This window comes from Phasianus colchicus, chromosome 2 (genome assembly GCF_987193195.1).
Source record: "Phasianus colchicus chromosome 2, bPhaCol1.hap1.1, whole genome shotgun sequence".
NCBI classification, from domain to species: domain Eukaryota; kingdom Metazoa; phylum Chordata; class Aves; order Galliformes; family Phasianidae; genus Phasianus; species Phasianus colchicus.
In genome coordinates, this window is record NC_143437.1 from 56,947,335 (window position 1) to 57,001,201 (window position 53,867).

At 38.5% G+C, this 53,867-nt stretch overlaps 1 protein-coding gene across 3 annotated transcripts; it reads right to left on the bottom strand.

The window, feature by feature from the left end:
• Positions 1 to 204: 204 nt before the first annotated feature.
• On the bottom strand, positions 205 to 52,095 carry ENPP1 (ectonucleotide pyrophosphatase/phosphodiesterase 1). Of its 3 annotated transcripts, none has more exons than XM_090135789.1 (25): positions 51,810 to 52,093; positions 39,742 to 39,814; positions 37,991 to 38,107; positions 36,448 to 36,573; positions 36,221 to 36,281; positions 30,669 to 30,766; positions 26,839 to 26,918; positions 25,464 to 25,583; positions 24,276 to 24,385; positions 22,610 to 22,675; positions 22,236 to 22,308; positions 20,519 to 20,627; positions 18,999 to 19,130; positions 17,484 to 17,515; positions 16,340 to 16,467; positions 15,287 to 15,356; positions 13,616 to 13,703; positions 11,308 to 11,453; positions 10,680 to 10,731; positions 7,471 to 7,625; positions 6,222 to 6,357; positions 5,222 to 5,302; positions 3,679 to 3,811; positions 2,816 to 2,972; positions 205 to 1,977 (listed from the first exon to the last, which is right to left on the bottom strand). In XM_090135789.1, the coding sequence occupies exons 1-25, from the start codon at positions 51,996 to 51,998 to the stop codon at positions 1,810 to 1,812; spliced, it is 2,700 nt and encodes an 899-aa protein (XP_089991915.1). In that variant the 5' UTR covers positions 51,999 to 52,093; the 3' UTR covers positions 205 to 1,809. The 3 variants fall into 3 exon arrangements, with proteins under 3 accessions (XP_089991915.1, XP_031466429.2, XP_089991916.1); XM_031610569.2 differs by having other exon boundaries at positions 11,278 to 11,453; XM_090135790.1 differs by lacking the exons at positions 205 to 1,977; positions 2,816 to 2,972 and adding an exon at positions 4,045 to 4,115 and having other exon boundaries at positions 3,725 to 3,811; positions 11,278 to 11,453; positions 51,810 to 52,095.
• Positions 52,096 to 53,867: the final 1,772 nt, after the last annotated feature.

Sequence of the window (53,867 nt, forward strand, 5' to 3'; positions counted from 1 at the left end):
AATACTTTCACCCTCCAAAAATGAATCTAACATTTCAGTTAGAAGGGAAGACATCTTCAACTTAAAATAAATAAATAAATAAATAAAAAATTAAAGCACTTTCCCAATCCCAGAACAAACAAAACAGATTGTTATATACCTATACTACTATTCAATTAGTCACTAGTATTTGGCATAAAAAGGGTCACAAACAGTACACATCATCTGATGTTTTTATTGATCACAGGTGCAATGTTACAAAGATGTTACACTGAATAATGCTGTCACAGTCATGTTGTAAAGTGAGGTTGCTACAACACATTTAAATTTCACACAGTGAAACTACTTAGGAAAAAAATCATGCTTATAACAGAAGATCAAAGAAATATATTTAGTGAAAGCAAAAAAAAAAAAAAAACAAAATGGTCCCAAGATGTCAGCCCACTTAAACTGAAGCTAATAGAACAGCTTCCATTGACTTTGAATCCAGCCTCCAATTTATCATGACCAAGCCATAAGGTAAAATGTCTTGCTGATCTGTCGTAGGGTCTTCAGTCCTCTAACAGACTTGTGCGTGATGTATTTTCTTTTAAAATGAGACAAACATAATGTATAATTGACTATGCCATACTTAATACACAGCAGAGCCAATTTTGGCTCATCAGCTTCAGAGAGATTGGGAGAATTACAAAGGTGATAGCATGGAGACTAGGAAAGGAGGGAGTTATTACACTCCTGAGTGCCTGTAGCAGCTGTTTGTGTGGTCTGAGCTTCCAAGAAAGCTCATTATTTGCTTGTGCTGGATTTGCATCTGGCAATGTCTGCATTCAAGACAGGTAACTTATATGATCTGGAATTTGGATGATGTAGCAAAAACGAAACAGCTAAAAATGTATTGAGAATGTGGCTGTTTGCTGCCAATGAGCAGCCTGTGGGCACTGACTTGTAGTGATGGGAAGTCATCATTTTACTCTTCTGGCACCAATCTTTTTGTGAAATTATCTTGGAGCAAAAAAAAAAAAAAAAGGGGGGGGGTAGATTTCAAAAGCACAATAGACTAAATGATACACTATAACTAAATCTAAAAAGGCATAAATACAAATTTAATTTGAAGCAAGTTATTTCTGAGAGCTCAGAGATCTTTCCGAATTTCAGGGTGAGATGATTGCTTCTCCTCACTCTGAGGATGCATGTAATACATGCAGAATATGTATCAAACTCTTCTTCACTTTTGGATGCACTAGAGGGCAGCAATGTACCAGCATACCCTTGCTAACAGAATTCTGTTAGCCAAGAGTTTATTCCTTGCTGGGTACCAGTCTCATTGTTTACCTCAATATAGGTTCTTGTATCACAATGCTGCATTATTACACGAGACCCAAAACTCAGAATGTAACTCATGCTTCAAGGAAATATGCTGTTTTTTGTATTTCGATGGTCAATAATTTATTAAAACTTTAAAATATCTGCTAACTAGAATATTGACCACATTGATCATAACTTGTGCTTTATAAAACTCTCCCTCTCCAGTGCATGTAAAAGATAGTTTTGTTTTTGTCTCAGATTGCGACGATCAAATACTGACAGCATTTAATAATGGCCATGGTTCTACCATATTCAAGGGTGAACAACAGGAGCTGCCACCCTGTGTTATATACGTAGTCCATCAGGAGTCCCTGAGATACAAATACGGCTCCCACTTTCCTCCCCACTGGCATTTTGGTCAAGAGTTCTCAAATGTTCCAGCTTATTTAAAAAAAAAAATTCATCAATTAAAAATTCTATTTACATATCTGTTGTAAAATGGACAAAAATATTACATAGGAAAAATCAGACCATTTCAAAAGTTGGTAAATATGTTTTTAACTGTAAAATGTCAGATACTGGCTGTTTTCTGTCTTGATAGAAGCTGAGTCCTGTAAGTAATTCTATATCTCTGATCCGAGCTATGTGAAACTTCATTCTCTCTTCAACCCACAGTGACTCAGATCTCCCATCCTAATAGAAAAGAGGAAGAAAGGAATTTGTGAAATGTTCTTTTTTCTGATATACATTTAATCAATTAGTAAAAGATATTTTCATGTTTTATGATGACAGACAAAGCAGTAACTGGTGGCAAACAAATAGAAAACACTGGATTCTACAAATAATAAGCTTGTGCAAATTTAGTACTTGCTGTTACTTCCTCAAGTGTACAGAACCTGCAGCTGCATCAGTGGAAGCTGGTGATAATGAGGAGTGACAGGGGAGGTCCAACATCTATTCAGCATGTCTATGATAAAGCTGCTGCTGGGAACTTTGCTTTAAGTGGGCAGTTACTTGTGTACATCCTCCCTGTAGGACAGCACTTCACACGCTTTGTTCTGGTTTATAAGGAGCATAGCTATGTATGTTCCCACCATAATGCTGAAGTACCTGAACTAGAAGCAATCAGTGCTTTTCAAGAATATCTGTCTTCTCCTTTAGGGTATACACTTGATCTAACATTGAACCTCTTTTGTGGATGACTCATCTTCTCCTAGACATTCATCACCTTTCTCAAATGATATGATTGGATAGTGCCACTATTCAAAACTATGCATGCATCACACTGATTCTTTCAACATACTCTGATTCTACCCAGCTACCTGTAAGTTTTTGTCTTTGAACAGGAAACGTTCCCAATTTAGGAATATGTACATATTTTAATGTAATTCTGTTTACAAAAATACTGTATTCCCTCTCAAGAAGATTATGACGGACTGTAGAGTTTTTACAGCCTTTAGCTAGCCAGTTACTGATACTCAAGCAGAATGAGCTCAAGCCTGGCTTTATGGTGACTGAACAGACTACTTACTGCACAGCTTTCACTATTGTCTTCTCTGTGAGGTACAATGAAAGATAAGGCATCAAGAGATCCTTCACACTTCAAAGGAGTTTCAGATGTATTTTTACAAGTAGTCAGCACAATGAAGAAATGAGTAGGAATGGGAACTTCTGAGTTACCAGGGTGTCTGAAATGCAGAAAATATTCCTGTAAATCAGTTAATTCCTGTACAAAGAACAAATAGCAGTAATCAGCTGTACGTTGGTACACTGATTTTTAGCAACCTACATAGTTAGTCTGAAGAAAGCTTAGATCTGGAGGTAAAATTAATCTGTAATCAAAGTTGACGGCGTATTTTGGATTAATATGTTGCATACCAAGTTCAGCTTGTAAGCCCAAAATGGTGAGGTCTAACAGTAAAGAACTGACTTTAAAAGGTGCAGGAATGGTTCACGATAACAGATAGGTGATAAAATTTTTCTGTCTGGGAATAACTAGTACACTTGTGCTGACAACTCAGTAGTAGAACACTGCCAGATACACAGACTCATTGATATAAGCCATAATACCATGGGTAAGCCCCTGCTTCATCCAGTCCTAGAAGCAATGTTGTAAGTTTTCAGGCTAATGGATATTTCTCCACATGCTTCTCTTACTTCCTTTCAGGATGACACACTTGTAGTACACATTCTTTCTTTCTGCTTTTTGTTTGCTTCTGAGCTTTTTACATGGTTCAGTCGGTTTAGATTCATTTGTCTGCTTCTCTCTGAACGGGTATGACCTGCCAAGTATCAGTCTCAGCAAGATGTTTTCCTCGCTAACAAGGATCAAAATTACTTTGTGACCACTAATGGAGGAAAGAAGCAAAGGATTACAATGAGAAAGCAGCTCACCTTTTCACCTTTTCTGGGGTATCATAGATCCCATCAGAGTCGTAATCAAACACGGGACCACTTACTACATTGACACCATTCCTGTCTGCAGCATACTCAGGCAGCAGGGACTGATGGAAGTAGTTCCATAATACTAGAATACAGTAATAAAAATGGGATACATCATCTCCAAGATAGGAGTTGTTAATAAAACTGTGCTGTTTTCAGTAGAGTACTGACGGGCATGGTAAGCTAGGAAAATAATATACTATACATAATATACTATGCTAGGAAAATACAGGTCTTCATAGTTTTAATCTACCTGACCAGCAGCATGAGCTGCAAAATCTCCAGGCATTCTGGTTTCACGGTCACCTAACCACAAACCTGACTGAACATAGTGATGCTGCTCCCTTATTGCCTTGGGTTTTTCTCATGGAAACCAAGGTATGGAGAAGCTAAAAAGGGAAGGTGAGAGAAAATTATGACTGTATCTTGCCTCATTATCAAGATTAGAATGGCTAGCATATACACCCGCATCTCCATTTCATGAACATTTTCAATTTATATGTACCTGAAGTCTCTTCTTCCCTCTTTCATTTTAATTATCTTTAAGAGGAAATGACTGCTTATTTTTTTGTGTGGTTTTTTTTTTTTTTTTTCCTCCAGAGGAAGTGCCATGCTTCTTTACATTAAGAACATCCTTAACCTCCCTCAGCCAACTATCTCATGCTTAATCTTGAAAGATCAGGAAAGCCCACATCTTTTATATTAGAAATCTGATTATTTTCCCATTTTCCTAGTGTTAGAGACTAAATTTCTGCCTGGAAACTCATCTGACTTTGAGAGACATTCCTAAAACAGAAATGAATTTAACTTACTATCATGTGTGGCCTTCCAACACTTGAAGGGAGCATATAAAGAGGAAGGGGAATGGCTGTTTACAAGAGTGAATAGTGATAGGACAAGGGGGGATGGTCTTAAACTGAGACAAGGGACATTTAGGTTAGATATCAGGAGGAAGTTTCTCCACACAGAGGGTGGTGACACACTGGAACAGGTTGCCCACGGAGGTTGTGGATGTCCCATCCCTGGAGGCGTTCAAGGCCAGGCTGGATGTGGCTCTGGGCAGCCTGGTTGAGTGGTTGGTGACCCTGCACATAGCAGGGGGTTGAAACTAGTTTATCATTGTGGTCCTTTTCAAGCCAGGCCATTCTATGATGATGATTTTATGATATAACTGGCATTTGGGTTATCTAGAAGATAGTGTATAAAATACAGTATACAATATACCTTGTTTAGGTAGGTAGAGAAATGCAAATAAAAATGTCAGTCATAAAATAAAGACGTCTATACTACACTAATGTGTAATTGGCCATAAGCTAATAATGTTGAGCCTTTTTCATAAGGGTCATGAGACCTACTTCAAGAAGTTCTCACTGATGTAAGGAATTCAGGGTCTGGGGAGGTCTTATTTCACAGATACAGCTAAATTGAGATTGTTTGTGTGTTTGGAAGTAAGCAAAAAGACTGCAGTCTTACACTCAAATACACGTATAAATACCTTTAAATGCAGGATACATTGGTACAACGTTGCTTGTGAGCAAGGCATCATAATGAGATTTCTTTGCATCTGTCATAAAATCTAAAACCAAAAAGGACAAAAATACAATATTAAAGATCAGTGCTATGATGTTACGGTGGAGCTGACCCAAACTCACTTTTCAAAGTTGATGCGTATATACTAACTTCAGGTTATCCTGATCAGGTCCAAAATAAAATAATCAGCAGCAACAGTAATTGCACTTGGAAGGCATACAGTGTCCACATTATTTTAATATTTTAAAATATCAGAACAGACTTCTGAGCAGAGGGGAAAGGAATAAAATTCATTTCCTGAGTGTCAGACCAACTTAGGCAGCTTTGCAAATGACACTTTGCATGGTTGTTAAAATAACCTTCAACTCAATACTTTAGCAATAAAACCAATGTAAAATGCTTCCAAATCAGACCAGCACCAGTTTACATGCAATCTAACCATCTGTAAAAAGCTAACTATATTTTAAAATATGTTTTTGAGAATCAGAGCTGCACTCTTTACATCAAATACTGAGTCCCTTTAACAAAAGTCACATATGGCACACACTGGTAAATTTCAAACATAAAATAAACTTAAATCAAGACATTTTTACATTTACAGACAAATGTTTCTATTTTACTTTGGGTAGTTCCAACTAATGAAGGTCATGCAAAATGAATTTGCAGTTTATTAGTTTGCCAGACTTGACTCAAGGTTTACACATTTCTTCCAGTTTCTTCTACGAGATGCCCCATTAGAAACCAGACAAGTTGAAAAGCTTTCAGGAAAAGCTAAATGACCTTGGACTACTGAACAACTGCTGACGCATGTGCAATGTTTTCCTTTCTCATATGCTAAAAGAACTGTAATAATTCAGCAACTACTGCTTCAAGCTCTTAATCAGAAATATCTATAAAAGAAGATAGCTACTGCATTACAAACTACTTTAATCACATGTGCTGTACAATGAAAGCAATGTATTTACTTGGAGGAGAAAGAAATCCATAAGTTAGTCGAGGATGATTGTTGTAGAATGAACACGTCTGGTTATGATTAGAAGGAATACGAACATCCTTGTGTAAACAGCTGGAAATATCTTCTGCAGTAGAAATCCAAGTGTCCTATTGAACAAGAAGAAAGTATCACTAGAAAATTAAAATAGCTGACTTGCAATATTTTGTTCAGTGTGGGGGACTGCAGAATTCTAAATATTTATCCATGGCTGCTTTCAGTGGTGCAAAGAGGCTTAAGATTCAAACGTTGTCCCTATTTTGCCAAGGAAAAAAACAAGCCCTCCCGTTTGCTGCACATATTTTGTAAATAAAATAAGCAGAACTGCAATATTTCAGTTAAGAATAACATCCCCTTCCAAAGGAAAACTGGGAGGTCCCTACTAAAGGTAACTTGACCTTGTGTGAACGCAAGCACTTAGGCTAAGAATCAGAGGCAGCCATCTCTCTCCAATGGGCCACTTGTTACAATAACTAGTTGCTTTGAGCCACTGACCTCTCAAGAAACTCAGGATAAAGCAAACCTTGACAGAGCTTAGTTTGGTTTACTTATAATGGCCATTATTTAAAACCTGCATAGCCCAAATAATCGAACTAAAAAGCATCTTCCACAGTCCTAATTCCACTTCAAGCATGCCTTGGATTCTAAATTTTCTACAAATTGGAAAACCAGTCTGAAAAACTCATTCTTAATATCAGCAAATCTGCATGAACATCTTAGCACGTGATTCAGGACAACAAAGTCTAGATTAATCAAGAACTTCTTTAAACTCGATCAGAATGACCTTCTGAGGGAAGGATTCAATCAAGGCATCAGTGGTTACAGTGATTCCCCTCCTGTTTGTAGGCTCCCTTTAGGTATTAAAAGGCTGCAGTGAGGTCACCCCACAGCCTTCTTTTCTCCAGGAAAACAAGATAGCCGAGAGATTATCTTTTCAAAAGGGTCCTACATTATTACGTACACTGCTTTATCTGGCAGGCTGCTATAGCAGACCTACATTGCCAAGCAGTGGAGTAAATGCAGATGCACAGGATCTCTCGGTCTCTATGGCAATGGTCTCGTCACTTCCTGGTGGATCTGTTCCCTCCAGAGGCAAAAGCTTATGCCAAGAAAAAGGAAGGAGTCAAAGCCAACTCTTACTCCAAAAAGTGTTTGGGAATAGCTGTCATTCAATCCTTTTACCTTTCAATGATGTTGCTTCTAACATTTCCTCAGATACTTACATTTTTGTTAATAGTGTAGGCACTCCATAGAGACATTTTGTAGTCCTTGCTGTATCCATTTACATAGCGGTAATGGTAAAGGAGGCAGTAATTATGTTTCTTCTGCAGAACCCTGGGCCTTCCGTAGGGCAAAGTTTGTGTCTCTATCTTCTTAACTGGAGTAGAAATAATGCTTGTTACATTTCAGTCGTTAATGGTTGTTGAGAACCTTACTCTTTCATACACTAAAATTGCCCTGATTACTACTTGCTAAAGAGAGAAACTGTAGTAATAGAACAAAAAAGAAAAATTCTATTCTTGTATCAAAGGGGTAGTTTCTATAAGACAAGAAATTAACTGACAATACCAATATAAAGAAATATGCCAACATCCATAACTCAGATGGATGGTACAATGTTCAGTTTTTCAGTGTATTTAAAACAACACATTTTGACATGTTAAAATAGTAGATGGATATAAAACACAAATTTTAGTCATAGTTGACTTTGTGCTTTGATATAAATACACAATGTGGGATCTGCTTTTACTTAACATTTAGCTGAGAAATAAACCAATTGTGGTGATTTCAAATCTGCTGAAGGGGATGTTTTAGTATAAACCACAAAGCTATTTGAAGAAATGACATTTATGGCTCTATATTTCATTGTCCTTTAAATGAATGATACCGTGAAATAACAGTTAGATTTTCAGATGCATGAGGACTAAAATGGAACTATAGGAAAGAAGGGACAGACTCTTTAGCAGGGTCTGTTGTGACAAGACAAGGGGAAATGGTTTCAAAATAAAGGAGTGGAAATTTAAATTGGATATAAGGTAGAAGTTTTTTTATAATAAGAGTAGTGGGGCACTGGAACAGGTCAGCCAGAGAAATGGTGGATGCCTGGCCCTGGAGATAGTGTCAGGCTGGATTGGGCTCTGAGCAACCTGATCTAGCTGCAGGTATTCCTGTTCATTTCAGGAGGGTTGGACCAGATGACCTTACAAGGTCCCTTCCAACTCTAAGGATTCTATGACTTTATAATGACTGTAATGGTCGTAAAATCCTTTTCCCCCCTCTCTCTCAGACCATGCTTCTCTACAATGTTTGTATACAAAAAAAGAAGCATCTTTAAGATACTGCACAGGGTTTCTGCCAGATCCTTGCCTAAGGCAATGCCTGTTTATGTCCATTCACCAGCCACCACATCCAACAGAGCAGTGAAGACTTTCCTTTAAAACGGTAACAGAAACAATGGACGTGGGATCAAAAGAGGGGATAGTCATTAAAAAGAAGCTGAACAGAAAAGCAGAGTTAGCAACATAAATACTTTACAGTGTATTTTTCTTAAGATTCTTAAAATAATAGTGGAAAAAAAATGTAACAGAACAGAATCATAAGAAACACATGCTCCTGCATTCACCTGATGCTCCAAAAATGTCAGCAAAAAGGTTCAGAATTTTTGAAGATAAATATTAATTTCATCAAAACATTGAATATTTATTTACGTAGAAACAGCCAAAAAATAATATTTTCAAGGTTCTAGTTCTCTAGTGTAAAATAAAAACTAAGAAAAACTAACACATCATGAAAATATCTCAAAATAATAAAAAATATTACTTCACTACTGAATATGCAAATGTTTTCGATTCTTAAATGTATGGAATTATAAAGAAGGGGACCAAAGCTTCAGGTATAGTAACCATTAAGTAGGTTACTGCCATCCACAAATCTTCAACTTCAAAGCAATTGTTTTAAATGAGGAATTCAATTCCAAATTAAAAAAAAAAAAATGAAGTCAAGTTCATGACATTTATTTCCCTACCCATCATGGAAAAGACAAACACTTTAGGTTTGATTGTTTGTTCTCTTTTTCCATAAAACTTAAAGAGGCAGTAGTTAATTGCTCTTATATGGCTGCCAAGTTATAACAAACATAGTCAGAATATGCAAAGGTAATCAATAAACTCTGAATACTTTCAAGGAGTATCAAGGCTGGCTGATAGAGGTGGTGTTGTTACAGGTGGGAGAAATGTATGTAATAAGTGCAGCATTCATACGACTTAAAAGCAAATTACTTATATTAAGATCAGCTGTAACCTAGGATAATCCAAGCTAAAATCCTAATGTTTCAGAAGTGTAGGTTTTTCTTCGGTTATTATTTTTATAAAATGGGACTAAAACATATTACATGCCTGGCATATTTCTCAGCAGGGCACTCAGGCTTCTACCTACATATTAATAGTTTGTTTCAGTGAAACTACTTACATGCTATGCGTAAAGCACATCCTACTAATTGGATTTTACTTCGCTGCTCTCATGCATGTTGCAATACCAAAGAGTGATATTTTAAAAGTTTTTGGGACACACTTTAAAAAGATGCCCTGCTGTCAATGGAAAATGCTCAAGAAAACTATTCACTTTTTGTGCCAGGACAAACTACACAAGTCAACAGAAGCCTCAAATTAGTTCTGAATAAGCATCAAGCACTGGATCCTGTCTGTAGCTGACATAAATCCAATTCTTAACAGTGACCTACAGCAGGTTCTCAACAAATTATTTGCTTAAGAAACAAGGTTCCATGAACAAACACCTGGCAAGGTTTCTATCAACTTATTTTCCTTTCTGACAATCTAACTGCTATGAGTGCATTTTTTAAGGTATTAGCAGGAAGGGCTAGATTCCAACTTGTTTTCCATTATTTAATTAATGTGTTTTGCTTTACAAGTTATAAATACATATACGGCCTTGCAAACTGCAGCTTAAACTTGGCACAAGTGTGCCCACAGAACTGAAATACAGCAAAAAAATGATTTAAAACCATGTGATAACCAGATCGTATAAAATATTCTGTGCTTCTTTAGAAGTATGCTGCCAACATGACATCAATATTTACAGGGATTTCTTATCACACAGTTCTCCATTCACCACTTTTGCTTCTCATTCTGGAGGGCTCATTATTTCAGTGTTGGAAAGTTCAAATATTTCAGATAATAACATGCACCATAAAGACACATATACACAGACACACGTGTACTTGAAAACACATGGTTCAGTAAGATTGTGTCTGAATCCTACATATACATGACAGAGCTATAACCCCAAAGAGCAGTTCAAAGAATTTTTAACTACATGCTTGATATTTGTTCAGAAGTTTAGACATCAAATATTTTACATTTTTAATCATCCTCACATTTTTATTTTCATTCTATTCACAAGCTAAATGTCTTACCTTCTGTTTCAGTAAGATTTAAACGATGATGAAAATATCCTAGTGGCAAGGCCTGTAATTATAAAGCAAAAACATTGATTTTTCACTACGTGTTTCACAAAGCAATTTATATTCTACTACTTAAAATAATAAATGTAACACATCTGCCTTGCAAGTTAAGCCTGTACAAAACTCACAGACAGCTACAGCAGAGGAACTACGGAGAATGTGCAGAAACACACTGTTTTTGCTACAAGTGTATCAACATCTTTGAAAATCAATCCCAAGCATACAACATAGTCAAAGAACAGAAATTTCAACATAGCAAAGTGAACAAAGTAATAACAAAATGCTTTTCCCATCAAAGTTTGCTTCTGCAGTGTTTTCCACACTCTTGAGAGCTGAATGTTGCTTTACATTAGGAAACTTCAAAAACTGAACATGCAAATATAGGCTCTCTAACTCCAGGCAAGACATGATGTTGAGACCGGATCAAAAAACAAACAAACAAACAGGTCGCAAAACTACAAGATAAATATTTATACTAGAGAATCCAGAGTCTCACTCTGCATACAACAGAGACATATGCCTCAGTGACTTCAACCATTTCGGTACGTACTGCTGTCCTGCAGGAGCAGCCAAGACTCACTGGAAAGGTTCTCTGTCCCACAAAAGAGCATTCAGAAGGATGGCTTGTTTCTTTGGGATGGTGAGGGGTGTAAACAGGATTCCTTAAGAGATTATTTAGGCATCCATGGGTCCCATTGTTTGGGGCTGGCTTCAAATCAAGCAAGTCTATGAAAGAATTCAAGTCACAGGACAAAACAAACTATAATACATTGCTGCTTGTGTTGTGATAGCAATTAAGGTTGATTACAAGCAAGAGTGAGTTAATAATCCTGCACTGCTTGTTATTCAGAACAACTGAAAGGAAAAACAACTTAAGCACTTTAAAAGACAAGATGTATATTCTCAGGTAGGGCTCAGGATGGAATTAGTCTGCTTGCAAGGAGGTACAGAATAAGCACAAAAAAATCATATAATACATACACAGAATCACTGGATGCCTGGGGTGGAAGGGACCCTAAAGTTCCAACCTTCTGCCATGGTCAGGGTTGCCACCCACTGGGATGAAGCTAGATCCCTTCCAACCCAAGCCATACTGCAATTCTGTGAAGTCTGGCAGCTTGAACACTTCAGAAAACATGAGGTGAAATTCCTTCATTCAGACAAGACAATCAGTTGTACATATCTGATGTTTATGTTTTAAGTGCTGACATGCTGCACAAATGTAAACAGTATTTCTCGCAGTCAGAGACTTCCAAGAGAAATCTTAGGGACCTGTCTGAAAGAATATGCCTTTCTGCAGTCCAGAAGGTACTTAAGGCCCTGGACAAGGAAAAGTTTTAGTAAATTGCATCATTTCATCAATTTCTATCTAAAAGTAAAGGTGCTGGCTTCTATTCCTTCTATACAGGATGGAAGAAATCTGGAGATCGATGAGTGAATATAAGAAATCTGATCTACCACTGAACTTGCTTCTATGAGATGTCAGTAAAGACTCCCACACAGCATATACAGAAGGGAATGGGGGAGCATTTAGAAGAAGATCCAAAGAAATCAACTACAACATGAGAAGACATCAAAGCACACAAGGGTGTGAGATGCATACTTTCTGACAGTAGCCTGTTTCCCATTCCAGCAAAGAATTTAAACGCATGGTTTAAATATGGTATACCTGAACATTGCCACTGATCTCAAGCATGTGCAGTGCTCCCGTTAAGTGCTTTCTGGATCAAACCCTTTGGTAACAAATTGTCTCTCACAGAAGCAGGTGTTAGAGCAAGCATGGATCCTGGTAAGAGAGAGAAGGAGGCAGGAGATAATGGAAAACAGGTGAAGACATCCAGGGGAATAAGTGAACTCAGCAGAAAAAACAGCAGTGAATTTCTGGAGAAACCATGAAAGAGAGGACAAAGAAGGGACACAGAAAGTAACAGTAACATTGTAATTGAAAGGGTGAAAAAAAGGAGGGCAGCAAGGTGTCTGATATTCTGAAATGAACCCCCTTCTTTGGTGCAGTGAAAAATCATAGAGAAATGGGGAACCTAACCACAGCAGTTATGCAACTAAAGAGATGACTAGCTTTAGAGTGAGACTCTGAAGTCATGGGATTGTAGGCTAATGAGATAGTCACCATCCATTGAAAGATGAAAAAACAGCTGTGACACTAGAGAATGAACAGGGAAACATCCAAACCCCCAATACATAAATTGAATGACAGGCACCAATGAATTTGGGAGAAGGCTTATTACATGAATCAAGAAAGTGTACTGTATCAATGAATTTCAAAAAACAGAAATCTCAATTTCGTTTAACAAAATTGAAAACCTAACTAAATCAAGGCAATAAAAAATTGAAAATATGATAAAGAAAAACAACAAATAAGAATATTCATAGTAGAACATACAAGGATTGTTTGAGTGTATGAAAAACTGGACGGGGCAGTGGAGCATGACTCAAGACTCCCTAGAAATGAGCTGCCTGGCAGCTGAATCCATACCTCCATTCTCATACTACGATAATTATTTCTGCTCTGCCAGAATAAGGTTTCATTATTGAATTAAGCCTCTAGTTAAACAGGAGAAAGAAAGGCAGGGTGTGTTTTTGGCAGGAGGAAGGTGGTGTAGGTAGTTTTAATACTGGTGAGTAAAAATGTCAGCTTTGGAGCAGGTCAGGGGAACAGTGAGTGGTGGAAAATACAGATACAAGCAGCCTGAACAGCATAGTCTCAATAGTAATTAGTCCTGCCTTTCTCAGATACTAGTGAAAAATGGCAGAAAGTCTTAAAGATCATTTTCTAAGGACATTTAAAAGTTTGTTATTAAAAGATTTATGACACCCAAAAGATTTTATGTTTTTAACAAACAAAGAAGACCCCCATCAACTGTACTTACCGCACATTAAATTATATACTTCAATGTTTTCAAATGGATCAACTTGAGTCTGAAATTTGAATCCTGGTCCAAAACCAATAAAGATAGCCTAGGGTTCACAGAGAAAAGCGGATCTTTCTTAAAGGCAGGCAGAAACTGAAAACATTTTCACATTCTGATTTTTTTTTCTAGGAACTTATCTTTAGCAACATAGTATGGGTCAAGTTAAAAGCATGCTTTTCTTAGAAAAGTAAATGTATTTTTTCAGTAAAATGCATATAATCAGATATTTGAAAAGATGTAGGAATAATTTTAAGAAGTAGTCAGTAAGTATTAGGAAACCCAATTCTGTCTCACTGCTGCCCTTAAAAGATGCCTTCAGCCATTTATGAAGTTCTTTGCTTCCCTCTGCTTTTGAAGAACATCATTCTCTCAAATGACTTAAATGACTTAATGGAAAAGTTGAGCCAAAATAACCATCGCTTTGCATGCCTTGTAAACAATTTGGGAGCTTTTAATTTAAGGCTGTAAAAACATCTGTTGGTAGCAATGCTTTAAATGGATGAAGCAATTGCAAGATCCAAGACTTTTATCACTTATTCTTCTTGCACCACTTCCTGAGCTGGGCTGGCACAAGCAATTGTGTAGCCAAACAGTGAACCCAATCCAGGAACTCGGCCAGCTCAAAACACTTGATATTTTTTCCTCCTGGCTCTTTTTCATTTGGGTCAGTTCCCTGACCTACTTAACTCTGCAGCAACACAAAGTTAACGCTAGCATAGAGTGGGGTTTGCTGCAGCAGGAAAAACAAGGGAGTGAGGGCAGCAAATGCTTACACTCAACTTATGACAAGACTTTAAGACAAGTTTTTAAACTTATCTTCAGATATTCCACTTTTAAGTAAAACTTGCACCCATCTGTGCTGCACAGATTTTAAACAATGATGCATGCTTTGCATTCAACACATCTCAATGCTCTCTGCAAACAATTCATTTGTCTCAGATTTCATAGCTATGTGGAAAAAAGAGGCTTTTTTCTTTTTCTGTTCTTTTTCTGAGGTGTAAGCATTAGACAGGCTGTCACTCCGCAATGGTTGCTACCAAAATCTGTAGGTGAGTAGAGACCAGACTTGACCGGCTAAGGGATGCTGTTAAGGGTCATGCTCCTCAGTGGTACATGGTGGGAGGCAGAGGGACAATAGGCATAACTTGAAACAAGAAAGTTTCAATCTGGCTATTGGTAAACCCATTTATACCATAAGGACAAAAGAGCAGTAAGGCAGTGGAAAGAGCTGCCTACAGAGGTTGTGCAGTTTCTGTAGTTGAGAATTTTCAAAATTCGATTGCACAAAATCCTGAGTAATCTTGTCTGATCTCACAGCTGACTCTGCTTTGACTTGCAGATAGGACTATGAGACCTCCTGAGATCCCTTCCAATTTGAATTCTCTTGTATTTTATCATTCCTATATTTGAAGATTTGAAAATATAAGTTCTCTGCTTTTAATGTTACAACAACAACAAAAAAAAGGGCATATCTTTACATTCTCATCAGCAGAAGTCAAATCACTGGGGCATGGATTGAATAGTGCCAGATCTCAACAATAAATAAATAAATCTCAAGCCTCAGCAACCACAACATTCATAATCAGAAGATGCTAAAAACAAAAGCCAATGTAAGTATTCAAACCTTACCTGCATACTTGGGAAGCGATTATCTGAGCCATGGAATCCACCTGTGCAACTTTTAATCTCAAGTGGTTTCCTATTAAAAATTCACAATTTATATAACTCACACTTTACAAACTTCATCAGCCTAAAAAACATTCAGTGATGCGCTGTTTACTTGTTATTTAAAGATTTTAGAGGTTTTCCACAGGGAACAGAAAGTCTTCAAGATCTAGAAAAAATGCCTTTTGAATCCTCTACAAATATTATTCCTCTGGAATTTACAAGGGCCTGTCTTAGAGTCACTCAAAGTCAAAAATCAGATGACGTGAAGAAAATATCTGTTCTCAGGCTAAGAAATTATCACTTCGCTGGCATTTGAGTAAAAGAACTTGATAATACACAAAATAAACAGTTATGTACTTCAGAGGATTCAGCTGGGCATCTCATAGTCTTGTAAAAACAAGTCTCAAACATGTTAGTTTCACATACATTACTGAAATGTGTTTATTTTCAGAAACTCAAACCTGATTTCAAAACTTGTACACATTTCATTGTTACATAACACGACTTACTGACAGCCCTAAAGTGTCACAGAGGTGTTTAAAACTGCATTATTACAACAGATGCCATTATTATGGGAACTGTTAAGTTCATTGGTCAGAATATGTAATGTAATCACTAATAGCAGTATGTTCAGTAAGTTCAGCATGGCTCATTCACATGACTGCTTCAACAACAGCAGTTACACACATGCTTACCAGGACTCACTTTGGAAATTCCTAAAGCATGGCAAGATGTTCATTAGACAATGGGGACCTTAGTTTCTAAAATTTGTGATTGGGCATTTGCACTACCAGCATTCTCAGCCAGGAGAGCATCCATAGCTGTGAGACTAGAATTGAGCCTTCTCAGGTGAGCACAAATTCACCTGAAAAAGCTTGGCTTCTCTTTGCTAAGACAAACAAGAATTCCAGGCTCCAACAGCTATCATGGAATTCTATACACCTGGAAGTCAAAGACTACGAGAAAACAATGATATCTTTGCTGTATAATCAAGTACATAAAACTGTAACTTACCTAGCTAGTTGCCACTGGGAATTTAAATAAAAGTTCAGTGGTTCAATCCGGTCATTATTGGCATAATGGAAACGCTTGGGTAGAAACTGTTTCATATAAGCTTTGAAAGGCTGATTTGGTTCTATGCACTGAAATATTTAAAATTAAAATACAAAATGCACATTCAATCACAATTTTTTTTATTTCATGCAGAGTTCTTAGCACATCTCTCACAAAGGGTCTGCAATAGTTTCTTCTAAGAACAATGGGAGTACACATCATGTTTGGAGTAACAGGACACATAAATATTAATAAATAAATAGCAAATACGAACTGGTTTTGCAATCAACAGTTATTAAAAGAATATTTATATGGAATTATTGATATCATTTACTCTTGTTATTTTTTACTTACATCCTACAATTGTACAGAACCGAACTGTACACTGAGACATTCAATTACGCCGAGACATTATGATACTTTCAAGTGGTACAAGAGTATCCAGTAAAATAATTCTATACTTCTGTAATATTGGAGTCACTGATACTCAAATCAGGACAATCATTTTATTCTGACAGCTTAGGATCCATTCATTGTTAAAAACAACATGACTGCAACAAGAGAACTTTGAATTCACCTATACAAACAGCTTAGCTCTCACTGACAGCGGTGTCAGCACATCTGAGAAGTTAACAACAGGTTATGGTGCAGGCCTGAGTATAGAATCAGGAATAGCTAAGTTCAAGTTGGAATTGACAAAAAGATATCACTATCCAACTAAAAGCTGTTTATCAAATAGGTGTAAGCAATCTAATCTTATGCTTATCCAGGAAATGGAGTTAAGATTTACATTAACATGGCCTTCAGCCAGCATGCTCCAGTAGCACAGGTTCTGAAGAGCAACGTGATTATAGCATTAGGTAAGAGTTAGTGAAAACAAATGAAAACAAAACCTTAGTTAATACGCAACCAGATACAGCCATATGATACCCTAATAAACTTTGGCCTTCTCCTACATGGAATTACTTTTATGTTGTTAACTTTATAGCATGTAGAAAGTCACTGACTCAAAGTCCTGATGTCATTTCAGCAGCCTAGAAAATAGTTGATGCTATAAAATGCCGAGTAGAAATAAAGCTAGAACAGCAGATAAGACAATACTTACTGTGAGGTTTCTGACAATGCCTTCATAATTAACTGGAAGAATCATATGTAAGAATTAGTCACCTAAGTTAAAAAAGATCAGATGTAAAATGAAAGCATCTTTCTTACGTAACTTAATTACTTCAATTTCAAAAATTTTCCAGAAAAGCTGTCTGTAACAAAACAATCAAACTATGAAATTTTAGTTCACCTCCCTTGCTTACTTACAGCTTTACATTTTTAAATGATATTAGCTACATCAGAAAAATAATCAAAGAAGTATGGTCCCACAAAAAAGGCAGCTAAGTGCTGTGCTAATTAAGCTAGAATTTTTCTGCTTGCTAATAAAACTAAGGAAAAAAAGAAACAAATAAAACAGTAAGGACTGCAGTCTTGCCTGGCAGACATCCTTAGCAAGAAAAGCCAAGTGCAAGTTAGCCAAGATTCAGATTCTTAGATTGAAGCCAAAAGGGGACATTCCATCATTTAGCTTGACGTTTTGTGTAACGGAGGAACATTAACACTTCACACAGTTACTCTGCCCTAAGTCTGATATTCAATGCTTGACTGAAGTACATAAAGGATTGCACTTGCAAGGAACCATTAATAGTTCCTGCAAAGATATGTGTAGTGCTACACAGCTATGTTACTTCAGGAAAACAGTACATATATCAGTAACAGAAGATGCTCTGCTTTTCTTCCTCCTGAACTTGTTTATCCAGACAGAATCTGGAAGTGCAGTTGACTCCCACATTCTCCAAGGAAACATTTAAAGTTGTTTAGAATAGCACCAAGAAATGACATAAACAGAAATAAAAGTTACTGGTGTTAACACATACAAGTTTTAATGAGCTTAGAGAACAATGGAAAAAGCACGTCTTCTCTGAAATAAATATGAAACATGAAGGAAACACTCATGTTCTACATTAAAAACAGTCAAACCCTGCAGATATCAAGTGTTCCTCTGCAATGTGACTGCATAATAAAGTTAAAAATTTTTAAGTATTCATTGATTTTTACTGAAGTTGATTGTCTTCTGTTACAGTTTACTCTGCTGATCTGTTGTCAGGCCATTAGGAGAAAACCCATTTTTTCATAACACAGAAAGATAATTCTTATAAAATAATATGTAAAATACAAAAAACCCCACAAATATTACTTTAAGTCAAAAATAAAGCATATTATACGTTTAGACACGTATAAAATGGTAAATCACTAAATAAGGTGAGATATAATGGAGGATTAGGGAGTTATCTTGAGATCTGATTCAAAGGAATGTCTTTCACATAGCAAGAACATTTGTAGTTGTTCACATGCAAAAGGAATTTGTAGAATTTGTGCACACTTTTGGCCCTACAAAGCAAAATGGTCTTTAAAAGCATGTGTGCACCACTCAGTATTTTCCTTTCATTATTACTCAGGTTGTCCCCAGCTGACCTTCACTCAGGTTTATCAGTGTATTATGTGAATCTTAAGTTTGTATTCAGAAAGCACTAAAGTGTATAAAGTAATAAAAATGAGTTTAACAACTACATACAAGAGAAATACTCATCTGGAACATTATTAGGTCGAAGGCGAGCTGCAGGACCAGGCACTAATATGAAATCTTGAACGTTGTCCAGATAGCTGTTCAGATATGCTGTTTTTCTGCAACTCCCTGCTTCCATCCCTGCACAAGGAAATATATTTCATTTAAAAATGAGAATATCAACATGGAGTGTTCTTATCGTGAGACAGACATATAAGACATAAAACTTAAGCTGTAGAAACCACATATATAATATCTCAGGCCTTTTTTTTTTTTTTCCCTTAAATCAGCAATACCAAGACACGTGATCCAAGAATACCATGATACACTTGTACATAAGAAAGTGTAAAACATCACACATACATATACATTTATATACATATATATAGCCACTTCTTCAGCCCAGAAAATCACTCCAACTGAGTACGTGGACAAATTTTCTCAAAGGGAAAGAAATCACGTGTCTAAGAACAGAGGTAATGATGAGACCAAATATTGATAGGACAAGGGGCTTTAAACTAGAAGAGGGGAGATTTAGATTAGATATAAGGAAGAAAGTTTTTACTCAGGGAGTGGTGAGGCAGTGGCACAGGCTGCCCAAAGAAGCTGTGGGTGCCCCATCCCTGGAAATGTTCAACACCAGCTTAGATAGGGCCCCGGGCAGCCTGAGCTGGTAGATGGCAGCCCTGCCCACATCACTGGGGTTTGGAACTGCATGAGCTTTAAGATCCCTTCCAATCCAAGCCATTCTAAAATTCCATGATTCTGTGATTCACTTAGCCCAACATTCTACCTAATTGTGTTTCAACTGGTGTTTGGAGAAATAATGTGTAAGCATATCAATTATGGACTGAACTTTCTCCCGTTGTCCCTTAGCAGTTTCCAAAAGTCAAAGGGATTTCAAGCTGCATAGTGCATTTGAACTCTTACACTGAATTATAGCTCGACAGGTTCATCCTCCGTTTTTCTGTTGGATGTATTTTAAACCTGCATATATATTTGGCTTAGATTATTCCCAGTGACAATGAGTTCTGCAAGTTGGTCCTATGCTGCATCAAAGCATACTTTCATTTGTCAGGCACAGTTGAGAAAATGGAATGGTGAAAGATACAACTTTTTAGCTCTTATTATAGACATAAAGAAATATAGAAAAACTACTACAGAAGTAAATCCAAGTTTCATATTCACTGTTTTTTAATAATGGATGAGATAATTAATAACTGAAAGGAATACATGGCATTGATTTTTACTTCTTCAGCAATTCACAGACCATTGTGTAGTGTAGTTAGAAGAATAAAACAAAACCTGTTTTTTTCAATTCATTTTTTTACTTCTCTTACCAGGTGGCCCTCCCTGTGCTCTTCACTTATTTTCCTCACATTCACAGCCTAATTCCCACCTAAACTGATTGTCTCTTATGCCATCTTCATAATATAAAACATATTTTATATGTTAGCATTACCAGAAACATGCAAGAATAAATTCAGAATATTACTTTATAAAAACATATTTTATAAAAACAAATTTACCATGATCTGATATAAAAATAATGTTCAGGCATTTGTGCAAGTTCATTTGTTTGAGACCATCCATCAGCATCCCAACTATAGCATCTACTCTCTGCAATGCCAAAATGACCTGCAAGGACAAAAGTAGGTATGTCAAGTATCTTCTTAAACATTTTAACTGGAAAAAAAAAAAAAAAACAAAAAAAAAACAAGCCAATAAGTAAGTAACAATTAAAAAAAAACCAATGAACTCCACATTTCTAGAGAGAGGGAATAAATTTAAACTTCAAAGGTATGTGCTAATAATAAATAAAAATCTCTCCATTTAAGGTGAGATGCAGTTCAGACATAGGTGAAGGTCATAGGGCAACTAACCAGCTATGCAGCAGCCTTCAAACTTACAACAGGGAGCACATAAAGGAGGAACATATAAAGGTGCAAAGTAAAGGAGGAAATTCGAGGATGAGAGTGAAGCATTCTCAATATCCCATTAAACTTGCTCTATTTCCACTTCTCTCAGTTTCGCATCTTTCATATGCATATTCTTTGTGTCTATTGAGAACAGGCTCAAGAGGTATAACTATCATGCTAAATGGAACAAGAACCTGAAGACTGTCTAGGATCTGCACTACTCAAAACTACCTCCATCTACAGAAGACTGGCTGTATCCCTATAGCTCTTGGTCCCAATTTTTTCTGTCCCTCACGCTGTACTAAGACTAAGCTACATGTTTTTATGTGTTTTCTCAGTTAAAAACATTTGGAAAAAAAATCAGATTACAGCCTGTGAGAGCAGTTTTAAAGAATGAAGATGAGGATGTTTGTCAATTTACTAGAGCCCCAACCAAGGACTACAAGGAATGCCTTATAACACAAGTGCTGGTGACAGAACACCAGAGGACTGAAGCCAAGCATGCAGCAATCTGCCTCCAAATTTCCATTTGGAACAGCCCTGGCAGCAACTATCCTTGAAATTACCTTTGAAAAATCAAGAGCTTTCTACTATTGTCACTACTGAGGTGAGATATCTAGATAGATTCTCAAGCTTTATAAACATTCAGTAAAAAGTTCTTGAATTTTTGAGAGCTTTTTCCTTTGCATTTTTCACTTCAGTTTGTAAAAATAGAAAGCCACTTAATACTCTTGGAAATGGAAACATTGATAATTCCCAAAGACTTCTTTCTTATACAACAGCTATATTACAGCCTGTGGTATCTTCCCTTTTATTACTTTTCCCAAGAAGGCATTAATTCTAACCTCAGGGAGATAAGACCAATATTCATTTAACCTTTGTACAGAGGCTGGGAGTAAGTGATAGAAAATCACAACATTAATGGATCATCACCACTAAAACCTCTGTTTCTGACAAAGTGAAAGCACATAATCTTTGGTAGTGTTTCTGTTGCTGTGCTGGGTTTTGGGTTTTTTTGGGTTTGTTTTATTATTCTAAATTCATCATTCAGAATTAGTATCAGACAGATAAAACAACACACAATACATCTAAACACACTTTGGTGATTAAAGTTATTGAAAAAAATATAAATATAAAAGCTAGACTTTCTAAATAGGCTGCTTAATAGACATGTTATGCATCATTGTTAATTACAGACAAACCATCTATTTACAAATTTTTTTGTAATAAGTATGCTGACTGTGGTCTCAGTTAATCAAACACAATTTATAAAAGCTTTATTATATAATCATATCAAAACTTTAAATTAGAAAAAGAAATTACTTACTCCACTGCTTACTGGTCCAAACTTATGGCCTGAGGAATCTGGTTCTTCTAAATACAGAGTGTAAAAGTGTGGTCTAAATCAAACAGTACCAAAAATGTAATATTTTACATACACATTGAGACGGCTTGAAGAGATTATATTTCAACAATGGATACAAAATATCAGAAACAACTCTATCATACAGAAGCAGGACACATTAAAGGGAAAGAGAGAAATGTAACAGTAAAAATAGGTTTCACTCATAAAAACAGGCTTGCACTAACAGTACTTTAACATTGCCAGAGTAATGTTTAAGACTATTTAAAACAGAAATCATATTTACAAAGTATTTCATTGCAATACCACTGGAGCAAAACTCACAATCGTATACCTACCTTTCATCTTCAGGTAACTGCAGCCAGCGAAGAACAGTTACCACCCTTTCTTCAAAGGGGATTGAGCTGTATCAAAACAATAGAAGATCAACTATATATATTTCCAAGATGTATAAAATTTTAGTCACACATTTTACAAAATTAGTGTTCTTCTGAAGAGAAATTTGTATTCAATGGGATGGTATTAATGGTATATAGGAGAATGCAAATTTATCTGTGCTAATTTTCTGGGATTCTTCAAGAGTTAATGATTGCTCTAAAACTTGCTTAGTCAATGTTCTCCCCACTGACTGCAGTGAGATTAGCATTCAGCTCTCAGTATTGCTTGAGTTTATTTTACAAACAGAATAATTGATTTAAAGTTACAAAAATAGACGTAGATTTTCATTTCTGTATTAAGTTTTGAAAAAGTCTTAGGTTTGGATTTTATGTTTATATAGTTTGAGTACAAGTTCCTATGTCACGAAGTAGATCATCATATAAATTTCTGAAATAGACCAACAATAAGCACGTTGACCTGCAATAACACAAGGCATTCACAAAGTTAATAATTCAGATATCTATCACAAGATTAACTGAACATTTACAAGTCACTAAAGAAAAGTATTGTTATTAAGCCAAGAGTCAGGATTTCCATGCTACATTAAGGATGTAGGAAGACAGAATGATCCTATGAAGACAGAAATGAGAAGCCTGGTTTCTGGGTAGAGAGTTGAGATTATTACATAAATGATGGTAACTAGATTTATGTAGCATTTTCATTAGGCAGAAAATGATTAATTGCAATGAAGACCAATCACAGGATAAAATATCACTGGTTTAATGTGAGATATTTTGAAAATTTGCAATGAAAATAATTTTACATTGGAACAACTTATCTGTAAGGTGTTAGTTTTCATGGGCCTGTGATCTATCCATGTTATGAGAGAAAGAGGCTGAAAGAGCTGGGCTTGTTCAGCCTGGAGAAAAGAAGGCTGCGGGGTGACCTCATCGCAGCCTTTCAGTACCTAAAGGGAGCCTACAAACAGGAGGGGAATCAACTCTCTTTGAAAGGGTGAGTGACAGCAGGACAAGGGGAAATGGTTTTAAGCTGAGGGAAGGGAGATTTAGGTTGGACGTCAGGGGGAAATTCTTTACGGAGAGAGTGGTGAGGTACTGGAACAGGCTGCCCAGGGAGGTTGTGGATGCCCCGTCCCTGGAGGTGTTCAAGGCCAGATTGGATGGGGCCCTGGGCAGTCTGGTCTAGCATTAGGTGGAATGGTTGGTGGCCCTGCGTGTGGCAGGGGGGTTGGAGATTCATGATCCTTGAGGTCCCTTCCAACCCTGGCAATTCTGTGATTCTGTGATTCTGTGTGATATAGATTGAGTATCTCTAAACACACACAGAAGACTTGTATAAATGAAAAGTAAAATAAATGAAAAAGCCAGTACTTTTTCAAAGCTGTTTTTTCCTTACCTTTCCTGTAAAATGTTTGCTGAGGAATGACAAAACAGGTAGACAAATAATCTACACTACAGTGAAAAGGAATTATGTGGGGCTTACTTTTCTTCCATACTGTGTACAACTGTTAAAAAAATGCAGGAAAACTTCTATATTTTCTCTGGGGTTAGTCCCATTGCAGCAGTTAAAGTAAAATATTAATCCAAGACATGAGATTTTACGTACCTATTGTATTCTTTATACAGATCTGGAAAAGTCCCATCAACTGCTACATCTGATCCAGGCCAGAAGAATGTACCAGCTTTTAGACCTTGGTACATAGCTGTTAGCCAAATCTGCAGGAGAATAATTGTTGTCAATAGTGGATTTCACTCAACTGCAAACCACTCCCACCACCTCTACACATTCCAGAAAGATGAAAAACTAAAAAAGTAAGCAGAGCACACAAGACAGTCAATTTTGTGTATCACTGTTATCTACAGTTCCAATAAACCGTCCCATCTATTGCCTTATTGCAAACACCTGTATCCCATTTTCTGATGCACCAGGGGAAGCCAAGACAGAAGCAGGAGCTATCAGCTCCCATAGTTAGAAGTGTGAACACAATGGCAGAACCATGGCTGAATACCACGAAGCAGAAACGTCTCAAGAATGGTGCAGTAAGCAAGAAGGAGCAGGAATGTTCCAAGGAATATGCATACTGTGAAATACAGAACAACAGTTAGGTCTACTCTCTCAATTTTACTACAGATTCTATGATTTACAGGGGTTTTTTTCTGCTTCCAATGTTTTTTTGCCATCTGACTCATGCACCATTTTCTTCTCCATGGTCTGCAAAGTCTAACTGTATTCTTTCCTCCTCAAAAAATCAGTCCTCCCACTATTACTAAAAGGTTGTATCTGTTCCTTTCCTATTCTTCATGCTAGTACTCAACCAACCTTTCCAATACCATTTCATTTTGATGGCAGGCTCAGCAGATTTGCAATAGGAGTAAGACTGAACCACAAGGTTTTCTTTTAGAATTGTATCTTTAGACTCAATAGTAATTTGGGCAGAATACAAACCTTCACTACTACTTATTACCAAAGCTAACTGGCCTGTCAATTTCCTTAGATGAAGTTAACTGTAAACACACTTGACATTGAGAACAGACAAAATCTGGTATCTTTATTAGTTATTTTAAGCTATTTCCTCCTTGGGGAAAATTCCACTGAAGTTCAACAAAATCTATTACGCTGTTTCATTCCTAATCCTGCGGCTCTACTATGGCAATTCCTAACCATGCTGAGTAACCCTTCTTGGCTGACTTGAAAGTACCCTCTGTACTCTTTCAACATCACTGTGTAACCAAGTGACATTAAATAATATGAAAATACAGTGCAGTATGCTCTCAGCAGTGCAGTAATACTTACAGGCTGTCCTTGGTACCACTCCGGATTAAATTTCTCTTTACTTTTAAGGGTAAAGTATGCATTTCTTTTGAGGTCATACATCTTGTTATCAATTATACCATGAGATTCAGGATACAGTCCCTATAAAGGAGATTAAACCTTGTTGCAATGCAATAAAGAAAAAGAACCTTGTAGCTACACAAACAGCTGCCTGTTAGACAAACATGCAAATCAAATAAGTGTGTAACCTTATTCCTTCAGTAACTCAACTCCCAAATTTAAAATCAATACCTTTAATTGCAACCAAGCCTTGTCTTTTAATTCTTCACTACTTCTCAGTTAGATAAGAAACACAGTAATGATAAAAAGTAGGTATTTCAAATGAAAATTATTTGTTAGTGGCTGAAAGCTCCAAATAGGGAAAATTATCATGTAAACAGTGAAAGAAGCTCTCTGAGTCACCAGCTGTAGGTAGTTTGAAAAGACTTACTGCTCTGCTTTCATACAGACTGGCTTCTTTTCAGATTAAAGGATGCAGTAACAACACCATTAAGGCCCTCATAAACATCACAGCCTGTTAATTTTCAAAATAATGGGCAGCTGAGATAAAGCCCTACACTGTATTTAGAGATACTCTAAAGTGGCTGTAGAACACGATTAATGCCTCTAATTGCATATTCAAACATGGATATTTGGGAGGAAACACAATTAAAAATCTCATTCCTGTTGCTCCTGCTCGCTTATCAAAAGACAGTCCAAAACACTGGGAAGAGAAGAAAGAAGACCCAGATCCTCAAGTATTTAACTGAATTTTAGCTCTCACATCATGAAAATAAGAAGGCTTTGCTGGATTCCAGCTCTGCATCTAGACTTGAAAATCTTCTTTATCTTACTACACACAGAAAGTAGAGAAATTTATTAGGTCAGGACTGGGACATCCCTATCCAGGTTTGGGTACTGTCAATCACAAAATGAACATCAATGCAATGTTCAAATCTTTCATTTCATACTCATCTTTGGGTCAGATCAAGATGCCTTAAACAAGTGGAACAAGGCTGCCTTCATACTGAAGAGAGAGATCTTCAATCAGTGGAAGTATTAATACAAATTAGGAGTTGAAAAGCGACATGACTTTGCACCTATATGGGAATTCTTACAGCTGGTATTGGAAAAATTCAATTACTTAATCAGATTAGATCTAACCACTTAATCATAGTGCTATGTAATGACTATTAATCCAAATTTTGTGGAGTATAAAAAACATACTTCCACATTCTTTAGGCAAAATCCAATAATTTTAATAACCTACACAAGAGAAAAAAACACTGTTGTCTTGGAGACAACTTGATAATAAAAATTCTTCAGTAGCAGAAACACGATACACATGAATACTTACTGTGACGATGGAGTAGTGATTGGGAAAGGTTTTTGAAGGATACACTGGTCTCATACTGGAAGTGTATGTTCCACATTTCTCTAGAGAGAGGGAAGAAGGCAAAACAGCTAAAATACAGATGAAGAAACCTCAGCAAGTTTCTCTCATGCAAAAACATTTTTTGTTGTTAGTTGTTTTTTTTTTTTTAATGATGCTTCCTTTAGTTTTAATTTTTAATCCTTAAGTTTTAATTTTTCAGAATTCTGGAGTTAATCTCTCCTATTTCTTCCCACATTTATTTACAAGCTGAATGAATGGTTAGTAATACAAATTTTAAATATTCCTAATGACTAACTCCCATGGTCACATGAACAACATCTACAGTCCTTAAGAAAAGCACATGCATAGGTAAGAATGAGTAATCATAGAATCACAGAATCCTTAGAGTTGGAAGGGACCTGTGAGAACCATCCAGTCCAGTTCCCCTGCAATGCACAGGAACACCACGGCTAGACCAGGTTGCTTAGGGCCTGATCCACACTCACATTTGAAGCCTTCAGGATTGGAGCATCAATCACAACACTAGTTAACCTGTTCTAGAGTCTCACCACCCTCACTGTAATCAAAGAAATCACTCCCTCCAAAGTTGTCCTGCTGAGCAGAAGGTGAAATGAGCAGCTTTAGACTAACTAGCTCTTTGAGAGGTCTCAGAAGTGAAATAGCTGATGGAACAGTGGTACCCTGACTCTCTCAATTGCCTATCAAATCACTATTCACTTTGCACTTTCTTTAATTATTTATTTAAATAAGCTTTTATTCTAGAATAAATCTCAAAGTTTCCTCTATCTTGATTTAAAAAAAAGAAGATTAGTGCACGGTCTTTATTATTTTGAAGATACATTTTTCAGGCCAAAACAATTCAGCAAAGTTTACTCAAGTTAGCTGCCTAGATTTCCACAAGCAAATGTATGGGACCTGATTTTCAGTAAAAAATAGTAGCCTTCATTAATAACATTAAAAATACAATGTGAAAACCAAAAACATTTCAATGGATGCTAAAGAGCCCAAAGTAATGATCCTATAGAAAGAAGACAACTGGATCTTCTTCACTCACACTCTGGGTCACATATATACTTATAAAAGAGAACAAAAAGATTGATAAGACAAGAAGCTTCATTTCAAAGCACTTAGAACTCATGGGACTGGGGCTTTGGATTGAGTCTTAGTTGAACTAATTTATTTGTGGGAATTAAGATAAAAAGAATCCAGCAATAAAAGCCCTCTCAGATTACACAGGCATTCTCTTTACCTTTGTGTTCTGAAGTAACAGATAATTAGCTGTACTTTTTTGGTACTGCAACACACTTGATGAATTTCAACCAACTCCAAATCTGTTGTTGATGTTGTTTTCGGGAACAGCAGTTACTGCCACTGTGTGGGTTGTTTTGTTTGTTGGTTGGTTGATTTTGCTTTAAGTTAGAGAAAAAATACACTTAGAACATGTTTTGTCCAAAATTCAAGAGTTTTTTTTTTATGAAACTTTCCATGAGTTATCACTCCTATTTTTGGTTTGTTGTCCTACTTAAAGATGAAGACAAAAGGATTTATTTTAAATTATGATATCACAGTGGAAAAGAAGCATGTGAATATGACCTCTCTGAACCTCCGTGTACACATAATGGTTATGCATATGTTCCCTGAGAAGCCTCAGCACTATTCTGAATACCCCACTTTCAACAGACAGGTGTGGGTGTGTAATAAAACTTCCTAAATGTGAAATTATGATATTGCTTTATAGGCATTTACTCTACCAAGGATCTCCAAGGAGACAAAGAGATTCGTACTGTAGATATGTCTGAATTAAAAATATAGCCATTATCTTCTCTCTTCTATCAATACTAAAAAGCAAGCAAGCAATACAATTGAACACTGTACTAGCCATTGAGTTTTGAAAGGGGAAAATCTGGGGATTTAGCAACACTCTAATTTAAGGAAATTGTAAGCAGTCACATTAGATAACGTGGAAAACTGTTCATGGTTTCGTAAGTGCCATCATTCATAAACTATAAGTCTTTTAAACACTTACCAGTCCTTTAAAGGGATAACAACAACCTTCAGAAGGATTCAGCACAATCTTTTAGCAATTGCCAAGCAATTTATTCATTATAATTTTCAGTCTCCCAGAGGGGGATAGACTTCACTACTCCTTGTAGCACAATAAAACACTGTAGGAGTATTTATGCCCTCACAGAAATGACAGCTTGCACCATTTTCAGTGACCACAAATGGATGGGATGCCAGGCACATGGAGACTGGAAGGCTCAGTGTCATATGATCTACTCCTTAGTGAAACCAGTATCTGTCCATCTGATGACTTTTCTCTTACAGAAGGATATTTGCTCCGTCTGAGCTTTTCAACAACTTTACTGAGGAAAAAAGGTTAGAGAGCAAGGCTTTGTAAGAAAGATCAGGCTGATTAGTCTCTGTACTGTATTATAAAGGACTATCAACTTACAAAAAGTGTTCCAGAATAGTAGAAAACAGCAGAATTAACATAGAAATAGTATTTCTATCCATATTGTTTTTCATTCTGTCTAGAACACTATTAGACATTCTGGTTTTAGAATCTTTAAACAATCTAATTTTTGATCACCAAAAATTCCATGGCTCTGATGAAAACAATGAAAGATTTGTTTGAGGCAACTGAATTTCTTAGTAGTTAGAATTCATGATGGACTCAGTGGAAACAGAAATACAAACTTATTATGAAAGTCATCAGGAAAAGTTGCACTGTAATCTATCCAAATCAAAGAACTGATAAACTTTGCATGTAGAAGTGGATGTGGCAGACAAGAAATCCTGCAGATGCTTTTGACACCACTGTCTTGTATCTCAGCCAGAGCTGTAACACTGATTACAGCCAGCATCTCCTTTCAAAGCCCTTCTTATGGTGAAAATTTCAATAACTGCATCTTATGAAATTCTTTCAAAGCCTCATTTTATTCTAACACTGCATTAAAAAAAAAAGCCAAAACCTCAAATACATCTGTGAATTGTTATGCTGCAGAATAGATCGAGTTGTAACAACCACTGTAAAAAAGCAAGTATTTTTACTGATTTATTTTTAGTCAAACTGAAACCAGTCACACCAGGTAGTAATTTATGAATGACAACAAGATTGGCATATTTTTCAGACAAGAAATGCCACCGTTCTTTACAGACCACAGGCAAAATAGAGACAGGAAAAGTAAAGTTACTGAGAAACTTCAAAGTTCAATAAGACACTACACAGTCCACAGGAAAAAAATATCTGCATTTATGAAGCTCTATTTTTTTCTGAAAATGTTTGCTAAAGATTTTCTCAGATTCATCATAATTCTATACCACATACCAGCCCTTCTAAATGATCTATTTCTAGTATCTTCCTTCTTTTTTTTTTTTTTCAAACAAAATGAAATGCCTTCTACCTCATTTTCTATTTTCTTCAAAGCCATTCCACCTAAGTATGAGACACTATGCAATGCAGACTAAAATGTGAGCCTACGTCAAACTCACAGCAGAAGCATCTATCTCCTAAATACTGCAAGGGCTGTGTAGCTGTTTTTTTTAAGGTTATACTGAAAATCCAAAGTTCAGACAAACTGTTTCTACTACCGTCTCTTCTCCTTGCCCTTCCACCCCCAGAAAACTCAAGTTCTCTACAAAGCTGTTATATGAGGCAAAAACTTGAATTTTATGCAAGATTAGTGAGGATTTTTAAAAGTAAGAATAGCGGCATCTACAGAAAAACAAAACCAATGGGTTTTTGTGGTAAGACAGCGTGATATTGCTTAGACAAGGAAACTACTCACGTAGTTTGCTAATAACAGGTAGAAGTCCACCCCATGTCTGCAAATATTCTGCTCTGAAGCCATCCAACGAAAACAGTAACACCGGAGATTTGTTAAATCTGTATAAACAGAATATCAAGTATTAAAAGTAAGACTGAAAAATAAATTCATATTATTAATTTAAAAACTTTTCCCAATAATCACAGAATCACAGAATGGCCAGGGTTGGAAGGAACCTCAAGGATCATGAATCTCCAACCCCCCTGCCACATGCAGGGCCACCAACCTCCTCATTTAATGCTAGACCAGGCTGCCCAGGGCCCCATCCAATCTGGCCTTGAACATTTCCAGGGACGGGGCATCCACAACCTCCCTGGGCAGCCTGTTCCAGCACCTCACCACTCTCTCTGTGAAGAACTTCTCCCTGACGTCCAACTAAATCTCCCCTCCCTGAAATAGACATGTTAGACATGTTTCCTTATGGGACTGTAAACCAGGCTGATAAAGAGAGGACTACAATCCAGGCCCAAGCAGAAAGGTTCATAGGCTGGCATAACAGCAAGCAAGACATCCATTGCATCCCCTTTCTTTGCAGGCTAGCATAACACCCTGCCTGAAGAGGCTGAGGTAAGGTGCACAGACATATATGCACACCCTGTGACAGGGGCCTAACTTCACAAATATAAAAATAAAGTACAAGCCAAGATGCCCACACAACCCATCTGGGTTCTTCTGTACTCTATCCTCAAGCCAGCCCCACTGGAGCATCACCCAATTCCTTCCATCCCTGGGTAAGAAAAGGGAAAGAGAAAAGGCAATGGTAATCTGTAGCTCTCCTTTATTCACTTTGCTCCTCTACAGTTTACAATTTACTTTTTTCTCTTAAAAAAAAAAAAAAAAAGAAGCATTAAAAAAAAAACACCAAAATTTATCTTCGACTATACAAAACTAAGGAAAATCTCATATACAGGATATGTTCAAACACTACTGTAACATTTTTCCTTTCATCTTACAAAGATTATTTAACCAAACAGAACTGAACCACCATTCTCTCTATACTACAAATACCATCAATCTCAAACTAAAAAATGCAGCCCTACAACTGGAACACTGTAACAATATTTCAAGCCAGAATTTGGCAGATAAATTCAGAAACTGATTTCACTGGAATGAGCAAAAACAAATTCTCCCTTTCCAGTCTCCACAAAATCTATGTTTTCCAGCCTTGATTTGTTCCCAGCTTCAGCTCTGTCCAAACGATTTATCTCCAACTCAAACCACTGCATCACTGACAGGAATAGACATCAGTAATTTCTTCCCTGAAGAAAAAATATCCTTACATTGAACCTATATATGAGAACATGCGAGGCTGCCAAAGCACTGCAGTCCAGCAACAAAGCAATCACTGAAAATATAGTTTTGCCTAAAATAAATGAATATATAACTTACACGCCAATTGCAAGCTCATTTTTCCTTTTACTGTTTACAAATTGTAAAATGGAAATTTAAAAAAAAAAACTTTATTGCACTTCAGTTTCCCAAAATAAAACAGTGATGATAGAAGACAAATATTGCTTGTAAAGTGTTGACAATTTCCTAAGTGACATACCACACAAAAAAATCCAAACCACCATTTACCCTGACAAATGAAATGTTTATAAGCCTTATTTCAGTCTAAAACAAACGTGACTGCATTAACCTGAAGATTAGTCAGACAACCAGAACATGTCTACCCAAAGAAAATTTTAATCAACAGGTAGAAACTACTGGAAAACAGTTTAGCCAAAATGACTTCTTTAGTCAGAACCATCACACAGCCTACCCTGTCTCAGACAAAATAAACTATTAAAATGTATTTGTAACACGTGTGCTTGTAGCCTGATTTTCATCTAGATATCATCTATAATACCATCTTTTGTAAAGTTCAATAGAGACAGTAAGCTGGGAACAAGAAATCTATGATCATCAAGGCCAAGAGAAAAGTCTCTGGTGAAAAAAAGAGTAAGAAAATTCTTCACCCATTATCTCTTCACCCATATTACGGGCATTTTTGTTCTATCACAGGTTTTGATCTCTGCACTTTCTCTCAGTTTTTTTTTTAATTGATTCTCTCCAAAGAAAAAATTTCTAAAAAATTTCACTGCAAATTTCCTGCAATAAAGTATGAATTTTGAGGCAAAGTCTGTTCAATATCACTTGCTTACAAATCTAACTAAAAACCAAAAACTCCTCAGAAGGGGACTTGATACTATTGCACCTTTGGCATTTACAAGTAAACCAACTACTGAGTATATGTCTTAGTTGTCAGCAAATCCAGGTACTGACCACCTCACACATATAAATTAGACTTGACAAGATAGGCCATTGCTACATTTTGCTTCTTGTATCCTCAGACATGCTGAAATTCAAACAGTTGATGATCTATCCTGTATTCAGGGAAGCACAGCATGAGAGATTACGTTAGACTGTGTTCTTTGGAAGAAATCCAGTGCAATTCCCTTTGAGTAAAACCCTAATTCACAAACTGACCTAAGCTCATTTCTGAGATAAATCAGTGATTTCTATGACCTTCTGGTGGTATCTAAGCTTATACTTGCTGCTTTCAAAATGTGCTATCATAAGCAAGCAGAGGTAAGATTTCAGAGGCCCAAGTTTTGACCCTGTCTGTGATTCATGCTGGCTATGTTCAAGCTGTATGACAAGGCTGTTTTGCTGCACTTGGATAAATACATATGCCACAGTTACATCCTGACTCCAAGCTAAAGGAAATGCAGTGGTAATTATCTACTCCTATAAACTGGCTTCTATGGAAACATAACACAGGCAATACAGGCTTGCTGTGGTCTAGCAGGTTCACCAGCCAGTACGACTGAGGGAACTGAACTCAGACAATGCTGCCAAGCTGACCTGCTTCTCAGCCTGGTTAGACCACAAAAATAACAACAAAATCTAAACATCGTACACAGAGAAGTCCTACAGAACTCTGCCTATACACAGTCATAAAGTATTAGAAGTAAAACTTTCTCTTTTCCATCAACTGCATGTAGGCTTCAAAAGGAAGAATAAAGATTCAATTATCAAGGAGAAAGTAAATAATGAATAGTCTTCAGACACACAGGATTTCTTCCAGCCCACTGAAGACTCCACCACTTCTCGGGGCAGTCTGTTCCAATACCTGATTACTCTTTCTGAGAAGAAATTTTTCCTAATATCCAGCCTGAACCTATCCTGAGTGCAACTTAGGACCATTACCTTTCATCCTATTGCTAATTACCTGGGAGAAGAGACTGACTCCCACCTCATCACAGCCTCCTTTCAAGTCAGTGTAGAGAGCAATAAGGTCTCCCCTGAGCCTTCTCTTCTCCGGGCTAAACAATCTCAGTTCCCTCAGCTGCTCCCGTTAGACCTGTGCTCCAGACCCCTCACCAGCTTCATTGCCCTTCTCTGGACACGCTCCAGGGCTTTGATGTCTTTCTTGCACTGAGGGACACAAAACTGAACACAGTACTCAAGGTGCGGCCTCACCAGTGCCAAGTACAGGGGACAATCACGTCCCTGCTCCTGCTGGCTACACTATTTCTGACACAAGCCAGGATCCACTGGCTCTCTTGGCCACCTGGGCACACTGCTGGCTTATGGTCAGCCAGCTGTCATCTAAGACCTCCAGATCCTTTTCCTTCATGCAGCTTTCCAGCCACTCTGCCCCTAGCTGTTAGCACTGCATGGAGTTACTGTGACCAAAGTGCAGGATCTGGCACTGGTTCTTGTTGAAGCTCATACAATTATCTTCATTTGTACTTCATTTAAAGCATTTGAGCAGTCTAACTGAAATCAGCAAATTTTCTCAGATTCAGCACATCACTGAACACTGCAGTTTTTGTCTCCTCTGTTCACTACATGAACAATCCAATTTGAGCCCAGAAAACACATACGTGAACATGTACAGAATCAGAACCAATACCCTGAGGCCAAAAACCAAGTGCTAAACTCAAGTCAACTGTGTTCTTGCCTATTCTGCCACAGGAAGAAGGGATTTGTTTACAGACTTGTCAGTCTGGGGAGAAGCCTGTGTGCTAACAGCCTGAGGTGAGCTTTCAGTAAACACCGCTTGATTCAAATTTGACCACACATCACCCTTTCCTTAGCTGGGTTTTATTGCAACATTTCTGGTTTTGCCACAATTATAACAATTTTAGTAAAGTAACTATGCATTCTTTCCATGGGCTGAATAGGAAAAAAAATAACAAAACAAAAAAACCAAACCAAAAGAAAAATCTCCTTAAAACAAGTTAACCACCAGGAGTTGCCCTATGACATTTACACCATTAACTATGGATCTGCGTGAGGCTCCTGCTTGTCTGTTTGCAACTTAGTCAGCATCCTAGGGTCAGTTTCCAGCACACAGCCCTACACTAATATTTCAGAAGAGGAATTAATAACAAAAGCTTCCACAACTGGCTGGCTACAGCTTATCAGGGACTTGGGCTTAAGAATCTCCAATATCTGTCTTGAAACAAATTCTGAAGTGTCAATTTGTTATTCTGAATCAGAATGAAAAATGCTCATTTTGTATAGAAACATTAAAAAAAATACACTTTGACAATATTATAACTCAAATAAAGATAGCATGATTTAAATACTTAAGTCAAAAAGAGTAACAACAAAAAAAAAGTTTTACTTTGCTAAGTATACTTCCAGAACATCATTTCAAAATCATCAACATTTGTTTTTGACACTTTTCAGACAAGAATGTAGCTGAACTCAACTCATTCCCACAGCATATTTTCACTTTCTTTTCCAGTGGAACGCTTTTCAGTCAGGAGTGGCTAAGTCACTTCTCTTAATGCCTGATGCATCCAACAACAGGGTGCAATCAACTTCAACTCCACTGTTAATTTGAACATTCCACAGCAAGAACATTACACAAAGTGCAGCATGACTCTTTGGCTGGGAACTGTGCTGTACTATTTGAGCCCACATGCTGGTGCCATACAGCTTTCAGGAGCAGACCCTATGTGGAACAGACCCAATGATCAACAATCCCATGGGAGCTCACATGGAACCTTTTTATGCCTTCAGAAGAAAGTAGCTCAGCTAGCTTGCTAAAAATTCTGTCCTAGTGCCAATGACACTGGGACAATGATCTGCCCATGTCCTGCAGCTATGGGGTTGGAGCAGCCACGGGGTGATGAGGAAGAGAGGAAGTCTTCAGAGTCTAAGACTGCCAAGTGGGTTCTCTGAGACTGAATATGTTGGAGCATGTTTTGAGTAACAGTATGGCTGGCACAAAGAAGGGCTCCTCAGAACATACACACAGCTGTGAGAGATGGCAAAGTGTGGGAAAAGATATACCCTGCAAGTCAAGCAAGTGCTGGGATATGTGAGTGCTACTGGGATTGAGCAACTTGGCTTGTTAGTATGCACAACCCAATATTGTCTGAATGGCTGTCCCCAGTTGGCTGGCAGTTTCTCCTACTATGAGTAAGACAGGCAAGCAGGTCCCAGGAAGGCACATGAAGGAAAATAATCTCAAAAGCAAAGAGCAGAGCTATGCAAATATACAATATCCTCACCCTTTTGGACACTGAGGTTCAGTAATGTCCTCACACTCTTCTTCAACCCAGCTTGCCTCTCCTTAAAACAAATGAGTGCAATTTATTTTACAAGACAGTAAATTACTTTATTGATCAATGCAAGTTTTTCACTTTATAAGATGTTTTTAAAAATACTGTGTCCTTACTCCATTCAAACAAACACAGGTACACAAGAGACACTACAGGAATTCACTGAGGACATTTACCTTTGCATGCGGCTTGATAATTGACACAGCAATCATTATTTTCCACACAATCATCTGAGCAGGAGCAATGATATTCCGGTCGCCTCTTCTCTCCACACCTGAACTTATTACATGTCCATATATGAGCTACAAACAGATGACAGACAGTACAACAGTTCAACCCATGCAAGTGTCACATTAACATAGTGAATGGTAAGTTCTCAAATGAGTATTCATAAAAAAAAAAAAAGTCCTGAGGTATTTAATGCATGAATAATAGCAGAAGCTTTGGCATTTTGGAACACATTAACAGCCATGGCTGAACAATCTGAATGCACAGACATCTGAAGGCAATTACGCAGCATACACTTAAAAATACCACAGATCATGAAAGGTCAACAGAAAGAATCTACAGATCTCCTTAAGTATGGTAATTTGTGTAGACTTAATCCAATAAACTCATGCTATAAACAAGCTCCCCAACAACTGCATCAAGAAAATCCCTAACTTAGTTGTAAGATAGGCTCTCCTGTTTGTTTTAAAGAATTCTTTAAACTGGTATAATTAAACAGAGAGGAGAGTAACTCCCACACAAGTTTTCTAACATGCAAAAAGTTTTATGCAGAGGACCTCTGAACAATAATCAGTTGAAGCAAACAACTGAGTTCAGTTTAATCATTTGGTTCTAAAAAGTCAGCATTGGAATTTTAAATTTCAGAGTGAGACTATGTTAATAAGTTCTACAAAGACTTGTAAAGTTGGGCAAGATGAGAAACAAGTGGTAAGAATATCATATATCACGTATTAAGGTAAAACTACAAGTTCTGTCTTTAGTGTTACTATCCACAATATTATCTTACTCCATACAATTTCTCCATGGTACTTGTCACACCTTTGCCCATCTGGCTAGCAGCTTTTGGTAAATCATGACAACTTTCTGTTTTGAGAACATTTTCCAACACTGCAGCCTATTTTGTTGTCCCACATTGTCCCAGAGGCCAGCATGATAACCTTGCTTCACACTGAAGCAGGGGAATAATAGGGCAGAGTGCTTGAGCAGCAGGGTATTGGATAGGAAAAGACCATTCACAGAGCAGCTCTGTCCTCCCCCTTTCTCGTGTGGGTCATAACTGACACAAAGACCCAATATACAAAATCCATGGGACAATGCATGCCACTGTTCTCTCACTCCCGAGCACAGAAAACAAAAGGCTGGCTGAGACCTTCAGCCACAGTTCTTGCTGCGCTTTTCAAGGCAGAGTGCAGCAACACACTCTCACACTCTCTCTCCCACTGACAGCATAAAAGCTTTACTGGTGTGTAAAACAGCTACACATAGCCCTGAAGCTCCTTCCTCAGGAGCCCTTAGTAACACGATCGCCAACAGAGGGAGTAGGAAGAGGTGGGACTGTTGCAGCAGAGTCACCACGCTGCTCAGTCTTCCCTCTCTTGCCCCCTGAAAACCATTTAAACTTGGAGTAATGATCATCTGACCACAACAGAGTTCACATATGCAGAGATGTCCCATATGAGAGCTTGCCTCCATAATTTTTTCCATTCTTACCTGGTTGTATGCATGTTTCCTGGTAATCTAAGCAGCAGTTTCCAAGCTTAACACAATCTCTGTCACAACGACAGCTTCCAAAGGTCCTTTCAAAGCAACGACCTTTGCAGGTTTTTACTGTAATATAGAATACTGTTATTAATCAATATGCAAAGAAAACAATCAGCCTAAAGAGTGACACAGTTGGTCATTCCATTACTGACAGTGTGGCTGCAAAAAAAAAGAAAAAAGCAGCAGCTGAAGAAAAGTCTTAAATCAACTAAACATATTTATTTTCTCTTACTGAATGAAAGTGTCATGATGTAGAGAAAAAAAAAGGTCCTGTTTTAACAGGAACGTGGTGTTTCATTTCTGGCAGACATCATTGAAACAAAGGACTACAATTCTAGTTGTGACTTCCACTGCCTCTCTGCATCACCAGGAGATATTTGTACAGTCATTCAGCATATGAAATATCTCCATTAGAGGAAATATGAACCCATGTTTCAGCTAGTGAGCCTTGAAAGTGTAGATAACACTGATCCTCATTTTTGGGGCTGACAGTCATCTACTTTAAGTAAATAAGCATAAGTTGAAATCTTGATTGAATGAGGCAGGCTTGCAACTCTTCCATAGTCTGAATAGCTATTTTCATACAAAACAGAGGCACTCCAGCACAGAAACTGAAGAAGCCCAGCTCTACATCCCACTGCATCACAGTCAAGGTACTACTCGGAGATACAGGAAGATCTGTTCCCAATCAGACACAAAGATATGAACCTTTGTGTACTGGTCACTGCTTTAATATTTGTTCAGCTTTAAAGCAAGAAAGGCAGAGCCTTCTAAAGTAAGATGTGGTTGCCTGAAAAAAAATAATAACAACATACTACTGATTTCCAGCATTAGCAGCACCTTATTTGGCCAGCGTTTTACTGTAAGCAGTAAATGAAGTGAATCCACAATTCTGTCTTTGACTTCTCAAAAATCTTGAAGTGTGTGGTATGAGGTAATAAAGAAAAAGGTAATAATGTGGTGGTATGATAAAACTCTAATAAAATGGGGAAAGTTAAACAGATTCTTAATAAGGAGCTAATATTCTGCATTTTGGTTAAAAATCATTGCAGCGCTGTTTGTTAAACAGACTTTCAATTATTTTAGATTTGTGGCATGAATAAAATTGTTCTGAAGGAGAAGCTTGATTTCTTAAAATGTTTAACTTTCTATCTTAAGAAACTTCACCATCAAAAAGATCATTTATTTTCAGGGTAGAAAACAGTAAAAAAATTCCACAAAGAACAATTTCAGACTACAATTTCAACCAGTAAAAAAAGAAACCAACCTTTTTATTTTCATAGTTGACTGGAAATGATGAAAAATAAATGTTCCAGGACAACGTGGAATAGAAATTGTTGGTTTTGGGGTTTTGTTTTTGTTTGTGTGTTTTTTTGTTGGTCTTTTTTTTAATAGGGAACTGAGAAAAGTCAGCCACGTGACATCACCACAGATGCAGCTGGGATACATAGAAGCTGTCAGCTTAGACACTGAGCACAGGGATGAGTTTACCTTCCAAGGATGTACACAGGTACTAAGTACAGCCAAGGTTTATTTCCCGATATTTTCATGCCACTCCAAATGAAACTATTTCAACCAATGCATCCAATGTTCTTCATGTAGCAAGAAAGGATAGCATTCTGATAATACTAAAATTAACTCACAGAAGAAGAAAAAAAGAAATTACTAGAAATGTTACTAATGAAAGGCATATTAGTTACCATCTTTTGAACAGCTAGGCTTCAGGCCAAATATGCATCCTAGGATTGTCGTTAGCACGCAGACACAGAGTATCTGTGGGACAGAAAGGAAAAGAGAACAATTGTGAGTGACCACAGAATGGTTTAGAAAGCCTTCATTTTCTGTAGTAACACTACACAATTATACTGAACTTGATCAACATGCAGATTAGGAGGCTGATTTCACCACTTGCAGTTTTCACTCACAGAAGCAGTTACACTGATTGCAACTAATTACCTGTGCATGAAAGAAAATTCTCTAGACTGGGTTCTCCAAACTTTCTTATTAAGTTAGGTCAAGTAAACACTGTGATTTATTTCCCTTTCATAAATGAAAAAAAGATGCTTGTGTTTAGACATGTATTCATTTTCTACAAAACTTTCTTTGTTCCACTTCTTCCTTCCTCCTGGACTGTTCTAAGAAAATGAAGTTATGCCACTGACCACAGACTGCAAACAGAAGCCCTGGCCCTTAAGTGATACCTATAATTTTCCTAGGCAGGAAAACCTTTTCCCACTTCCTAGTATGTAGTTCAGTGTTGGTCTATACAATGCTAAGCAGCTGTGGGATGTCACATTAGACCAACCACAGTGTCTTACACCAACCAGAAACTGTCGCCATGTTTACTTTGGATTTTCAATGCTTTAAGGCTATTAAACAGGCACCGTATTGCTCACACCCAGCACTTTAAGCAAGATCTAATGCTTACTTAAATAAAGGGATAGATTCCTTCTAACCTCATTATCCTCACTGGATTTATGAGGAGCAGCTGAAGGAGCTGGGATTGTTCAGACTGGAGGAGGCTCAGGGGAGACCTTACTCCTCTCTATAACTACCTGAAGGGAGATTGTATTGAACTGGGGGTCAGCCTCTTTTCTCATGTAACTGGTGATAGGAACAGAGGGAATGGCTTCAAGCTGCACCAGTGGAGATTAAAGCTGGGCATTAGGAAATAGTACTCCTCTGAAATAGTGGTCAAGCACTGGAATGGGCTGCCCAGGAAGGTGGTGGAGTCACCGACCCTGGAGGTGTTCAAGGAACATTTGGTCGTTGTGTTGAGGGACATGGTTTAGTGAGAACTATTGGTGATAGGTGGACAGTTGGACTGCATGATCTTGTAGGTCTTTTCCAACCTTAGTGATTCTGTGATTTGGTCCATAAACTCTTGAGGAACAGTGCATATATATTATCACTACATCGATAGTAATTAGAGGCAGCCTGGGAAAGCCAGCAATGCACTCATGACTGCCATGAGTAGAATGTCTGCTGATATGTTACCACAAGCAGGCGTCAAACAAATAAAAACCACTCTATTCTGAGTGTAATCTTATTCCTGAGATTTTGGCACCAAGTGTTATCAACCCCTATTTTTGCACTGTGCTCCAAAATTTCAGTTTTCCCTTCCATGAATATAACTAATTTCAACAAGCAAAAGCATGGAAAGGATTATGTTCACTGGGACATGCTAGTATCTTTTGGGTAGGAAAATGATAGCATTTCTGATAAAGTAGTGCTAGTTGTGTTTCCAGCAAGTGATACTATGGAAACCACTGAGCATCATAGAATACAGCACACTACCAATGCTTTGCCTAATATAAATCTATTCTGCTCTCAAGTTTCTTGAAAAAAACAACAGAAACAATCTCCAGGTTCTTACTTGGCATACTATGTCCACCTGTAACTAAAGAAAAGCTGGGAACTATACTGTATCATAACAGTGGATACTCAAGCCTTTCTTTTCTTTTCTTAACACTAGCCCTGAAAGAGCTTTAGAATTCTGCAGTAAAATATATTTAAGACTATTTTTTGTTCCTTCAAATCTTAATAAAGAAACTTCTCAAGGATGTAGTTTAGAGCATTTGATGATGTCCTGGGACTGTCAACTCTAATCAAGTACCCTATACTGTATAATTACTTTAAATAAGACCTTTACCTTCAGTCCTTAGTCTTTAGTCATTTGGATATTACCCACACAAATGGCACAAGCATTCTGATGGAACAATGTGGAACAACTAAACCTGGTCAATAGCAGTAGCAGTCTTGCCTAAGCCCAGCAAGAGTTATTACAGTAACTGTTAACATGCTGTCTGTCAGTGAAAATGCTCTGAGATCATCAGCTCTGCAAATGACCAGAAATGACTGACTTTAAAGAAGACTGCCCAGGTACAAAAGGTTATCTCACTAATGCAGCCCTAAGGTGGACTTATCTACTTCACTTCTTGCTATTTGGGACTTCACTGCAGCAGGTAGCTTACTAATACTACCTGAACTATTTTGCATACACCTAGATCAGGTTTGGGATGCTGTATTCTGCTGTGTAAAGATTTTGTTTATTGTTGTTAAATGCAGACAAGCAGCTGCAAATATAGTTCAAGGTTTACTAACAAGAGCCTTGTTACAACCTTGCAGAAAGAATATGGGAATCCAACACACAATAGGAAGGCAAAGAACCAGACCTCATTACTGACAAAAGCAGCACAATAACTTTTTATTATTTTTACTTTGAGAGATTGCTAGAACAAAATGTAAGGTTTCTCAACCAACACAGCAACAACTGAAGAGAAGAAAATGTCCTGTTTTGTTTTAAAAATATTTTCTGAGAAAGCTTGTTTTGGAATCAAAAACATTGCCATCCAGGGATGAATCTCTGTCTATCACTGCTTCCTTTACGTGGGAGGAAGCAATAAAAGCTTTGCTTTGTGAACATTATAGTGGTTGGGAATAGGTGGTTGAGTATTTGGAAAACTGCAATCCTGAGAACATTTCAAAAGCCTTTTATTTTGAGCTGGGAAGATGGCAAGATGATAACATGGTTAGAGAGAAGGCTTATTTTCACCACTCAACTCTGTAGGGAAAGAGAAATTGACAGCTCCCTTGTCAAAGAGAAATCCACCAGCAATTTCTGTGAGCTGGTGGAAAGGTTCAAGTGCAGTCTGTAGATACCAAATGCCAAAGTGACTGATCAGCTAACTACAGGGCAGGTCCCAGTGATACACAGTGATACACAGGGAAATCTTTCACCATTCCTTTGCAAAAGAAAAACAAAATATTATTCTGCCACAGTCCACTTCTCTTCAATTTTTTTTTTTTTGTCCATCTCCCCTACTCTCCCCTCTGTATTTCCTACAGCAAAAAACACACTGTCGTTTCTTTTAAGGCATAATCATTCTTTGTCTACCGTGATCTCAGCTACTTTCTATCCTTTTTTCATCCCTAGTGTTCTATGTCACTCCAAGGTTTAAGCCACATTAGTTAACTAACTGCTGTGCAATTAACAAAGAAACCATACAAAACAGTGGTTTTTCGTTCTAACATCCATGATTGACTCTTGCAGTTGCTGTGTCACGTCTGCCCATGAAGTGAGAATGTCTAGACCGGGTTCGTAATGCCAGCATTACAAAAACATGTGGAATTTTCCAAAACCACTGGGATCTGTGAAGGGCTATGTTTTCACCATTTTATGCGCCTAAAATAATTACACATAAACATAGACTTTAACATTGAAAGACCCTTGAGGAAGAATTTCATTTGTGAAGAAGATAGTAAAAAATAATGAATTTCAAGTAACAGCATAATCATCTTCTGCCTTTATAAAGGGCGTATTAAAAGTACAGAAAACATACTGTACAGATTAAAAAAAAAAAAAAAGGAAAAACTTATCCACACGTGCCAAAGGCAGCAGAACATTTGCTCATGTTTATAAAAGCTATTTTTAAGTAGGGATAACCCTCACCAACTCAGCTCTATACACAAACAGGAGGATATTTAATAAATTTCACTGAGTTGAAGTGAAATGGATATTTCATTCATACCAGCACAGCTATTAGGCTAAGTAAATCAGCAAAAAGAAGTTAGCAGTACTGAAACAAATGTGTTACACATGTCATATTTCCTTCATTCACTCTAATTGTCCAAATTAAATTCTTTTTATGATTTTCAAAGACTTGATTTTGTTGATCCACATTCCTTGTCTGGAGTCCACAGGGGAAAGGGAGTTGCTGAGGCTCTCAGATCTTGGTTGTCCTGAAACACTGAAGGTGATTGAATTAGCCTGACGTCTATAGAGGCAAAAGATAGAGATCATTGGTTTTCTTCTCAAAGAAGGATGCAGAAGGCCTACTCGTGTTGTTTCTATGAAATGCTCTCAGACATTGTATGCTATTGCAGCCACAGCTTAAGGGCATTCAAGGGACAAGAATGTTTTAAAGGTAGCTTGAGCCATGGCAAGGTACTACAAAAAGCCTTCAAGGAGCTAACCAAAGAGCTATAACTTCACACAGTGGAGGAATTATAAGCAAAAGACATTATTTTACTACAACTCTCTAAATACCTTACAAAACTCTTGAAGTGTCTAGCTTTAACCAAAAAAAAAAAAAAGATAAAATAGAGTCAGTAGCTGCCGACACACTAACAAAAGCAAAAGTAGAGAAGAAAATATGGTCTTCTGCCGGTCACACTCTTCCTCTTCCAAAAATCTCTTTTCAAGAATAAATCTAAAGTTGCTATTATTTATAGTACTTTCGTAAGATTAGTAACAAGAAGAGTGTACAGATGGGGTTTCTTTTATTGAGTGCTGATAATACTATTGAATATACTGAGTAAGCCACTTCCATTTTTCCTCTGCAGATGTTGCTACTGCCACCATTCATCAATTTTAGGCTGAACAGGAAGACACAATAACCTTACAGAGTCAGTGAAGAAATTATGTAAAATGGACCATAAGGAGCATCAAAAAAATTGTGATCCACAAAGGGGTACAGGAATAAGACAAACAGAGTATCAGAGTGACTCACTATGACACTTTACTAATCTTGCTGTTAACCGACTACAGGCATAGTTTTAGCCCTGGCTCCTGTGGCTTTTTTCCAAAGTGAAGGGCTGATAGAGAGGCTATTATTTACCTCTATATTCCTTGAGTACAGCTCCTCAAAATACAAAAGACAGGCTATCAAAAAATCCTTGCTTTACAACATGGAAACTTTGTATTTCAGCCAAAAGAGCAGTTGAGCACTGTCCCATTTGATCCTGACAGAAAGGATTGTTGGAAGACCAACAATATTTTTATTTAGATCAACTTGCCTACATGCCTTAAGAGAGCTGAACTGGGACAAGGTGCGTCTGAATGTTTTCAATACTGTAAATATTACATTTTTTTCTCATTAATTCTCTCTTGTCCCCAGCTATCTTACTCAATGCTGAACAGTTAAACAATAGCCAAAAGCCTTTCCTTATTCTGCTCAATGGAATGTGTTCTCCATCACACTGCATTTACAACAATATCCACCGCTGTCATATAAATGCTTTTATGGCATTGACCTGTGCAACATCTGTGCAGGAAAGGAAAGTTTATTTTGGGTGGTGTTTTTTTTTTTTTTTTTTTTTTTTTTTCAGTGCAAGAAGTGTATTTTTACTTTGCTTCAATTACTTTCCCCTGTTATTTTCAAAATTCCAAGACATTATAAAATAACTTCTTTGAAAATGACGTGTTTGATGACGGTGATTCGAGACACTGACAAACCCTGTTAGAGCATTCTTTAAAATTAGTATTTATTCAGTTCCTATTGTGTGTTCACAGTGATGTTTACCAATACATTATTTTCTAGCAGTGACTCTGGAGCAAGAAACTTTTCAAACTTTCCATGATTTCAAACCTTTACCTTGTTCCACTCCTCCTTTCAGCTGACATCAACATTCAGTGGTAAGTCAGATCAGAACAATTCAGTTGTTGTATATTTCTACTGATATTAATGAAAGAATGCCAAGGAAAAGTTTTTAAGAGTAGAGGCTTGGTGGAAGCCTTGTATAATTTTGTATCTTTGACCTTGCCTGAAATTGAAGCCAGCTTGTCCATGGCAGGTAGGCAATTACTGCAAAATTAAAGAAAGGAAATGAAAATCCTAAGATGCAGCTTTAGCCAGAGGTCCGAATGTTCAAGGAGAACTTCTAAGCACACACAGTACTAATCACGGCCCCACTCCTTTGTGCAATCTGACCAGACCAAATGGCTGATCCATGCACACCAGTCTAGTTTATTGGCAGGTAGTCTAAACTTAAATTCCTAGGCACAGCGTGGATATTTTCAACCACGCAGTCAGCCATCAACATTAACAGAAACACGCAAGCCCCACAGCTGGATGTACTTGATTCGATTCCAAGCTCTGCACTGCAACTGTAGCCAGGAAACCAGAAGCACTCACATACTGCACTCAGGAGTGCAACTGAAAACCTCAACCATGGTTTTAATCCTTCGGCTCAACTATGTAAGGGAGGAGACATTTTGCAGTCTGTCCTAAATGGCATCCTCTTTTGTCTATGCTGGTAGCAGTGCCTAACCTACCAAGCTCAAAATCAACTCTAGTACATTAAGAAAAGTGGCAAATCACACCTGATTACAGCCTGTCCACACATGAAGTGACCTCTCAGGTCAAGAGATCCAAAACAATGCAAGTATATTCCTGACTTGGAAGGGACTCACAAGGATTATCAAGTCCAACTCCACACAGCACCATCCAAAATTCAAATGGTATGTCTGAGAGTGTTGTCCAAACACTCCTTGAACTCTGGCAGCTTGGAGCTGTGACCTCTGCCCTGGGGAGCCTGTGCCAGTGCCAAACCACCCTCTGGTGAAGAACCTTGCTCCAGGCTCCAACTTGACCCTCCCCTGACCCAGCTCCATGCCATTCCCTTGTGTCCTGTCGCTGTCATCAGAGAGCAGAGATCAGCACCTACCCCTGAAGAACAAAGACTGCCATGAGGCTTCCCCTCATCCTCCTCTGCACTGGGCTGCACAAACCAAGGGACCTCAGCTGTTTCTCATACATCTTGACCTCTAGGCTCTCCATCGTCTTCATAGCCCTCCTTTGGATGTTCTGTAATAGCTTCTTATATTGTAGCACCCAAACCTTCACTCAGTGCTTGAAGTGAGGCCACATAGCACACAGCAGAGCAGACAATTCCTCCCCTTGCCCAGTGGCAGTGCAGAGCCTGATGCCCCCACGGAATGGCTGGCCCTTTGGCTGCCAGGGCACATTGCTGACTCAGACTCAACTTGCCATCAACCAGAACTCTCAGATCACTTTCTGTGATACTGCTCTCCAGCCTTTCATCCCCTAGTCTGTACATATATCCAGGGCTGTCCTGTCCCATGCGCAAAATTCAGCACTTGCTCATGTTAAAAATCATACAGTTGCCCTGCCCTCCAATTTGTCAAGATCTCTCTTTGAGGGATTCAACAGCTCCTCACAATTTACTGCTGTCCACAAACTTAGTATACCTTCAAGTCCCGTATCCAAGTCATTGATGAAAATATTAAAGAGAGACGGCCCTAAAACTAAGTCTTGTGGAATCCCACTGGTGACTGGTCTGCAACCTGACGTAACCCCATTTACTACAACCCTCAGCACTCAACCCATCAGCCAGTTCTTCATCCACGACGCTGTATTTCTGTCTAGCAGCTTACCAGACATTTTGTCCAGAACAATACGGTGAGAAACAGTATCAAACACTTTGCTGAAATCCAAAATAACATCAACTGGCTTTCCTCAGTCAACTACGTGGGTAAACCTTGTCATAAAAGTTAATTAAGTTTGCCAATTATGCTCATTAAACATTACACCTCATAAACCCAAGTTGGCTGTGACCAATGACTGCACTGTCTTTCAAGTGTTTTTCAGTAATTCCCAGAAGAATCTCCTCCATAATTCTACCAGGCACTGAAGGGAGATCAACCTGTCTGTACTTAACCAGTGTTCTTTCTTCCCCTCCTTGAAAACTGGAACAATGTTTGCTAGCTTCCAGTCAACTTGGACCTCTCCAGACTCCCAGGGTCATTGAAAATTAATCAAGAGGTCTCACAATGTTTTGGAATTGCCTGTTCCCCATGCTCTTAAGAGGTGGTACTTAAAAAGCAACCAGTGGACCCTAATGCTTTCAGAAGCACCCCAATTGCTAAGGAGTTTGTTTCAGATCTTAAGCAGTAAACTTCATGTAGAAAGCAAACAACTGGAACCAGATTTATAGAATCATAAGGCTAAACGGGAGGGACCTCAAAGAGGTTTTTAGTCCAATCACCAAAGCAGGGTCAAAACTAAATTCAGACCATGTTGCTGAAGGCTAGATGCAGTTGAGTTTCAAAAACCTTCAAGAGAGACCACTCAGCCTTTTTGGGCAACATGTTCAAATACTGAATTGTCTTCCCAGGGCACTGTGTTGTTTTTTTTTCCCCCCTCATACTCAGTATCAAAACCTCTAATGCCTCAAATTAAACTGTTGTCTCATGCTTCCACTGTGCAGAGTACAGATACAAGGTTCATCTTCTTGAAAACACCCTTAGAGGTATGGGAAGGCTGCTATCATGGGTGGGATCTGAGCCTCATCCAAGCCTATCTAGGCTGAACCAGTCCAACTCCCTTGGTCTCTCCACACCAATGAGGAGCTTCTGTCCTTGACCACCTTGGTGGCCCTCTATTGACTGCAATTACATTTAGATTGATCTTTTTTGTACCGGAGGACACGAACCTGGTATTTCAGATGGGATCTAAAAAGTGTTGAGTATAAAGAAAAAACTCCTCTTGATTTGTCAGCCTGTGGATAGCCCACCACGCTTAATTTTCACTGCAAGAAAGCTGAGAACAGTGCAGAGTCTCCCAGAGATACCATCTTTAGATTGAAGACAGCAAAGGATTCCTTAATAAAGATGAAAAAGTTTTGTCCCAGCCAGTACTTTAGATTAATCCTCAGGCTGATAAGAAGTTCACTAAATAACAAGGGAAAGTAACCAAGCCTACAGCTCTGCAACCATGTATCTTTTACTATTCCTCATAGTATCTACATTGGTCAGTAGATAACTGAAAAACACAAAGCAGATTCTGGGAGTACAAGCCAGGAGTCACAGTGCTTTAATTTGGTAACTAGATTGTTTAAATTCACACAGTGTTGCACAAGCTTTACCTATCCTCCCTATGAATTGAGGATGGCAACTGAATAAAACTTTTAAAAAAAAGGCAGAATACAATTTTGTGTTTCACAGGTGCATAAAATACTAAATAACATACTTTAGTATAAAATACTAAATTAAGAAAACTTGGACTGGCCTTTTAGAAGAAAGAAAAAAAAGTGACACAAGGCTTCCAAAATACTTTTATTTGTAAGAGTATTCCTACAATATTTTTTTTTTTAAAGCCTCAGAGTTTACTATCTTACATACTTCAAAATGCTTCTCTATAAGAATCATACACTTTCAATGTCTCAGTTCCAAGTCTATCTGAAATATTTTGTTTGGGTTTTTTTCCCCCCAATCAGAAATTCTTGTTCTGTAATCTTCTAATGCAAGTGTCATTTGTAAATGACTTTTTCAGCTCTGACAAAGAAAAAGTCTGAAACTGTCAATATGAAAAGCCATTTATTTTGTTACTTTCTTCCCCCCAACATTTCAGCTTTTAAACACATGGAAAATTTTAGTGAAATGAGTGAATCAGACAAAATCCAATGAGATTCCCTGGCCAACGTGAATTGAAAACCTTAAACCTAAGGAAGAATTAAGTTGCTCTTGAGAGGCAGCCAGCTGGTCAGTCATATAAAGGCAGCAGATGAGCCTGGAGAGAACATGAACAGCACATTCAGCTTTGAAGGACAAAGGTAAAAACAGAAGACAGTAAATGGAAAGATATGCTAGGAGATTACATAAATAAAAGAGATCACCATCTCCCAAGATTGCTCAGTGCTGGATGTTTGCAGTCAGTTGCTCTTCAGGAAGAATGATGGGTTAATAAATCCCTGCAGGTCTGTCCCACCATCCAGGAAATCCTGCCCATGCAGGATAGCACCAGAAAAGTGACACGTGATATGAACATCTACTGCTGAGCTAAAATTGTGCCCGCCACAACAAAAGCTGCTAAAAGCAGAGGTGATTCTATACCACTTCCTCATCTACCCACATCCTCCCTCACCCAGTCTTTGCTCAGTTCACAATAGCTGAGTACCACTATGAGACATGGAGAGGCTCCTGAAACCACCCACAAGTCAGTTCTACATGACAGCCTTCTGCATATAGTAACTTCACAGCTTTTCTCTAATGGAATAAGATCACCTCATCTGCAGAAGCTGACAACACAGAAGTTGCATTCAAGTTGTACAGACATCTTTGGGTGGCAAACACATGCACAGAAATAAGGGAATGTAAACAAGACTGTGCTTTCCAGAAATGATTTTTTCCAGACAAGCAGACAACAAAAATGAAAAACACAAAACAAGCACCACCACACCCAGAAACTTACCTGAAATCACATTTTCCCCATCTACCCTAATAAAGCTGCAATAGCGCATGCAACTAGGACAAAAGACAGGTGTAAGAAGTTACCCGATGTTTACTTTGGGCAACATCACTTTTATTGTTTCCCACTGCACAATCAGGAACACTAAGCAGGTAAGTCAACTCCTTTTTTTACCCCTAACACAGGAATGACACCATTGACACACTGCCAAGTGCACTGGCTGGTGATAGAGAAAGAACTTGTATTTCCAACTCCAGTTTTCTACCATTCTGACTTCCTAACATGATGTTTAAACTAAAGTATACCCTTATTTTACTCAGGCCAGTATTATCCAGTAAGTTTTTCAGACTTTGCCTAAATACTCTAAATTATTGCTGTCTACCATAACTACAAACAGTGCTACATGGTTGTTCACAGTTTTTTTACTTGCTTCTGTATAGATGACATATATTTAATTCGAAAGCTTTAGTCAGCACAGGATGAATGCTTTGCCAGTTCTTGAAGAACAACTGTGGTCTGAAAAATAAGGATCTGATTCAGAAGTGCACATAAGTGCATGCAAAAGTTTAAGCTTGTGCTTAACTCCAGTCTTGAAGTGATTATTTCTGTTTGAATAGCACATGATTTTTCACTATCACAACCCATTTTGATGGCTGAAAAAAAGATGGGCTGTTTTCACCATCTGCTGCGATGCCTTATTTTGGGACATCCTGTCCTTCCCAGAAGAGAACAAAGTTGGGAAATAAACTGAAGCCCATTACCTTTAAAAATGCTTTTCATCAGTATAGTTGCCAGGAGGAAAAAAAAAAAAGAAAGAAAAAGAAAAAACCAACAATCCTCTACACATAAACAATCATAGAAATGGAAATTGAGTATGTTTCTTAATGTTCTATCAAACATGTAAATGCAATGTACAACCTATTATGTTAGCTAATATGCCAGCGTGCAGTTGCCAGTGTAGTGGCCAGTTCATTTGAAACAGTAACCAAGTGACAGCTAAACCTGGAAAGGCAACTTGATTTGAGAGTGTACTGTTTATGGATATACCACGCAATGAAAGCTGCTGCAGTTCCACAGAAGCTTCCTTCCAAGAAGGGCAGAGTTTAAGCTTGATAATGACTTCAGCCTCGTAATGATCACTCCAGGCAGTCTGGACAGTCTTATTTCCACATCTCTACAGGAAGGATAATTATAATAGTTACGTGGCTAAAACTGGAAGCTGACCTACCTGCTAAGAATGGCTTTGGATACAGGCCCTCCGAATCAGGATTGTAAGCTGCCTTCGAGTGTGCCTTGGAGCCAACTTTCAAAGCACAGCATTCCAAATGCAGCACAAAGCCACCTTTTAATCCTTCCTCTGTCCTCCCGAAATCTTTTACGAATTTCCAGTCATATTTCCTCATTTCAATCTGTTTACCTTCCCCTACATCTAGTTAAAACCGCACGAAGAACACTAAAACAAGAAAAGAACCAAGGCGACTCAAGCGCGAGCGTCGCCAAGAGACGAAAAGGAAGCGACAAGCCGAGAGCCGCTCCGGCTCCGCCAGGTAGGCAGCTGCCGCTAACTACTAAGCACGCCGCCGCAAGCGCCGCGCTGCCGCCGGAGGGCGAGGCGACCCGCAGCGCCCCTGCTGCTCCGGCAGAGCCCAGCCGAGGGCTTCCCGGGGGGCTCCGAGGGCCCCGCGAGGACGAGCCTCTCCCGACCCCCAGGGCGGACAGCCTGGGGCCGCCCGCCCGCGTAGCGCCGAGTAGCTGCCCGCGGGCCCGCCGGCCCTTACCAGGGAGAGCACTTTGTAGGTGTTGGGGTCCTTGCTTTTGCCGCCCGGAGCTTTCTCCGGCTCCTCGGCCACTTCCAGGGCCGGCAGCATGGGCACGGCCGCAGCCTGCAGCTCGCCGTCGGCCGCCCCTCTCCCGCCGAGGCCCTCCTGACGGCCGTTGCCCGCCGCCTTCTCCCCGTTGCCCTGCATGCCGCCCGCCGCTCTGCCCTCCGCCGTCCCGGCCGCCGTTATTAATAGCGCGGCGGCCCGGTCCGACCGGCCCCGCCCCTACGGGAGCGCGGCCGCCGGCAGCCCCCACTCCCACGCTGGCGGGGCCGAGCCGGGCCGAGGCCGCAAGCCGCGGGTACGGCCCCGTTGCCCGCCCTCGGCCTGCAGGGCCCGGCCGTCTCTCCGCAGGCACGGCCCGGCCGCACCTGTGCTGGTGAACCTGCAGCTTGGGTGTGCGCGGGCGTGAGGCGCCGTCACCGCGAGCACGAAACAGCAGCTGGCAGGCAGTGTTTACAGGGCAGAGTGGAGAACGTCGCTTCTCACTCGAGGCGACTTGGGGTTAGCTGTCCCAGCATTAGTGCAGTGCCTGTGTATGTACCTCCTAGGTACCCTTCTGCACACACCCTTCTGTGTCTTCTGTTTAGAAGTACTCATCCATGGTTTGACCTCTCCCTGCCTATTCTCACTAATTCAGCCCTACTGTTTGATAAGGGAGAGGTGCACTGTTAGCTTTTTTTAATGACCCTACTTGACAGCTTGCTCCAGGATTATAAATCTGGCAGTTTGTTATCAGTTCCACATGGACTATGAGCCTACTGGTTGCTTGAAAGGTTCAGGGAATGCTTTGTTGGTCATTTCTCCAAGAAACATGGAAGTCTTCAGTAACATCAATATTTGGAAAGTCTCCTTATGCTTAAAATTGTGAAAAATTAGCAGCTTGGCATAGGAGAACCTGGATGTGTGTGGTGGACACCAAGCTGAATAGGAGCCAGCAATGTTACTTTGCTATGAAGAAGGCCAGTGGTATCCTGGGCTGTGTCAAGGCAATATATTGCAAGCAGGTGGAGGAAGGTCGCCTCTACCTAGCACCTGTGAGGTCACACCAGTAGGTCCTGTGCTGTGATCCACCACACAAGAGATGTAGACATACTGGAGAAGATGCGGACTTCTGAGAAGGGCCATGAAGATAAGGAAGAGATTGGAGCACCTCTCTTGTGAGGAGTGCCTGAAAGATTTGGGACTGTTCAGCCTGGAGGCTAAACAGGAATTCAGGAATGATTTCATTAACATTTATAAATACCTGAAGAATGGGTGCAAAAGAGACAGAACCACTGTTACGATTCTTTTCAGTTGTTTCCAGTGAGCACTGAGAAACAAAATGAAATAGAGGAAGTTCCCACTGAAAATCAGGCAGCAGTTCTGTGTTGTGTAGGTGATGGAGCACTGACACAGGTTGTCCAGAGAAGCTGTGGTGTCTCCTCCTCAGAGATCTTCAGAAGCTGCCTGGACATGATGATGGGCACAATCGTTTGAGTGTCCCTGCACGGGCAAGGGTTTGAGCTGATGGACACTGAAGACACCTCAGCTATCCTATGAAAGAACTCATTTTCCATTATTGCTTATACTTTATGTATAGCTATATATATTGAAATTAGATTGTCTTTCATTCTAATGTGGTGATGGCTTTGAAATACAAGGACTTGAGAAGTCTATAGCAGATTTTGGGCAGCCTGGTCTAGCATTAAATGAGGAGGTTGGTGGCCCTGCATGTGGCAGGAGGGTTGGAGATTCATGATCCTTGAGGTCCCTTCCAACCCTGGCCATTCTGTGATTTTCTTGTGATTTTGTTCCCTTCCAAAATGTTACTACTCTGTTTTCTATTTCAGCTGAGTCTCATAATCAAATGGCCACTACAATTTCCAGGTTGAACAAAAATTGTAAAGATTTAGCATTTATTTAACGTTTATAGAATTACTGCTACTACAGCTCACAGCATAATAAAGATCTGGGTAAGAGTGACTGCATATGCCTGTCATCACCTTCTGAGTCACATTCTGGCCATTTTGACTC

Excerpts from the sequence above, each read along its gene's own strand:
- ENPP1 (XM_031610569.2), bottom strand. The coding sequence starts at position 51,998 with ATGCAGGGCAACGGGGAGAAGGCGGCGGGCAACGGCCGTCAGGAGGGC. Across the intron at positions 36,574-37,990 it reads GGAAACATGCATACAACCAG|CTCATATATGGACATGTAAT; the intron begins GTAAGAATGGAA and ends ATCTGTTTGTAG. Across the intron at positions 13,704-15,286 it reads ATCGCTTCCCAAGTATGCAG|GCTATCTTTATTGGTTTTGG; the intron begins GTAAGGTTTGAA and ends TGTGAACCCTAG.